Here is a 72,089-nt window from a genome sequence, read left to right as displayed (position 1 = left end):
AAATTGATAGAATACACTGTTGGATATTAAGCCTTCTATGACACTATCATCCAATGGCCAACGACTGACATGGAGTTGCCAGAAGACTTACCAGAAGCTGAATAAGTCCAGATCTTTGTATATAGACATACTGTGGGTGTACTGCCGGTATTTTTCGATTTAGGCCTAGTAAAAATATTTTTTTATATTTAATTGTATCTGTTACATACCTTTGACACCAAAACAGGTAAACATTAATGGTTTGACTTAATTTCAATAATAATTAAAAAAAATCACTTTGGATACACTCATTTATTGCAGAAACCACCTCAGTGCAATTTTTTCAAAAATTGATAACTCAAAAACTCAAAGAAAATATATATTTTTAAAATGTATTATTCCAATAGCATGTTTTTGATGCAGTAAAAAAATATTTAAAGGAGATTAGACTTATACTTAAGCTGCAAATCATTTTTTTTAAAGGTTAGTCTTTGTATGTCTATTTTGTTATACGTGGTATAGAGCCAGCTGCAGGAATTATTTTCCTTGTGGATTTTTTTTTAGTTTTCCAAAAGTTGAAAGAAGCGCACTTGGTGGTTTCTGAAATAAACGATTCAATTAGAGTAATGGCAATTTTAAATTTGATTTTATATCTCTGTCATTGGTACAAAAATAATACACTTTTGAACCGTCGATATTTTATAATGTTAAAATAATTTATTTATGTCATAAAACGATTTGGCACTAATTAAACAATAACTGAATGTCTAATATTGCTAAAAAATAAATAAAATAAATACTTAATAAGTCTATAAGACAGTTTAGACAAGTCTATTGTATATTTAGCACCCTTTGCAACATTTGTGCCTTTAACGGCGATTGCTGAAAGCTGAATTAGATGTTGAAAAGTATTCACACAAATGATGCATTGCGTTTCCACTCCTTACAGCCCCCCTTGTGCAGATTTTAACCCAATTAATATTTGGCAACACTGCCACCCAAGAAGTGACGTTTTGGATGGTTAGCGATGGCAGGATGGCACAGCAGTATGATACCGCTCCCAAATTTTTTTTATTCAACTTACAATTGATACTCATTATATTTTTAGTATATTTAAAATATCAAACATAAAGTAAGAAATAAATTTATCCCGAAACTTACTATAAGATGTTTCATTTTTTGGTAAAGATAAAGGAATTTTGGGAAATATCAATAAAAATTGTCTACTCCAGAACTGCGCTGTTTAATTTTTTCTTACAATATCATTATAATATAACCACTACAAAATTATTTAAAATAAATAAACCTAAAGTATGAATAAATTACTACCTTCTATTCTATAATAAATTACTACCTTCTATTTTTCGTTAAAAATAACATAAATAGTTTAAAAAATATTGTTCAATTAAATAATAAAATGAATAATACAATAAAATAAAAAAAAATCACCCATCTTAATACATAATTCATCATCGCATCCTGCACAATATAAATTTGCAGCTTACTATAGCGTGTGGCATAGATAAACAGAAATTCCCGAAATGGTAAAAAATATCTTCGATATAGAATTGATAGAACCTTATACAAAAAATAATAAAACCAATTAGAATACCACAAGAATGAAGATTAAGCATCCTAATACTTTCCTTTAAAAAGGGAGACAAATTGGATCCGGAAAAAAGGAATTAATTTTAGTAAAAAATATAATTAACAACCAAAGTAATACCAAATAAATTGAATAAAATTATAACAGCAGCAAAACAATAACGAGGTTTTAGGTTGGCAAGACCATGCACCGACGCTGTATTTATAATGCGGCAAGTGCAAGAGAAATCATTAGAATACAACAAAGCGGCATATCTACGTCTCTTGGACCTAAACATGATATTTGATACAAACAAATTAAAGGACGTTATCCACCTATTAAGCGGAAGAGCGATACCTTTAGGAATAGTCAAAACGATCGAAAATATGTAAAAGTAGAAAAAGGAATAAGTGACCCTATTGAAGATGGCAATGGGATAGGACAGAGAGATTCCCTGAGTCCTCTATTGTTAAACATCATCGTGGATGAAATAATAAAATAAGTAAAAACTAAAAAAGGATACCAAATGCAAGAAAAACATCTTAAAATAAACTGCTATACAGATGACGCAATACTACTCTCCCAAAGTGAACATAATTTATAACGCATGCTGCACCAATCTAATACAACCGTCAAAAAATTTAACATGTAAATTTTCGAAAAAAGTCAAAATGCATGGTTATAACAACAGATTTACTAATATGTCAATTGGAGCTGGAATGCCAGATAATAGAACAAGTCATGAAGTTTAGGCATCACATTATCTAGCTACGAAAGCTCGAAGCAGAAGTGGAAGATCAATTAAATAAAGCAAACAGAGCCGCAGGTTACTCGAATAAAACAGTATGGAGAAATAAAAATATTAGCAAAGAAATGAAGGGCAGAATTTACAAAACAGGCATCAGATTAATAATGACATACGCGGCAGAAACACGACCTCACACAGAGAGGACAAAAAGAATCTTAGAAACAGCAGATATGAAAAAAAATTGATGGTGAGACACGATGGGATAGAACTAGAAGGACAGATATCAGACGTACACGCAAGGTGGAGCACATTAAGGACTGGGTAAGAAATATAATACATAGTAAAATGAAATGATCATTTAAGCCGAATGACAACAAATATTAAAAACGGCGAGAGACGGTTCCCCAATAGGAAGATGATCAGTAGGAAGACCACGAAAACGACGAAACGACAACTTACTGGAGGCCTGTTGAAAAACAGACAGAGTCATGTCTACATAAAAGGAAGAAAAAGAAGAAGACATATCTTTAAACTAAACGATCGCCAAAAAGGAAGCTAAAATTTGTAGTAGTAAATAGTAAATCAAAATTGTGTAAGTATAAATACGATCAACTCGATAACAGAAAAAATAAAAAGAAGATATGTATATATAAAAATCCACATATAGGACAAAGTAAGTAATCAGAAAAATTTATTTCTAACCTAAAAATGTTGTTTATGATTAGTGATGGAGTATCAAAAGAATATAAACAGTGTAATTTTTAATAAAGTTGTTGGTGATTTAACTTCGTCTATTAAAGATTCAGTCAAAGTTAAAAACTAACAGTCAAATAAATAAATTACAGTATAAAAATTTTCCTAACTTCCCTAGACATTCGAAAGGTAAACTTAATATTTTTAACATTAAAAAGTCACAAAAATAAATAAATTAAAAACATTACATTATTTGTTATAATAGTGTATATGTTCTAACGGCTGATGTATCTGACCATAATCCAACTCATTGAAGTCTCCTACTGGTTCATATCCTGGTGTAAATGTTTTAATTAGATCATCGTCTTTAGACCAAGAACCTCCTGGACTGGACTGGATAATTTTTATGGTCGGTCCTGCATGTTTCCAGGCCAGTTTGGTATAGCCGATTAGAGATGCTATAACGAGACTAAATGTACTCATAATAACTGAGATTCCAGACATGAGAGCCATAGCTTTGAACACTACTGGGAGGATAATTGATTTAGCCATAAATATTCCAAGGATTAAATTGAATATAAATCTGTTTTTCCTCCTTCTTTTTCGTGCTTCTTCGATTTCTGGTAAGTGAACTATAAATACAAGAAAAGTTTATTTGTTAAATTGGTTAGAAAAATAAAAAAAATTGATTCAATTATTTATTCACTAGTTTATTAAAGCAAAAAGTTGTTAATATATAAACTTTAATAACACAATAATGGGTTTAACACAAAAGAAAAAAGTACACAGGATCACATATTTAGAGTTAAGCAAATAATAAAGAAATATCAAAAACAAGAAAAAAATATATAGTTATTATAGATCTTGTTACTCTTGGATAGTGCAGTAGATAATGACAAAGGTATCGTAGTCATAACATGGTAAAATAAGAAGGTCGATAACGATTTTGTCAAATTAATTTAAAGTTAAACCATTGCAAAATGCAAACGATTTTCTTTCAAAGTAAAATGGAAATAAAGGTACCATAGCCATACGCCATAAATATGTGTATCATATCACATACATGGGAGGAGTAGATCAAATGGACGAAACTTGTAATTAGAAAATATGTAAAGGAAAAAATATTATCAAAGCACTACATCCACTCCCGTGGAGTAAAAATCTGACAAAAAAAACAAAAAGAAACATATATTTGGCTTTGATTCAGCTAATAGTGACTTATGGGACAAAAGCGTGGATTGCGAGGAAAAGTGGAGGTTGACAGTACGATATTGGACAAAATATCTCAAACGTAGTTAAAATGGTATGGACATCTGCAAGATATGAATGAAAAAAAGGTACCAATAACGGTTGGGAAATATACACCAGTATAAAGGAACAAACGAGGAAGACAGCGGAAAAAAATGGAATTCAAACATCTGCGCCGACTGGAAAGTAGAGGTCTCAACGAAGGAGACTGATATTAGGTAGGAAATAAAACTTTATTTGTTCTGTCTCAATAGTTCTATAATTATGCGGTTACCATAACTCCTAAATAAAAATCAAACAAAAATGTCATGTATTTAGATATGTTAAAAAAATTTAAATTTTTACTCTTATAGTTGTAGGTATTGAAATATTCACTTTGTTTATATATAATAATTAATTATTCTAATAAATTTACAGTTTTCTCCTGAAGAAGTCACAAAATCGTGACGAAATATTGAGACAGAACAAATAGAGTTTCATTTAATACAGACCGATTGCTGATACTATAAATCAATATTTAAAACAGTACGGTCGACAATAATTTGAAAAAATATATATATATATATATATATATATATATATATATATATATATTAGTAGATCTGTTATAGTAAAAATTACAAAAAAAAGTTATTTACAAAAATTGTAGGCAGCTTTAAACTACAAATTTCAAAATTAGTTACAATCTAACCTAAGATGGTGGCAGACCAAACTTATGTTTTATTAAAGGGCACACCACGTATTTTATTTTAAATTTAAAATCTGCTTCACTTCCACATTACAACAATGTAAACTTATATTATGTTATATGAAACTACTGAAAATCGTATCAAGTTTAACTCCCTGTATAATTAAAAAGGAGTACAGAAACATTGATCTATTGCAACCATAGTTTTTTAATAATAGTTAAAAATTATAAGGCGTATTTGTTTCTATATTATTCGTTAAATCAAATACAGGCTAAGTCAAAATGCAAGTACATTATTTTCTTGGTAATTTTAAATAGAACACCCTGTATTTTATATCACTAGCGAAAAGTACTAATATCGTACTTCAAATTTTATAAAGTACTCCCTACACCTAAATTTATTAGTTTTCTAGATATTTTTATTTTTCCATTAAATTTTAACGTTTACCAATACTTATTGTAGCGAGATTAAATAAAACGAGCGGTTCGAATTTATATACATATATTTATTTATAACTTTACAGTTCGGTACTCTCTTATCAACTAAACTCACTCCTAAAAACGTTACATATATATAACAAAGTTACTATGTTCTAGAATATTCTGGCGTTGTCCCACCTCTAATTCGCCTACGTGACTGGCTATTCTCTCTCGCACTCGATACATCGCGAATGTTTTCGAATAGTATTAGAGATGCAATGCAACCGTTACCTGGGCCATGCCAAAAGTATGTTCGTAACATTATTGTGAGTTGGCTATGATTGATTTGTCAGAAACTGATAGTTTGACATTATTGTTTATTAATTCAGTATTAGGGTATACCGTAAATTAGCAACAGTTATTATTTAGTAATTCAGTAATTAATTCAGTTTAAATTAGCAATAATTAATTTTACTACTGATGAAATGGTAGATATGATCTGGATATTGGGGGAATGCAATAAAAATTCATTACTATCAGCCAGAATTTATCAAGAACGGTATCCAGATAGGCGGCAATCTAGACAAGATACATTTGAAAAATTGAAAGATCGATTTAACCGCACTGGTTCTGTGAATTATGAAAAACATGAACGAACAAAAACTAGTGTGACAGAGGAAAACGAAATGAATGTGTTGATGGCAGTTACAGAAAACCCACACACAAGTATAAGGAGTATTTCCAACGAACAAGAACTTGGTTACTACTATGTTCAAAACATTCTATCTAAAAACAAGATGCACCCTTAGCATATTCAAAAGCACCAAGAATTAAATAATGATGATTTTCAAAAACGAATTTGTGAATGGGCCTTAATGAGCAGAGAGATTTTTTTGATTTGTCCTATTTGGTGATGAAGCTACATTCTATCGAAACGGTTCTGTTAATAGGCATATTTGGAGGTATTTTATATACTTCGTTATTAACGTAACCCCAAAAAAAATGTATATATATGTATATATAAATATATATATATAATATGTATGTATATACTGTGTGATTGATTAGTGTGAAAAACGTACGTTAACCATTGCAGTGATAAAAATTTAGGACACATTAGTTCGGACTTTCCAAGTTTGAATTTGACACTCTATTGATACCGATTTGTGCACAGGAAGGTTAACGAATTTATTCTTCTAGGCCATATATTTTCCTATTTGATTAAATAAGCTTCAAGAATTACATAAGCTTCAAAACGAAAGAGAGAAAAAATTCAAAACGTTGCTAGCAAGAAATATATAGCAAATTGACAATTTTGAATTTCAACTGAATGTTGAAAATTATTTTGTTTTCGGTATTATTCGAATTTATTTGGAAACTGAAACATATAGGTATAGGAAATACTAATACAGATAAAAGACTAAAATAATTAATCATATACAGGGTGTACCATTTGAAAAAAAAGGAATTAGGCGAACATTTAGGATGCCGGTTTTATGCCATTTTTGGCAGCACCCTGTATAATGAAAAAACGATAATGCTATATGGGTTAATAGGTTCTTATGGATTTAAATTTTTAATACAAATTATATTAAAGGATATTGAACTTTATATACATGGTAGAAAAGTGTAATTTTCATATAAAAACCATTATAACTCGATACCGGTTCACAATAGGTACAGAGAAGTATAAACAAAAGACATTTAAAATAACGTGAATATTTCTAAAATTAAAAAATATACAGGGTGTCCCATTAAAAAAATCGAAGGTATAAGCAACGTATAACGGGAAGTAGGAAATAGATAAAATATGTTCATTAAATAGGTCACTTTTTAAAACCCCTTTATTTCTATTTTCATTATCAGATATCTTTAGTTCTGGAGATATTTCTTATTGACCGCACCCTGTATAATAGTCAAAAATTATCCATAATGTAAATTTATGAAATATTTTTGTCTTCGTTTTTTTAGAACAAATTAAAAATGGATTAAACTCTTTACGAACTGTCAGCAACTGTTAACGAAATGTTTTGTCATCTACTATTGGAATATATACAAGTTTTGTGTAAAAGTCTTGTAAATGTAATACAATATTTACCTGGAGCTAAAGTATTATTAAAAATACTAGCAGAAACCTCTCCATACTGATTCCCTAAGTTAAACAATTTGAAACCACCAACACATATTACTGACACAGCAAAAATTATAAAAAAGACAAATGCTTGATACGTTCGGATTCTCATATTGAAATAGAAGTAAAGTGCAGTAAGTCTGTAATCATTTAAGGTTACCGGTTGACCTATTCTGAGGATGATTTAACACAAGATGATAAGAAAAATGGTGTGTTTAAGTGTTTTTCATGTAGAACGAATTCTGTCTTGCGGAAGTAATGCAAGACAATTGTTTGTGACGCCGTTTAATTTATTTAAAAATTTTCTAAACTTTTTTTATAAAGCTCTGAAAGAAAAAATAAACCGATACAAAAAGTTTAAAATATCAAATGATAATATAAAGTGTTACGTTTGGTTTTTTCTTCTGTACAGAATGGAAGCATGGACGTTAAACGCCAGATCCATTAAGAAACTTAAAGTTTTTAACAGAAAACAGGAGTCAGAAATGAAGAAGAATTAAGAAGAGTGAGTCTTCAGGATAGCGAACTTTTTTATTATGTAAAAAGTATAAACACTGCATATTTAGGGCACAAATTACGAGGAGAACAATACACTTTTTAGCATCTAGTACTAGGAGAAAATATAGAGGGTAAGAGAAGTCTAGGAAGTAAAAAAAAACAATTTTTTAACATCCAAAATATTTCTGCTCCTTAGAGTTCGAAATGCCAGTAGTTTTTACTTAATTTTCTGATAGTCTGAATAATAATTTGGTTAATATTAAAGCATTATCTAGAAACTTATTGCTGCTGACAGGTAAGTATTTACAAAAATATTCCACAACTGGAGAGAATTTTGTTTTACTAACCCTACCTAATACACCCTGCTACATCCTACCATTCCTAAACAACATAGAATAAGAGATTTTAATATTGCACTTAAATTTATTACCTAGTAAGACGCAAAGTCATACTGAACAAAAAAAATAATAACAATACACCATGGTTCAGAAAAGAAATAAAAGAGAAATGTAAAGAGAAACGAGAGGTCTACACGAGGTACAAAACATCAAATACTCCAGAATCCCGAGACACCTATAAAAGAATACGAAATTAAACAAAGCATTTAATAAGAATAACAAAAAATAACACTGAAAACAGTTTACAAAAAGGATGAAAAGAGACTTCTACGATACATAAAAACGAATATGGACATTCATAAGAAATCAACGAAAAGAAATAGCAGAATTGAAGGAATACAATAATGTACCAGCAAACGAATGAAAAAGATATCTGAACAAACTGTTTAAATGAAAGAAAAATAATAATCAATACAATAACGTACATGATTTAAGATACGAAATAAAAATCAGTTTTCTGGAAGCAGAGATAGCCATAAATTTACTTAAAAATAGAATGTCACCAGGACTAGACGGAATAATCAACGAGCTTCTAAAATACGGAGGAGAAATTATAACCCTAAAGATGACAAATTTATACAAAAACTACTAGTGCACTGCAAGATACCAGACGCATGGAGAAACAGCATAGTAATACCAATGTTCAAGAAAGGAGATAAAAAAGAACCCAACAATTATAGAGGTATAAAATCTACTGAACACCGCACTTAATCTTACCAAAAAAGTCCTAACCAACAAAATCAATAAACTAACAACTTTATCAAATAAACAACAAGGACTCAGATCTAGAAGATCCTGCATAGAAGCCGTATTTGTACTAAGACAAATCACAGAAAAGGCCATCGACTACAATAAACCAGCATATCTATATTTTATAGACCTGACAAAGGCTTTCGATCGCATTCAAGTCGAAGACGTCTTACAACTACTGTATAAAAGAAACATACCAAGCAATATTATACAAACCATCGAAAACATCTACGTCCATAATCGAATACAGGCAAAGATAAATGGAAAACTAACACAGTGTATACCAGTACAAAGCGGAGTCAGACAGGGTGACTCGTTAATATAATAATGGACTAAATAGTAGAAACAGTTCATAAAGGTCATGGTTACACAATGAGGAATAAAGAAATCCAAATATTATGTTACGCAGCCGACGCCGCTTTAATCGCTGAGACAGAAGACGAGCTCCAAAGATTAATACAAATCTTCAATACAACAGTCAATAATTACAATATGATAATATCAGCACAAAAAACCAAATGTATGACAAAATCTAAATACCCACTACGATGTAAAATCGAAATTGATGAGAAAATAGTAAAGCAGGAAGCAATGTTTAAATATCTGGGAATATATATAACTAGTTACGAAGATGTTGAAGAAGAAGTACAGCAATAAAGCTTAAAAGCAAGTTAAGTGGCGGGATCTCTTAATGACATAATCTGGAAAAACAAACACCTAAGACAAGATATAAAAACAAGAATCTATAAAGCAGCAATTAGAACTATATTAACATACACGGCGGAGACAAGACCTGACACATCTAAAACAAGACGAATACTAGAAACAACAGACAAAAATACTTCGACGAATATCAGAGAAAAGTGTGGTAGGTAGAAAGAGAAGCGAAAACATAGGAAGAGCATGCAATATAGAAGACAAATGGATGGGTGAAGAAACGATCACATACATACGATCAATTTAAACATTTTAAGAATCTTGCTAATGATCTAGGGCGTAGCTTTTCTAAAAACAGGGAAAATGAAACTGTTAAAATGAATAAGTTACAAAAGCTAATCGTGGCAGTTTTTTTTATAAGACTTCATACAGTCAAGAACATTTTAAAATTGTAAAAGGTACATCTGGTAATTCAAAAGCTCTAAGAGAAAACTATTTATTTAAATCAATATACCACGTACCTATTAAAATTTTACAGCAGAAGAAAAATAGTTTATGGGGTTTACTGCAAAAGAAAACAATTCTTGGTTATTATCTTGTATTCTATGAAAATCTTTGAAAAACTTTCCCGTTCCTCTTAATTTTTTTTTACTTTAATTGATTGCTTGTATTTAATAGTAAATGTGACTTTGTTAAATAAATAGTTTTGCCTTGGGTACATTCATTTCTAAGATTAAGTTTCATTGTAAGGTTAAATTTTTTTTGTACGTTGTAAATTCTTACGTTTGTGCCATATTACTCTTTGTTATAATATTTTTGAGAATAAAAATTTGTTTATAATCCTAATTTTTCATTGGACAAACCCTATTTTATCATAATAGTACTTTTTAAACATCTGTATAATAATTAAAATTAATAATATTTTCTCTGAAAAAGTAGCAAAATTCAAAACATCTTATTTTAAAAAAAAATTTTTTTATTATTATTATTTATATGGTTAAAATATTTTCATGTTTTTTCGACATAGAAAAGATACAACTAATACAAACTAAAACAAAAAACTGCTAATGTTTATTGTGGAAAATTTTATTTAGCAATAAATCTTAAAAATGCTCTCCTGAAAAGTTTGTAAATTTTGAGATTGTACAGTTTTCATCCGAACGGACGATATAAGCAAAAACCCCAAAGAAATATTACCTATGAAACTAGCTGTGTATCAAAGGCAGATTTCTATACTCACCGTTTACTGTTAGCATACGACTGTACTAAGAAAACTCTATGCTACAACATTATTTGCTATTTATTTTTGCCGGAAACTGTAAATCGTACTTTAAACAAACTAGATTCACACTTGCAAAGTAAGTTTGTGGATAGACTATTAGATGGCGCTACTTATTTAATTATTGTTTAGCTATTTAAAAACAGTAGATCCCGAATTTTAATATACATAGTTTAAAACAGTTTTAACAATCGTGGATTTTACCAAACAATACTAATTAATAATGACAATGACATGTAAATAAAGTATTAACAATTCAATTTAAATATTTATGAAACCAATGTTAAAATTTGTATTGTGTTGTAAACATTGTATATACACTGGGGTGCGAAATTAACCGGACACTTGGATTTTTCCTAAAAACTGGCGTTTAAAAAAGTTTCAAAAAAGTTTGAATGTTTCAAATTGAGTAGTTATTGAGGAACAAAATTTAAAAGTCAACTTTGTTACAACTGAAGAATGTTACACAGAAAAAAACAATAAACAATTCGAAAAATTTGAAAATCTGCAAAGAAACAAATATTACAGATATTACTTTTAAATATAAACGTTTTTTATGAAAAACGATATTTAGTAGACTGTATTACCTCCAATAACACTAATTACGACTCTCATTCGATCAGGCATATTTCGGATTAAGGCAGCAAAGTCTGCTTGAGGGATTTGCTCCCACTCGTCACGAACTGCTTGCTCTAAGTCATTCATGGTTTCAAACTCACCATGGTTACATCGAATACGTCGTCCCAGAATATCCCGTGCATTCTCTATTAAATTTAAGTCTGCACTCCTTGGGGGCCATGGTAATAAACGAATTCTAACTTGATCCAAGTAATCCTGTGTTATTCTTGCGATATGCGGACGAGAATTATCTTGCATCAGACGAAAGTTTTCTCCAACAACTGGGGCAAATGGCACTACATGATCTTCCAAATATTGCTGAATATACCGTTCAAAGTGCCCTCTTAAAATGTAACAAGTTATCTATAAGCCTCTAGGGAAATGCCTGCCCACACCATTATAACACCTCCACTAAATTGAACTCTCGGATTAAAACAACATTGCTGATTGATAACGTTCACCAGCTCTTCTCCATATCCTTGGCCGCCTATCTGATGAGTATCTGTTAAATCTTGATTCACCCGTGAAAAGCAGAGCCCTCCAATCGTCAATTAAGACGTTCGAGAGCGAAGTGAAAACGTTGCCTCCGATGATCTGCTGTTAATAGAGGTCCCGTGACTGGTATACTAGACCTTAATCCATATTAATGTAAATGGGTCCCCAACAAAAAGGCATGGACGACAGCAGATATTATGACGACAAGGCTTTATAAATTTGATATAAAAATGCAAAAGCTGAATAGAAAAGGGGTTTTGTTTCTCTGGATAATGATACATCTCATTTCAAGATTCTACTGAATAATGTTAAACTTATTTTCTTCCACAGAATACACCACATTTTGTTACCCTCGGTCCAAGACATTATCCAGTATTTTAAAATGATCTATACAAGCTACTTTATTAAGAAGCTTTTAACTTAAACAGATAGTGGTTTTTCCCTTTAAGAAATAGAGAAAAGCATTGCCATAACCAATGCCTTGATATGGCTTACAAGTAGAGGATATTATTCCATTCGATCAACTATTTCCCACTATCCAAGACACAGTGGATTTAGAACAATATGCCTTGATTAATAGTGATATGCCAACAGATTATTAAAGACTGTATTGAAGAATTAAGCCTCTGTAAGTGTTGGAGATTCAGAAAACTTTATTATTCATGACTATACTTTAAATAACCCATTGAAAAAGGCAGCGGAATAAGACAAGGAGATTCATTGAGCCCCATGCTCTTTAATTTAATCATGGATGAAATTATCAAAAGCATTAATAAAGGAAGAGGATACATAATGAGAAACAAAGAAATAAAAATAGTCTGTTAGGCAGACGACGCAATATTGATAGCCAAGGTTGAAGATAGTATGCAAAGGTCCACAGATTAAACATAAGAGTAAAAGAGTTTAATATGACAATCTCATCTCAGAAAACTAAAACAATAGTAGGCAGCAAAGAACCGATCAGATGTAAAATAGAAATTGATGGCATTAGTATTGAACTAATAATCGAAACAACATAGCTTGGAATTAAACCGTTTTGCTATGCAGACCTGGACAAAGAAGTGAGAGATCAAGTACCTACAAAGAGCAAATAGATTGACAGGATGCATTTATAACACTATATAGCGAAACAGACACATTAACTCTGATATGAAGTCAAGAATGTATAAAGCCAGTGTAAGATCAATAATGAGATATGCTTCAGAAGCAAGACCCGAGACAGCCACAACGCAAAGGCTACTGGAAACGGCAAAGATAAGAGTACTGAGAAGATCTACAGGAAATACGCTGAGAGATCGAAATAGACGTGACGACATTAGAAGAAAATGTAAGGTACAGTGTATAAATGACTGGACACAAAATAGAAAAAAAGATGGAATAACCACGTAAGCAGAATGGAGGAGAGCTGTATCGTCAAAGTAGCAAGAGATAAGTCACCAATCGGCAAAAGAAATACCGGACGACCAAAAGATGGAGTGCCAACCTTCCATTGACGTATTAATCCGCAAAATTAACAAGCAGAATGGCTTATAAAGAGGAGGAAGAAGAAGAAGTTAATTAGAAATAATGAAACCAATTTGGACATATTCAAGTTTTTTATACAATCTGAATCTTTTCTGAGTATTTTCCAAATAAACTAAAAAGTATGGAGCAATAATTCATTTCCAACTATGTTAAAAAATAAAAAATGCTATACTGGGTTTCCAAAAGTATGCAATTTATTCTTAAATTAATTTTATTTTCTTCTTTTATGTTCATGATAAATTGAAATAACAATTATCTAAAGTTAATTTAATATTTTTATGGGCTTGCGTAGCGTAAGCGGTAGGATGCTTGCCTCGCATGCCGGTGGTCCGGAGTTCGAATCCTACCGCCGGCAAGAACAACTGAACATTTTTAAACATGTCTATAGGCCCCAGGTCGACTCAGCCTGAATAAAATGAGTACCTTGGGTAAAACCAGGGGTAATAATAGGCGGTTGAAGCGTAGCACTGACCATGTTACCTTCCTTGTATACCGTAGGCCCTAGATATAGCAGACTACCCTGCTATATTCCCAAAGCCGCGAAGCGGTATAAAACGGGAGACTATTATATAATCTAATATTTAAATAAACAACATAAAATGCAGATCAGTGGCTTTCATTTTCCTTTGTCCCCTCTTAAACGACCACTCCTCTTTAAGGACCAGTTTTGGCACTTCGAAGGAGATCTCTTTTAAAAGCTTTTTCTGTATAGTAACCTTTTAAATATTGGAAAAATCTGCAATAAAAATCTCAATGCGTATCAATTGTACAACTTAACGTTTTTGTGAATAGTTTATTCACTTCTTTAGCGCAATACGCAGAGTTGTAGAGTTCAGGTCCCTTTAGAGTATTGCCCTGAAGAATTAAACAAACTTTCAAAATTTGAGGCCGTACAATAGCTTTGTACCTGTAAATTTTAAAGGCGTGAGGTGAACGCCTCCTTTTTTCTAAAGAAGCTTCTTGATCTTGAGTTCAGGGCTCTGTCTGTGGATTCTTTTTTAGTGCAAGTCATTTATACAAAAAATGGTTTTATTGTACTATTATTATATTATTATTAATTTAAGAAATATAAGCAAAATAAATTGAAAATTATCATATTTTTACAATTCAATGAATTAACAACTATGGTATTAATATCCTGGACAAACCAAATCTAGCCAACTTTCACTAAAGGCTAAATTGGTAATATGTAAACATTGCCATACTCTATATGAGTAAACAAAATGTCGTTTCAGCAATAAGTCATGTTCGCTTTTCCTTTTTTGTATGCAGGTGCGACAATATCCGTTATCACTGACTTACACTTTTAAACATAATTTCAACAACTTCTAGGACAAAAGTAGATTTAAGATTTTACGTAAAGAGAAATCTATAGAAAAATTAAAAATACATATTATTAAAACGGTTGCACTGAAGACCAACTATTTTTTTGGTTTAAATGTCTATCTAAATGAAAAAGTATTAAGACAATATTGTATAGGAATAGGTTTTTTAAAAATGTATTACGCTAAATAATTTGTTTTTATTTATTTTATAATTTTTTCAAAAACTATGTTGACTACAATCTTTTCGCAATCGGGACGCAGTAATCAAAGTTTTATGGAAGTTTACAGCTTTGTGGCTCTAACGAAATATGTATTTCAATAGAGTATTTCGCTAAAAATGTTGGGCATTTAAGAGTTTTACCTGTACCCACTGGTATTAAGTAAAATATAAGAATATAATTTACAAATAAAATATTAGATATATAGAACGCCCAACATCAGGTCAATCCCATTTCTCACAACATATTCGTAGTACAAACCACATCTTTGATCCACAAACAGACTTCAAAATTCTTCATACTTGCAATAAAGGCTTCTTATTAAATAATCTGGAATATTTAGAAATTTTAAAATTTTTCCTCATTACCTCATTTTACCTCATTACATACATTAAATGCTCAATTAGAACTAGAATACACACCAGTCTACTCAGTATTAACATAACTACTTGAATATATACAATAAAATAACATTACCTGATTCTATTCCACTTCTTTTATCTACTCTCAGTCGAAATACATTTTGATTTTATTTGATCGATTCCCTATTTTCTTGTTTTCACAGATGTCATATATCATCCGTTATGTGGTAGGTAAAAGTAACTTCAACATTATGTAAAATCCATATATATATATATATATATATATATATATATATATATATATATATATATATATTGAGTCTACGCCGAATGTCTACCTGCTAAACAAGACCCTCCTCTGTCATCCTGTGATCCGGAAGCGGAATGGCCGCTGTAAGGCCGGCATCACTTCCGAAGCACTAGCTTTATTCATTCATTCTCCATTCATACACATCCACACTCCATTCATTAGCAAGGAGGCTCCCTGTCCCGTTCCAGGTAGGGCATAGAAGACCCTCATCGCACCTAGTACGGCGTCATTCTCAGACGGCCATTTCCTCCTTCCCCACAGTCTGACTCACGCCTATCTAACTCATACAGTGTGACCCACTTCTCTAGCTTCAACTTCCAGCATCTTTAACTCTTACCGTTGTCGTTGGTCCAGCTATCTTTCTTCCTCTTCCTCTTCCTTTTTCTTGATCACTGCACGGATATAGCTGTGTATGTTAGTCCAACCTGATTTATTTTCAATCATTTCTCTAACTGTAACAAAATTCACACCTGTCTCTCTCTCCATTCATTTCCTTTCCACTATCCATCTGCTGCAATCTAACATCGTATGTGTCACAGTGTCCGAGAATCCACAGTATAGGCATTCATCCTAATCAGCCTTCCGAACCTAGAGAGGCAGGCCCTAAATCACCCGTGTCCTGTGAGCACCTGCGTCAGGAAATAATCCAGTTGCCTGTGACCACAGTCCACCCAGTCTCTTATGTTCGGGATCAGCATTTTTGCCACATCCTCCGTATTGTTCCATTCTTCTTGCCATCTTTCAATTGACCTTTCTTTTTCCTGTCTTCTCTCGGCCACTGTAAGGTTTGGGCCTCTTTTCTTTTTACTGCCAAAAAATGCAACGGAACACATCCAGTGATTCTCCACAAGGCTGCCGCAGACATAGTCCTGTAGGCGCATGCCACTCGCAACAGACTCGTTCTGTTCACTTGTGTCATAAGCCTCCTATAGGCTGTTATCTCGACCGCCTCGCTCCAGACTGGTGCAGCGTAGAGGACGATCGACTGTACAACACCGTGTCCCCAACGCAGCCACATTATTTGCAGCCTTTCGGACCACCTATTGCACGTGCCCCCCTTATTTGCCATTCTGGTGCAATGTCACTCCTAGGCACTTTACTTGTTTCTTGGGTGTTAGACATGCTCCCGCACATTGCAATTCAACACTTTGCCTGCTCCTTGTCCCCTTAAGAATGATCGCTTCGATTTTCTCTACCACAAGTTTCTACCAGTACAGCGAGGTCATCCGCAATTGCGAAGGGGGTTTTACCCTCTCCGTATTCACAGTGCATAACCCCGTCTTATGCCTGGTTCCATAGCGTCGGGCCCAAGACAGATCCCTGGGGTACCCCGGCCGTCACGTCCACGATCGTGCCCTTTTCCACCATAATTCTTCTCTCGGACAGATACTCCGCCACCACATTCATTAGGTAACCAGGACATTCTCTCTTCTCTATTGCCTTCATTACCTCGTTCCACTGCAGCATATTGAATGCATTCTTAACAATAAACAACAGCAGGGCCACCCAGCGATGTTCATCCCCTCTGTTGCGTAATGTTTCGAGTACACTCATGATTGCATTAATCGTGCTTTTATGAATGTACTCGAAGCATTGCGCAACAGAGGGGATGAACATGGCTATACTATACTAAAATTCATTCATTCATCAAATGCATTCCCTATACCTTTACTCATTACTTTGCGAAATTACTTTAGTTTTCTTCAAATTTCGTAAATACATTCAATTTTTGTAAGTATAAATAAATATTGAGTAATAAATGATAATATAAGAAAATTCTTTTTATTCAATAAGTAACTTACAAAAAATATAAACCATAACAATATGCAATGAATGTATTGCATAGTAATGCATAGCTTAATATTATAAGAACAAGAATTAAATATATTGAATATATATATATATATATATATATATATATATATATATATATATATGTATATATATATATATATATATATATATATATATATGTATATATATATACAAGTTTATTTATTAAGTCAGGTGCATCTAGATTTAAAACACTCGAGATCTAGAACAATTTCCCTCCAAACTACAGTTGGATACAACTGACTTGCCCTTGTATATATAGTCCTTATAGCGTACAATCACAGCAAGATGCAAAAATTAGTAAACATATGAACAGAAAAGATAGAGAACTAAAGGATGACAGTAAATATGAACATAATGAGTTTGAACGGCAAAAATGTAAAGAAAATAACATACAAAGAATAAAAACTAGAAAACACTTGACTATCTAGTACGTATTTTTTCAAATGATGGAAAATTCGATTTAAAGCTAACTAATAAACAAAAGACAACAAAATCTACTATACGCTAAATAAAACAATAGACGGAAAGAAGGAAATAAATAATAATAAAACTAAATTACTAATCAGAACACGATTACCATATCGATAGTTTCATATGGAAGGGAAAGCTAGACATAACAAAAAAAAAGATAAAAAAGTAACTTAAATGCTATCAAAATGAAAGTATTGAGGACAATAACACTCACCACCAGAAAAGAATCAGAAATAATTAAATAAGACTTCCGCTAAAAATTACATGCTTCAATTATTTAACTTCATTTGGCAGCGACACCAGTACCCATCAGTTTGGTCAAAATCTATCATTCTCCCATTTCTTAAAAGCCAAAAATCTCGTCTAGACCCCAATTCCTATAGACCTAACCTAACTTGTGCAATGGGCAAGCTACTAGAAAAAATTATTAACTCAAGGCTGATTTGGCATCTAGAAAATTCGAACTTACTTATAAACGAACAAAATGGTTTCCGACAAAACCGATCCGGTATAGACAACATATTGGACCTGGAAAGTGATATTCACGAATCTCTGGCAACAAAACAGCATTGTATCGCAGTATTTTTTGACTTAAGAAAAGCATTTAATACATGTTGGAGATTCAACATTTTAAAAAAGTTACAGTCATGGAACATTCGTGGAAATTGCCTTTATTTTATCAAGAACTTTCTAGAAAACAGATCTTTTCGTGTGAGAGTTAACAACTTCTATTCCGAAATGCAGGAGGAAGAAAACGGTATCCCTCAAGGCTCAATTATTAGTCCTACACTTTTCCTAATTGCTATTAATGACATAATCAAGAACCTCAAAAAACCTTTAAAAGCACGTTTATATGCAGATGACTTGGTGGTTTACGTAAAAGGCAAAGATACTAATTTAACTTCAACAATTTTGCAAACTTTCTTAGAAAAACTCGAAAAGTGGTCTCGCGATACTGGTTTTCAATTCTCGATTACAAAAACCGTTGGTATGTTATTCTCAAAAAAGAACTTCTCAAATAATCCCAATCTCAAGTTTTTGAATACATCGCTATCCTTCAAATCATGTGTAAAATTCTTAGGTATGTGGTTTGATAATCAACTTACTTGGAAAGAACATATTAGACAATTAGTTTCGACTTGTCATAAGAAACTTATCCTAATGAGAACACTGTCAAATAGATTTTGGGGCTCTGACCTCTCTACCTTACTTACAATCTACAGAACTCTAATTAGATCAAAAATTGATTATGGATCAATCGCTTACGCCTCTGCTTCCCCCACATTGTTAAAACAACTAGACTCTATTCACAACACAGCACTTAGACTCTCTCTTGGCGCATTTCGAACGTCACCGGTGGAAAGTTTATATTCTGAAAGTGGGGCCTTCATTATATCACCGCCGAATTTCCTTAACACTTTCACACGCAACGTCAATAGCCTCAAATGTAAACAAACCTCTATTTAATAATACGTTCACTAATAAATATATAAATCTCTTTACCAATAGTACCAAACATAAGCCTTACTATGAGCGAGTACGGTGTTACCTGAGATGTCTTAATATAGAATTCCCAAATACCTTTCCAATCAATATTAAAAGCCCCTCTCCTTGGATAATTAATACCCCAAATTTAAATACTTGTCTAACCCAATATAACAAACATATTAACTGTTACGCAGAGATTAAGAATAATCTAGATCTAATTCTCCGTCAGCATTACGAACATAGCTATAAAATCTTTACAGATGCATCTAAGTGTGATAAAGGAGTAGGTGCTGCATTCGTTACTCCAAGCGATACATATCAATTTCGTCTTCCAACCTTCTTTTCGATTTTCTCCGCTGAGCTCTATGCAATGTTTAAAGCTATCATGCATATAAATTCCAATAACATTCCTAACTCTGTTATCTTAAGTGACTCACTAAGCGCCCTTCAAACCCTTAAACAGATCTATCCTAAAGGTCCCCTTGAGAAACTGATAAAACTAGAACTCATGAAGGCTCAAGAAAATTCTAGGAGTATCAGATTTATATGGATTCCGTCCCACATTGGCATTGCTGGCAACGAAAGTGCGGACCAGTGCGCGAGTGAAATTGCTAAATGTGCCGATATAGAAAAAGCCGAGAATCGAAATACCGCGAGTGATATAAAAGCTTTTATAAAAAATCGAGTTTTGTGCAATTGGAAAAACGAATGGCAATCTTCTCAAACATCACTAAAGCAAATTAAAAATGACGTTACAGCTTGGGAACCCTCAACCAGGAACAGAAGAGAACAATTGGTGATAACTAGATTACGAATTGGACACACGAGACTTACTCACTCATATTTACTGTCCAAAAGTGATCCACCTATTTGTGAAACATGTTATGTATAAATAACCGTTAACCATTTATTAATTGAATGTCATAGATTTGCCCATTTTCGTCTTACATTTAACATACCTAACAGTTTTATTAGTTAAGTACTTAAGTAATTTATTAGGCACTAATTTTTCTGTTATTAATATTGTAAATTTCTTAAAATCTATAGGAATATTTTATAAACTCTAATTTTGTAATTCTGTAGCCGCCGCTAATAACCATTATGGTGGATGCGGCTGTAATTTCTAAATAAAAAAAAAATTAAATAAGAAAACAAACATCAGGAATCCATAATAAATGAAATAACCAGAAACAATTGAAATGGTTTGGGAATGCAAAGAAGACAGAAGACGAAAGATAACCAAAGATAATATTTTAAACTAAAAGAGTAAAAAAATTTAAATAGTGGACTGCCCCGAAAAAGCTATATACATGAAATTATAAAATTCGGTAAAGCCAGAGGGATGAACTACTGACACACTACAATAATAAATATTGTAATAGTTTTATTAATATAATTTCATCGTTTCACGTTATTCAAAGTGACACAGATTTAATAATAGTTACGTGGTTTCAAAGTGTCGCTGAACAATTGACTTTATGTATCAGAAAACATGTGGATATCTTAGTCATTAACACCCGGTATATCTTTACGGAACTAGACTAACATATATGTTATACTTGGAAATGTTTTATTCAGTACAAAGAATACACCTTATTGTAGATTTCACTAATTGTTAATTCTTTTATTTCCCATCAATTACGGTATAAGGCCAGCTAAATACGCGTACAATATCAACAGGTATTTTTGCCAGTAAGGATGAAAGTCTGTCGACAATTCATTTGGGCTAGTAATATTGTTTACACAGAAATCATTTATATACTTTAAAAGGTTTTTAACAAAGCAGTTAATAATATATGCAATAGAAAGTATATTGTTGAAACTAACAAAATTATTTTCCAATATTATAATTTAATGACATTTTATAAAGACATGCACGCTCTGTAATGGGGGTGGCCAAACTGCTTGATAGTCCAAGTCATTTTTCAAAATTTGAAATTTTTTCGAACTACATTTAAATACGTATTAAAAAATATGAAAAAACGGTAATAAAACTTTTTTACAGAAATTATATTTATTGAAAACATATAAATAAAAGTAAAAAAATGTGTAATAATTTAAAAGGGTATTAAAAATTAAACACATTTATTATACTTTTTTTGATAATTCTTTAAAATTTGGTGAAAATTAGTGACAGCACCTCTCAGTAATTCTTTCAGATGCTGATTAGTTACCCGTTTATCGGGCGCATTCAAAAATATTTCAATACATTACGTTTACTGGATATTGCAACCATACGGTTACGTTGAATTCAAATGTATATTTTACTCAAACTATGCTTCAACAGGCACGCACACACACACACACGCAGTGATCAACCCTGCCCCTAGGAACATGTGTATACCAATATAAGATTGGGATCCTCATGTCCGAAGATCAAACCGGTCACACTTCGCTAGTCGAAGTGGTACCTATCCGACCCCCAGGTTTTTCCACCACCCCTCCTCATCGTGTGACTTACGTGAGGAGGCTTATGATCTGAAAGTTACTTAAGGTGTCTTGGGTAATGGAACACTATCTGTTTTTAATGACTGTTGTTATGCCACCTAACTGTAGGGGTAGCCACATCTAGGCTTTTCTCCCTGTTTACGTTACTGACTCTATTGAAGTTACTCTATCATGACTTCGAGACTTGAGTCCCTAAAACAAAAAGAAAAAAGCGTGTGTTCCGACCATAGAGCCGCCAGCCTGAGCTGACGACTCGATGCACGGAAAAGAGTGTGTGCTCGGTCACTCAGCCGCCGATTTGGCAAAATAAATTTTGTTCTCCTCGCCGGCTGAGCACCTGAGTAGGGTCCGGCCACTGAGCCCATGTATGCCGCACATGACCTCAGTGCTCGGATTTCGCGTGAAGATCAGCATTCACCTGATCTGCCTTAAGGGCCTAGTCCGCTGACGCGGTATAGCGGTATATGGAGAGCCAGACGGGCCTTCCATATTTGGTCTATGATGAAGAATATGATTTACATTGAATGTAGAGTGAAAAGTTTAAGTTTTGGATGATCCAAAGTGATTTAGACAGAGATACCTTTTTTTGTGGACTTCCTTGGTGCTTCGGGACTATAAAATGCCTGGGTAACTTGCTGTTCAGTAGGCATACTGTATCGGTCATTTGCGGTGGGAGAATCTCAACCAATGGTTGCCAGCGATTTTTCACATATTTCTAGATTTCCCGCGTTCTTTCGTCAGTTGTTAGGTTAGCTGTGTATGTACCTACTAATAAGAAATTATTTGGTAAGTAAAAATATATTTCTATGCAAAACAAAATCAGTGATGGTTTCTTGAACCTATATTTGATGATTTGTGTTACATGATATTTTATATAACATGATAATTAATAATATAACTTTGTCCAAAAACATTGGTAACCATATGGTAACAATAATCAATAAAAGTTGATCGTTTTCAGTGTTTTGCTTATATGGATGGATTCAATGAGATTCCTTCATATAAACTACGGAAAATTTAAGGGTAAAATACTACCTCCTCCTCAAGTTTCTGGCAGCTTCGATACAGAGAATGAAGAAAATATAGTTGTCGAAAACCCTCGAAAAACAAATTGTTGAGTTAGAACATTTATTGGTAATTAAAAACTTTATAATATTTTTATTTGAAATAATACTATTTGAATAATTTTAGATGACGACTCAGATATAATACCAAGTGACTCCGATTCTTCTGAGAATTTATTGCCAGCGAAGCATGCTCATCAAATACGAACACAAACTACAGGTAAAAATACTTTTAGGAGCTACTAACTCTTATTCCAATTTTTATTTTAGAAAATATAATAAACGACCCTGAAGCTGCTGATCAACCTCCTAGAAAAAGAAAAAAGTAAGGAATAACAGTCAACTGGACAAAAAGCGACTTACCGCAAAATAAAAGAGACACTAAGTTTGCTCCTAAAATAAATGAGGAACTACTTCCTCCATTGGAGTATTTTACTAAATTGCTCTTACTAGATATTTTAGACTACAAAATCAAGCAGAAAAATTTGTATAGTACCAAAATAAAAGGCACAAGCATTGGTATTGATCTTGATAAGATGACAGACTTTTTGTCAATTTTGTTGATGATGAGTATAATTGATTTTCCTTTCTATAAAGATTATTGGCTGGTGAAACACGTATCAAACAAACTGCAAGCCTATTGTCGATCAAAGTTTCACATTGATACAACTATGGTAGCGTTCAAAGGAATACGAGCTGAAAAAAAGTCAGTATATCAAAACTTAAAAAGATCAAAAGATAAACCTTATAAAATGATTTTGTAATAGTGTACTTGTTATTATAATAATTATAGTTTATGTTATAAAGCTAATTACGATCATCCTTTTATTTTATGACATAAACCTTTCTCGATAACATAATTGAAGCAGACATACTTAAATATTCAACAGCTATATTATTTCCTATTGAATAATATGTAGTATAATTATTTGTCTGTCTATATGTAGGGACAGGAAAGCCGTTATTAAATTTTGTAATCGGAGAAAATCATCAATATACAGAGAAAATAGCCAGCCAAAGTTTATACATCTACAATAATAACATAGTAATATTGGACGCTTTTGTCTATTAAGAGGTTTAAAAAATTATTTACTAGCTACAAACGGACTTAACTGCAATTTAAAAGGTTAAAAGGTTTTGAATTTTCTAACGCCCGGTGTTTGTTCTGGATACTTTTCCGTCGGATTTTACTCCAGTCGTCAGAGACGAAAATGTCACTGAACCCCTAAAAATTATACGAACAAGTTGACTTTAAAGCCAAAAAAAATTAGGGTTTAAATTATTTATTACATGTGGAGTGAGCGGTATCGTATACGATTTTTTTCCTTATGCTGGTGGAAATATCTCTTTGATTCAAACTTTTAAAATTGCGAAAAACAATACTTTGGAATAGCACAGAAAGTGGTAGTAACCTTATGTAGAAGTATTCATGAGAAACCACGTAAGATTGTATATTTTGATAATTGGTTGTAACGATAAGACTACCAAAGAGAATTGAAATACTATTATAAAAATAATACCTTAATCAACTATGGGTGCTTATTGTCTATGATTCGCCTAGCTCAGTATCTCAAGTGTGAATTCGTCTTGTCTTAAACGAGGAATTAAACCATAAACCCTTAGCTGATAGCAAATAAAACAATTACTTAACTAATCATTTATTAAAAATAAAAAATAATATTTAAGTAGGCAAAAACAACACTCCCAATACTTTACAGTAAATAAATTCGAACGATACTTATGGCATTATGGCATCGATAAGCTGCTTGCTATTAAATATGTATGGCCTCCCAATTAGGTGATCAGGTCCTCCTGATAGTTGCAGTTAGGTCCTCCAGAACAGATGATGTCATATTATTCCATAAATATATAAGGTTTAGGTATATCCCATCAAATATCCAATAAAATGTTTCAATAAACCAAATAAAATCTTCAATACAGCCAATCAAGCCAATAAGCTAAAATACAATAACAGCCTGTATTAGAAAAACATCAAAAGGGGTTTAACTTTCTTGCCATTTTACAAAATTACAATAAAACAATGAAGTAGAATTATTATTGAACTTAGCTAAATTCTGTTGGATTACTACATACATATAATTGAAAAACGTGGCTTAAAAGAAGTGAGGTTATAAATATTGAAAATGCTATCAAAATTATAGAATATAGATTACAATGAAAGTACTCACCGCAAGAGAATTCTGCAGACCATAAAATTATGCTTATATTAATTCCTGCATTTTTTTATAAATTTTAATTACAGACAAAAAATAATCCCACTACGTTTAGTAAAGTTCATTGACAGAAAGTAGGGAGACTAAAATGAAGTTAGCACAGATGACATAGGCCGTATGCCTATGATGGAATTAGCTCTTCTGTCAACATAGAACAGAATATTTAGTCTATCAGACAGGGAGAGAGAAGGCGAATATTTATTCTACCGGAAAGAAAGAGAAAGAGGGCGCCAACTACTTTCTTTGAAGAAAAAATAGTAAAAACGAAACTGAAGGCAAAGGAATTAATAAATTAATAAAGAAATTAAAACAAAATGATTATTTAAATATAAATTAATAAAGATGTGAAGTTTATGAAAACCAAGTATATGTGTTGTACTAGATCAGGCAACCAGATACCTAGACTACAAACTGGAAGGTGTGGACACCTTCGTCTACCTGGGCTCGCTGCTGACCAAAGACAGCAATGTCAGCGAAGAAATTAAAAGAAGAATAGTGCTTGCCAATAAGTGCTATTATGGCTTGAGGAAACAGATGGCCCCAAAACTACCCGGAAAAATTAAAGTTACCATATATAAAACACTAATAAGGCCAGTGTTAACATACGGGTCAGAAAGGTGGTCACTTACACAGAACGACCAAGAATTGCTTAAACGTTTCGAGAGAAAAATTCTAAGGCAAATATATGGAGAAGTCCAAAAACAGGGTTTGTGGCGTAAGCGCTACAACTTTGAGTTATACAGAAGATTTGGGGAACCTAATGTATTAAATTAGCACGCCTTAGATGGATCGGACATGTAATTAGGCGAGATGAAGATGCAACAATCAGAAAAATTTTCGACCGAAGAGGACCAGTGGAAAGACGAGCCAGAGAAAGACCAAAACTTGGATATCAAGATAACATAGAGGATGATCTAAAATCCATCGGAGTTAAAGCATGGAGAAGAGTTGCCAGAGACAGGGGCGAATGGAAGATTGTTGTGAAGATGAAGGCTTTGGCTCATAACGAGCTGTAATGCCACTGATGATGATGACGACGTTTATAACATTACAATATTCAGCCTAGGGACAATTCAAAACCATAGAATGAGAAATTGTGCTATGGTTTCTGAGAAGATATTACTTTAAAGAGGACGAGTTACCTTCGAAAGTGTTAGCGACAACGAAATGAAAATAAGTATTACCAAATAGGTAGATAATAAATGTGTCAGTTTAGTTTTATCATTTTCTGATACCACAACAATATCTCATGCTCAAAGATACTGTAAGGAAAAAAAGAAATAAATTAACGTACCATGTCCTCAGGTAGTTTTAGAGTACAATAAGCATATGGGAGGCTTAGACCTTGCTGACATGCTTGTGTCTTTATATCGAACTGGCCTAAAGTTACATCGATGGTACCTGACGTTGCTAGCCCAAATGCTAGATAAAGTGTAAATAATAGATGGCGATAAAAAGCGTTTCATTGAAAACGTTCCCCAACGACATTATTTAAAGCCTACTAAAATCAAACAATGCAAAAATAGGTCGTGCAGCTGCTTAGTCATTTCCTAACAAATAAATCCGAAGTCCGGTAAATAGTAGGAGACCGACGATACTAGGCTAGATAATATTGATCATTTTCCCTTAACAACAACCAAAGTTTGAATCCTAAAGAGCAAACTATGTATTGTATCTGAAAGGAACTGTTTTAAGAGTTATAAACTAAACTACAGGGTGTTTCAAAAAAGGTAACCCCGTCTCTAGGGTAGGTAAAAAACTGAAAAATAATTGGGGTTTGCTTAGTAAAAAATTTTTGTAACACCATCCGTTTTCAAAATACAGGGCGTTGAAGAAAAAAAATTTAACGCATTTTTTGGAAGCTGATAAATCCCATGAATTTGTTTTTATATCTGATTCTCATAGAGGGCACTAGTTACACGGATCGTACTAAGTATTAGTCAATATAACTTTTTTAAGAGTATAATTATTAATCAAAATTTCAAGTAAACCTAAACATCATTCAATTATACACGAAAAAGGTACTCTTGGTAAAACTTGGATTATTATGAAGTAATAATTGATGCTTGTATAAAATAGTTAGTAATTAAACAAAACTCAGAACAGAACAAAACAAAGAAGAAAATTAAATTAATGACTAAGAACATAAAATAAAATTCAATTACAGTAAGTGTTCAAAATGCCCTCCGTTTTCGCGAATACACAAGTCTATTCTTTTTTCTAAAGATTCCATTAACCTTCTAAAGAGTAGGGGATCAGCTATGATGTCATAAAATTGACGTTGAATTCTTTCTTCCAATTCTTGGCGTGAATTTACCTCTGTAGCATAGACTTTTTCCTTAATATACGACAAAACTGCGTAGTCCAAAGGGTTAAAATCGCATGACCGAGGAGGCCAATGAATCGGAGCTTCTGCACCTCTACCAATCCATCGATTCGAAAAATGATTAGTCAACCAATTACGACACCTTCTATCAAAGTGTGGTGGAGTTCCATCGTGCATAAAAAATAAAGATCTTCGCTCGTTTAGCGTTAAATCTTCTAATATCTCGAATAAGGAATTGTTTAAATAATCAAGATACATATCACCATTTAAATTTCCAGGTAGAATATGATATTCTATTAATTTGTTACCTAAAGTTGCTGCCCAAACAATAACTTTAAATGAGTGTTGGTAATGTGATACCCTTTTGACTCGTGGATTCTCATCACACCAGTAGTGTACATTATGGGAGTTAAACATACCTTGTCCCGTAAAGGTGGCCTCGTCCGTAAAAAGAATGCATTTTAAAAATTTGGATTGTGGGCTGTCCTTTATTGCAATGTTTCACAAAATTCCACTCTAACCGGTAGATCATCTGGCAAGAGCTCTTGGACTTGTCTGTAATAATAAGGATGTAATTGCCGTTCGTTCAGTATCCGCCAAGTACTTGAAGAAGAAGTAATTGTTTGTCTTGCTATATTCCTTACGCTAACTGTTGGATCTTGATCAAGTAAATTTAAAATATTATTTTCTTTATTAATTGTTCTTGTTGTTCTTGGTCTACCAGAATTTATTTTATTTGGCCTGATATTCCCAGTTTCTCGACAACGTCGCTCAACGGCTCTAAATGTTTTTTTACTTGGAAAGTTTTTTCTAGGAAACTTTTCTGCATAACGTGTCACAGTTGCACCAGAACATCCTAAACATTCGCCTAAGGTTAATAGCATGTCAGTGTATTCAACATTTGAGTACATTTTGATTTGATTTTACAAATAACAAGGTTTCAAAACTCTAATTATTGTTGATTTATAGTCATAACAATCAATAAATGTCAGATTTCCATGGCACACTTGGAGAAAATAGGTATATCTATTAGAACTTGATCATTACTACCAGCATCAATTATTACTTCATAATTTTTAAATCAAAATATTCCGAAAACGGTACACAGTGTTGAGTTTTACCAAGAGTACCTTTTTCGTGTAAAATTGAATGATGTTTAAGTTTACTTGAAATTTTGATTAATAATTATACTCTTAAAAAAGTTATATTGACTAATACTTAGTACGATCCATGTAACTAGCGCCCTCTATGAGAATCAGATATAAAAACAAATTTATGGGATGTATCAGCTTAAAAAAAATTATTCGTATAAAATTTCATTACAATGTTGCCAGTAGTTTCGGCAAAATCGTAAAAAATGCGTAAATTTTTTTTTCTTGAACGCCCTGTATCTTGAAAACGGATGGCATTACAAAAATTTTTTACTAAGCAAACCCCAATTATTTTTCAGTTTTTTACCTACCCTAGAGACGGGGTTACCTTTTTTTGAAACACCCTGTATAACCATAAACTAAATTATAATTATTTTTTAATAAAGCGTTTATTAGTAGTAATCTTTTATTTTTTAAATAGTATAGAGGTTTCATAATTCAAGCAAAATATTTTAAAACATTCAAAATTAACTAAACGCTATACCTTGACTTTTTGGTAATGTATTCTATAGGATACAATCTGTAAAAAAAAGTATGAAATGGAAATAAAAAAAAACTAAAAATTATTTAAAAATGATTGTTTTATGCTATATTTATGTTTGAACAAATTTTAATTTTGAAGTATTTATACCCTTGCCAAGGGTTTGTTTTATTGATTGTATGTGAACTAATTCCTATTGCTTTAAAAGTAAAAAACTTTGATAAATATTTAACTTTCCCCAATTATGCATTAATATTTCCGATATATATATCAGAATAAAAAACTGAGATTTAATAAAAAACAGGTATAACTAAATATTTCAAGCATTACTTTTACTTAGACACGATCTAGTAGACTGGATCATGATAATTTTTAATAAGATAACTGCTATTTAAAATATATTAACGCAATTGACGACGATATTTAAAATTGTGAAAATGTTTGGATTAACATTTGTGAAAATTTACTTTCACAGTCTTTTAATGAGAATAACTACTATCAATAAAAACACAGAATATTGCGTTTCTCTCTGTCTATTTATAGAATTTTCTTCTGTCATACTTCCAATGAGTTCGAAATGAAATAGTTGAGAGTGTCGTGATTTTAAATAAAAGCATTTTTCTGTGGCTGTAAGTTTGTATTTAAAATGTGTTGAGTTATTTCAGATTCATATTATTTGGTAATTTGATAATACTAAGAAACACTATGAAAACGACCATAAAAATACAAGATAAATTCAATAAAATAATGTGGTTCAAACAGATCCAAACACTAACGTATCAGTGAAATATTTAAAGTCAAACATATGTTTGGTATTAAATTAAAGTCATAATAAAATATGGAATTGAATAATATTAAACGTTTTGTCAAAATAAGTGGTGGGTGCTTTGATGTAAAACTACCCATCATACATCCAGTAGACGGTTCGATTGAAATACAAGTCTAATGTTACCAAAACCTTCTATTAACTGAAAAATCAGTTTCAGAGTAAAATATAAAAGATTAGCTACTCAAATAATAAAAAAACTTCTTTTTAAGATCTTTTAAATAACACTGTAAACAAAATAATAAAATTGAGGGTCAGGCTGAATTCTTTGAGTGATCTTTTTGGACTACCTCTTAGTAGTCCATACAAGTAAAAATACCATACAGATAATTACATCAAAAGAGTGAACAAAGCATTACACAAAATTATTGAAGGAGAATAGGCCGAAGTATATCTCATACGACCATGTGACAATAATAACTGAAGAAGCAGAAATCGCAGAGGAAGATATAAATAAAGCACTAAAGAAATCCAAAAACAATAAAGCATCAGGACCAGGGAACATAAAAATGGAACTGCTGAAATATGGGGGCGCAAGGATAATATTCCTTAGACGAATGTTGTTCATATATGAAATTTATCATACATGTCCTCAATTTTCAAAAAAGGTGACAAACGGTCACCAAAATAACTGCAGAGGGATCAGTGTAATGCCTTCAATAGCAAGAATCTTTTCATCAGTTATAAAAAAAAAACTAGAACAACACATGGACCATTATAGCAAAGAACAAGCCCGATTCCGAAAAGCCAGATCATGTTTAGATAATATATTCATTATGAGACAGGTGATTGAAAAGAACAAAGAAAAAAACATTAAAACACATGTGACCTTTATCGACTTAGAGAAAGCATACGACAGCATGCCCAGGAAACAACTATGGAAAGCAATGAGAAGAATGCGCGTTAGAGAGAAATGGGTAAATATAACACAAAAACTGTATAAACAAACACAAGTGCAAATAAAGTTAGGTAATGAAATAACAAAAACAATCACCGCAACAAAAGGCCTCAAACAGTGATGTGGTCTCTCACCTACACTTTTTAACATATATATATATATATATATATATATATATATATATATATATATATATATATATATATATATATATATAGATCAGGCTTTGAAAAGATGGTATAGAAAATGCGGAACAATGGGCATACCAGTACAAGAGAATATATTACATTCAATACTTTTCGCAGATGATCAAGTCATTTTTGCACAAGACACGGAGGATATGGAATATATTTGATAAGGAAATTAAAGGAAGAATATGAACTTTGGGGACTCAAGATAAATATGTGCAAGACCGAATACTTCTGTATTGGACCCGAGGTTGCAGATTTGAACTTAAGTTTAGAAGAAGAGACTATTAAGAGTTGTAAGGCTTTTAAGTATTTAGGGTCAATGATTAGCCGAGATGGTACTTGTATGAAAGATATAGAAATGAAAATAGCACGGGGAAAACAAGCCACAAGAGCACTTCATGGAGTGAACCATATATGGAACAACACTATAACCAAAGAAAACAAAAAGAGGATCTTTCAAAGCATAGTGATGAATATTACCCTATATGGAGCGGGTAGGGAAAATAAGAACAGTTGAACTAAACTTTATGAGAAGATGTCTATAAATCACAAGAGCGGATAGAATATGAACAGAGGAAATATGGAACAGAATGCAAGTAAAATACTCAATTATAAAAAAGTTGGAAAACAGAGCCCTGCAGTGGTACGGGCATGTACAAATAATGCCAGAGCATAGGTGGCCGAAAAGAATATTAAACTGGTACCCGCCGGGAAGAAGATGGAGAGGAAGACCTGCTACAATATGAAAAACATACGTCGGAAATGATATGATAGATAGAGACCTCAGAGAAGGTGACTGGGAGAATAGAGTGCTGTGGAGGACGAAAACGGCAAACTCATAATGGGAAAAGCTAAAGAAGAAGAAGAAGAAGATTAATTAAACCTACTGTCAGTTAAAGCCTGTAATATTTAATGATATTGCCAATGGAAATTTCTCTATGGATGAAAAAACTGAGTGTAAAAATATATTTGCAAAACCTTCTTGTAGCAGATATTCTGACATTGCCAATGAAAATTTCTCGGTGGATGAAGAAATTGAGAGTGAAAACATATTTGATGCACTTTCTTGTAGTACATATTTTGAGAACTCTGTGGATGCCATAACATATAAACCAGATGATAGCAGTATCAGTGATGATTGTGAGGAAAATATAACCATTACTTGTGTTCAAGAACATGAATACAGAAAGGTGTTTTCCAAAACTATATCTCATCAGTACACCATTATCAACAAACGATTTCAGAATTGCGTCAAATCCGCAAAAACATATTCGGGAGCAGATGCTCCATCAGAGATGGTCCAAAGATAAAACCACAATAGAATAAGTCAAAGAGTAGATCAACAACAAAATAAACAGCATGGTAATCTCAGATATTAATCAAGAAAACATAAGTGTGGATGATATGTGAAATAAAGTCAAAAATATTTGTAATTCAGTTGTAGATAATAAATTTAAACCAGAAAACAATATAAAGAAACAGCCGTGGACGAGACAAAAAATATTAGAGCTAATGGAAGAACGAAGAAAACACAGAAAAAAGAATGAGGAAAGGTACAAAAAAATAAACAAATTCACTAAGAAAAAGATTAAAGAAGCAAAAGCATCATGGCTACAAGATCAATGCATAGAAATAGAATCTCTAGAACAGAAGCATGACACTTTTAACTTACATAAAAAGTTCATAAACTTAATGGGAGGAAACGGATCACGAAGTCATAACTTCCTACGAGCACAACAATCTGCTCTGCGAAAATGAGAGAATTCTTGAAAGATGGAGGCAACACATGAAAGAATTATTCAAGGAAGAGCGAGAGACAGAAGTCAGTGTTTCTGGATGTTCAGGACCAGAAATAACTCTAAGTGAAGTAACATAGGCAATAAAAAGACTAAAAAACAAAACACCTGCACCTGATAACATGCAAGCTGAAATGTTGAAACTATTTGAAAACAACCAACTCAAACTCCTAACGAGTCTACTAAACAAAATCTAAAACTAAAACTGCAGAATTTCCTACAGATTGGCTAGTGTCCACCTTCATCCCTCTTTCCAAAAAGGTAAATGCTACTAGGTGCTCTGCTTACAGAATTAAGCTTAATGCTTAATGAGCCATGCACTAAAAATCCTTCTTTCTCTTATTCACTTTCGCATAGAAAACTTGTAGAAAACAGTAGCAGTGTTCAGTTTGGGTTTAGAAGCGGACTGGGAACGTGAGAGGTCGTATTTTCCATACAAGTATTGATACAAAAAGCTCGAGACGTAAATTGTTTAGTCTACGCATGCTTTATAGACTTTGAAAAAGCAAAGGGCAACTTACAGCAAAGGGCAACTGTACGAGTAGACAACGAAACCTCACAAGAATTCACGATAAAACGGGGAGTACGTCAAGGCTGCATTTTATCACCGACGTTGTTCAATACTTACTCGGAAATGCTCTTCAGGGAAGCGATTGATGGTTTAAGAGAAGGTATAAAAATCAATGGTGAAATCATAAACAATTTAAGATATGCGGACGATACGGTTTTGATTGCTGATAATGCGGAGGATCTGCAAACATTAATAGACCGTGTAGTGGAAGCCTGTGACAGATACGGCATGAAATTAAACTGTAAGAAGAACAAAATTTTTGTAGTAAGTAAAAATGACGTAATACAGCACCAATGCACAGCTTATAATGAACCCTTGAAAATAATCGACAAAATTCCTTACCTTGGATACAGCCTAAATAAGGAATGGGACCACTTACAGAAAATAAGATGAACAATACACAACACCGTGATCCAACGTATGAATAAAGATATGGAAATTATGCGTATCGTGAAAATCAGAAAGATGGCATACTTTCTGTGGTGAGGGCATGTGATGCGCAATGAGAAGTATCAACTAATTCAACTAATTTTACAATGCAAGATAGAAGGCAAAAGATCTCAAGGGCGCAGAAGGACATCGTGGTTGAAGAACATCAGACAGTGGGCAGGAATAACTACCATACATCTATTTAGAGCAGCTGTCAACAAAGTTGTATGGACCAACGTAATTGCCAACATCCATAAAGGAAGGCACCAAAACAAAAAGAAGAAGAAGAGCTTTCCAAAAATCTGAACAGGGATAATCGTATTAATGTGAATGAGGGAGATAAAACAGAAACCGTTGTAAAGAAAACTAGAAAGAGGAAGCAGGAGCCTTTAACTAGGAAACGTAACGTAACAAAGGAAAAGATACGATTAGGAAAGAAATATGTTGCTTTTAAAAATAAATTAAAAAAAGTTAAGAAAGTAAGTCCCTCGTGCAATAGATTATGTATTAAATGTACTACTAATATACAGGATCATGTTAGAACGCAAATATTTAATAGTTTATAAAATAGCCAGACAGACTGGGACCATAGAAGACAATTTATTGCACAAGCAGTTGATGTGGGTACTGTTAGCAGAAGACGTTCAAGAAATGACAATCAAAAGGACCCAAGACAGCATTCTTACACTTACACTCTTCTCTCAAATAGATCTAAAACAAGAGTGTTTAAGTCATTTTTTTTAACTAAACTTGCCATCTCTTGGAAAATGATTAGAAATTTAATGCTGCAGCTGGGTTGGTAATTAGTCATCATGTACCTAACCACCAAATTCCAGAAGAGGCAAAACAATTGGTTATGGAACACCAAAATTGTTTTCCAAAAATTGAAAGTCAATATTGTTGCAATAGGTCTGGAAGAAAATATTTAAATCCAGAACTAAACGTAACAATAATGTACAAATTATATTTAAAATCGATAAATAAGGATCAGTATGCAAAAAAGCTTGCTGTAAAGAAAAGTATGTACCGGGAAATCTTTTCTACCGACTTCAACTTTTATTTCAAGTCCCCTAACATTGATACATGTCATACCTATGACAGCTTTGAAAATAAGCAAAAAGAGGCAGATTCTACTGGAGTTGAAGTTATTTTAAAGATAAAGGCAGATTATTTTAATGACGCAGAAAACAGATACAGGATAAAAAGGCACGATAAGATAAAATGCAAGCAAAATTTAAAAGAAGTCGTAACAATGATGGATTTGCAAAACTGCCTTCCCACAACTATGTTAACTAATGGAAAATCGTTATATTTAAAGCAGTTATGAACATCTAATTTTACAGTCTATAATGAAAGTACTGCCGAAGGTTCATGCTTCATATGGGACGTGTCTATTGCAAAAAGAGGTAGCAACAAGATAGCTTCCGCTATAATAATGTGGTTAAAAAATTTATCTTCTACAATATAAGAGGTAACATTTTGGCCAGAAAATTGCTCTGGCCAAAACCGATTTTTTTTTATTTTGTATGTATATGTGTACATAAATATTTACTCAAGGGGCATATACACAACGAAGCAGACACAATACATGCACTGTTTGGAAGGAAGAAGAAAAGACTGGCTACTATGACTATTTCTGTAGCCCATAAATGGGCCAGTTTATAAGGACCTGCAGTTCTTTGAAACCGCTTATTGTTTATGAGCTTAAAACAAGTGACTTTTTCAACTTTGAAAAAATGGGCAAAGAATCGATAAGTCCATTTATTAATAGGCAACGGAACACGAAAAATGAACCCTTTCTATCGTGAAATTGTACATTTGAAAATTGGCATTAGGTTTTCTAAATCAACATTTTCTCAGGAAAATTTTAAAACTGTCAATTTTAAAGGAATCTAAAAAGTTATCTCGATGATCCTTTACCATAGATATTGGACCAAATAAAGAATAAATTATTAATTCCAGTTGATAGTTCAAAATATAACCACCTAATCGAATTGCTAGAATGGGTACCTTTTATTTACCATTTATCTATAAATATTTAAAAACAACAAAAGATAACGATGTCGGTTGGACAAAGGACGGTTGTTTTGTTTTTTAATAATATAGTACCACGGAACAAAAAAGGTTGTAGTCCTAAATTATTTATTATTTCAATACAAAACAACTTAACGCTGATTATATTACTGTAAAAGAAAATACAAACCATGCTTTACCACTTTCTTTAAAAACATAAAGCTGCAACATCATTTGATAATTTTAAAGGCATCTTAAATAATGGTGTACAAACTAAGAGCACTAATTTCGATTTACTGCAAAACAAAGTGAAAGATTTTGTGCAATTTCATCTTTTCTTTTGTAATGGGTTTGTAATGGCAGGTGTCGATTTGCAAAAATTGTTTTCAAATATTTTACACAAAAATAATAAACAAAAATTTTTTACAAAAAAATTAATTTAATGTTTGATTTAATTATTAAATTTAAATAACTTGATGGGTGTGAGCATTTTCCATACTGTCTAAAGATTACCAAATTTTATTTAATTGTTTTAAATTCTTTTAATATTATTTTAACACACTGTATTTGAACATTATAAAATGAACAAAGCTAATAACAACGGACAACATTGGTAAACTTTAAGTATTGATATTGTTTTTTTTTATTTACTTTATAGTTTATTAAAAAACTAGAGTCTGACTGCATTTTACGACCCACAATTGTAAATACTGTAGAAATAAAACCAAGGTATATTTTTATCTTTTTATTTTTACAAAAAAACATACTCTTTGGTAAAAGTATATCTTTGAGGTATCGTGATTATTCAAAAATAAATTAAATAAATACAAATAATAAATAAATATTTTAGCAGTAACAAAAACTCTACTGACAAGAATCTGCCAATAAAATTAGTTATCCCAAAAAAGGGTCAAACATTTATACACAAACTATCACCTAGTGACGGATTTTCTAACTCTATTTTGGGTTGTAAGCGCTGTATGCAAGATCTGACGCCGCTTCATAAGACCTTTTGTCCCAACCACCGCCGCTTGCTTGCCAGCCACCACCGCCTCCATGGCCACCACTGGATTGCCATCCGCCGCCGCTTCCTCCCGATTGCCATCCGCTGCTACCACCTGCTTGTTTTTGTGCTAGGAATTTCTTAACGGCTATAATACCAGAGATCAGGAGTGCGATCTTAGAAATGATGAGAGCCTTCTTTGCCAATAGGAAGAGACCAGCGATCGCTAAGGGAATCATAGCTGCTAATTTCACACCAATTCCCATCATCATCATGCCCATCATTCCTTTCTTGCCTCCTTTGCCACCTTTGCCTCCCTTGCCACCTTTGTTTCCACCGCCGCCGCCAAAACTGCCTTTGCGGCCTATAACAATAAAATAACCCCATAAGACAAAAAATTAAGACAAGAAAAACATAAAACCCTAATTTTTTTTATAGGTTAAAACTAAAATAGTGGTTAACAAAATAGAAGACATCAAAGTGTTAAAACAAGAGAAAATAATTTTCTTTAATTTAACAAAAAATTAGTTACCTTCTTCAATTAAGTCTGATGTTTGAATCTTGGGAAGAGCTATTTCGATTGACCTAGATCCAATGAAATTGCCAACTTTTTCAAACAGCATAGTGGTAAGAGCGTCATCTTTGGCATCAGACGATCTAGGTAAAGTTTCATCCAGTTGCTGCTCGGTAAGGGCTGGTGCTTCAACGGGAGCATCAGTAGCTTTTTGCACAGTAACACCATCAACTAATGAAAATTTATCCATACGGCTCAGTCGGTCGAGAAAAGTGATAGCTTTTTTCTTTAAACATGGTGATAATCCATCGCTTTTCGAACAGTCGTCGTATATTTTCAGCGCTAATTTAACACCAGTATTTTCAAAACTGTCCTGTGCATAAGCACATATCACAAAAAACAGCACTAACACAATTTTTCTCATTTTCACTGATGACAACCGCACTTGTGATGACCGGAAGCGAACTGATGATCCTCCGAATCTTTGTTTCTGATTTTATACCAAAATCTTGACACTCGCTGACCTTTCTATGTGTGACCTCCTAAAAAAATTCTCTCCTATCGTCGAAATTTATTGTATACTTACGACCAAGTTTAACTGCCTACAACTATGAAGAAATTACCACCTACCAGGTGTTTGACAATATTGGACGCTTTTTATTTATTAAAAACCCAGAATTGAGGATGGTGGGCTTGTCGAAGAAGATGTATGCCAATATGTTACTGCTACAAACTAGTCGACGATGAGAGTGTAATAAGAAAGAACGCTAACACAAAGACAATGTTTTATTAAGTTATTATTTTCAGGTATGTAAAATATAACACTGTAAAAGTTTAAATATACAAAACAAATATTAACTAAATCAATTATTTTACTTCGATAAATTTATAATTAAGAGAAAGTAATAAACAGTTTACTTATAAATGTTGCATGGACATTGTTTCAGTTAAAATAATCGGCATTAAAAACACACTAAACAAAAATAAAAGTTTTAAAATACTATAATTATATATGTAGGAATGTACACAATATAAACGCTTTTGTTATGAAGTAAAAGTTCATTAAAAAGATTATACTTAATAATTAGGACCGCGCATTAACCACAGAAGGCAATTATGTACGCACATTCATTTTTTTTTATTTATCTCGTCTAAATTCTTACTTTGACAAATTGGATAAAAATTTCAAATTTTATTTATAATTTTGCATTTTTTACTATTCTTTTTTTTATTTATTTAGGCAATAAATCACTGATATCAATTAATACTGTTTATTTACATTTTACTCCAAGGAAATTTAATCGTGTTCAGGATATATTAAAAGCCAGATATTTGAGTTTTTTCTTTAATATATATCTCTAGTAAGAAAACCTATATTGTAATTCTGTAGAAATTTTGGCGTGTTTTTTAATTATTAACAATTTAGTGTACCGTTAAAAAAATATCTATCAATTTTTAAATGTATATATTTGAACCTTTTAGAAATAGAAAGCATTCAAAATGACGTAAATTCTTAAATCAATAAACTAACTTTTTGATCCAAAACAGCAAAATAAGGCAAAAACGTTCACTGTTTATAATTTTCGTACACCTTTATGATTGCTTCCAAAGGGGATTTTCTAGTACTTAACAAAAACTTAAAATTCAGCTCGATTTATCAGTTAATTTAAAAGTTATGAAAACTGTTTATTTCAGAAGTCATTTTCTTTTAATAAGATAGTCCAGGTGGTATTTTTAAAACACCCTCACTTGGGTCAATCGTATAAAATCTGATTTTTTCCTTTAACAGCTCTGAAATATTCTTAGAAATCATAATTAAGCTATCCATAAACTTTAAAAGGGGGGCTAAATTTTTTATTAAACAATTTATTTATTTAATAAACGATTTTTTTCTTTTTAGTTGCTATATATCGGCAACTATATATTTTAAAAAAAAATTGTAGCCTCGAAAAAGTTTTACAATTAAATTTTCCATAAGACAAAATTAATTGCAAAAGTAATAAAAGGGCCAAGAATAAAATAAAGTTTTTTTAATAGTTTTTTTCATATATTTAAGAGCCACCTAGAACTTTTAATCTAAATTTAAATTTTTGAAAAAAGGTATTAATTTTCAAATTTTTGCAGAGCCAACAAAAATAGTATAAATATATGAAAGTATATTTACGTCTTAAATAGTATTTAAGCTATTAAATAAAAGTCAAATCATTGAAATCAGTTAAACAGAAGAACCTAGGGATTTTTTTAAACAACTGTACAATTTTTAAGCTAATAAACAAATATAATAACTTATTAAATTTTCAATTAACATTAAGATTGGCCAATTAGTGGCCAATCGAACAAAAATGATCGGCATTTACAAGAATAGTACAAAGTTTTGCTATTTATTTTTAAAACAAATATTTTTGCATTTACTATTTAAATGGGAATAACCACAATTAAAGGTTAAAGTACGTTTATTGACGTTTCAGTTTCCACTTCGGAAATCGTTCTCAAAATACAAACATTAGTAAATTAAACAAATTTTGTTTTTTTGTTTAATTTACTAATGTTTGTATTTTGAGAACAATTTTCGAAGTGAAAATTAAAACGTCAATAAACGTACTTTAACCTTTAATTGAGGCTTATTTCCATTTAAATAGAAATTACTTAAACATGCCACAAGACAACAGCTTCAGAAAAATACTTTTGCTGTGATAAGTACGAGTATTTAGTAGATATAAATTTCTCCCTTTTTCTTTTGTGTCACTTGGTTAAAATGTTAATTTATAACCTTTATTTATCTCAGAAAATTCTACGAGAGGCAGTGGTGGGGACAGCAATTTCATCTGTATCAAAAATCTGTCTTAAAATTATCTTAGCTTTTAGTGGACCAATTGTGATTATTTTTTTTAAATGGAATCCCATGAAATAATACATACAACTAATAAGTTTGTTACTATGAATCGATTAACAATGAATCCATGCTGATATTATGAATTTGGTTACGAGTGAATGAGTATATACAATTATTTATTATAAAGTATGGTTTTTTGGTAAATTGGATAAAATAGATATGAGACTATTTTTTACACAACATTTTCTACCATTTCTATAAACAGGGAATACCTTTTATTACTTCCAGAGATTTGGACCTAGATACTGTATATTTGATAGACACAAATTAAAAATCTTTAATAATGGCTTAGATTTTTGATGGATATAAAAAAACAGTCCCTAACTTTCATACGGTGCTAGTAGAATTACCATGTTTGTATTATTTTATATCTTATGTTATTATCAAACATCGACCACTTGTATGATTTTTTTTATATTAAAACTGTTTTTGCCCTTAAAACTATTCTGTCGATTGTCTAACAAATTCATTCCTTTGTTCCATTAACAAATAAATTACTGTCATGTCTGACATTTAATTTTACTCCAGCATCTGTTTTTTTGTTACGTCCCTCAAGCTGTTTTAAATTTGATTCATCATTACTTGCATCTTGCAACATTTCTTATTTTTGACTTTTTAATTTGTGAATAATATCAAGATTTAAGACCAATAATTATTATTTGTTACAATTTGCAAGCAAATGCGTATTTTTTAATATTATTACAAATATCTGATTATACACTAGAGTCCAAAATTCTGGAAAGTTTAGAAAAATTTTAGTTTTGTTTGCTGTGGTACCCTTTTTCCCACGACTTTATATTATATTATTTACAAGATTATTTATAATTTTAAAGTCTACTCTAAGAGCTTCATTGTATGTTGAAGCTTTAGAACCTCCCTTAAATTTCAGACGGAATTATCTAAGTGAAAAGTTTGTAGTGAAAATTCTGGCAGAAGTTCACTAAATACAGATAATCTAACAAACAGTTCCTGGACTCATAAAAAGCCACCAACTGTTTGCACCCCCTTTACAGCAATATGTAACAAGTATTCCAACAATACTAGCAAGCTTCATATTAACGACTATTTCGCGTTTTTTATGAAGCTGACATTTTATAAAACTTTACTTAGCCTCATGTATCCTAAATTCATTAATAGAAAAATGGCCCAAGACAACTGTATTATATCCAAACATCCAAAACATCGGAATGGATCGAATGTGCTTTCTACATTCGATCCGTCGACAGAAAAAGTGTTCTTCACATTTCTGAGCATTGACCTTTTTGGGAAGTGGACTGAATATTGATAGTAGCCAGTTTTTGGATAAGTAAGTAGTTACACATTATATTATGTTTTTGGATAGTTTCATAAGAGAAGTGATGTAATGTGCCTCTAATAGCTTAAAAATTTCACACGGCACTTCATCAGTATCAGAATATTTAATTCGCTTAATGACTTTAATTACTTCTATGTTTGTTATTTCTGGGCCGTAGGAATTGTCTACTTTAGTTGGCCTTCTTCCTTTATTTTTAAATAATTCTCAAAACGTATTTTTTCTATCTTTCTAATTTATTCTCAAGATTTCACCATTGATTTTTTACCTTCTCTTAAACCATCAATAGCTTCCCTGAACAGCATTTTCGAGTAAGTATTAAACAATGTCTGTGATAAAATGCAGCCCTGACGTACTCTCCGTTTTATCGCGAATTCTTGTGAGGTTTCGTTGCCTACTCGTACAGTTGCCCTTTGCTGTAAATATAAATTTTTAATTAGGCGTAAATCACCAATACCACCAATACTAGATTTTTTCAGTATCTGAAATAATTTTTGATTTTGCACCTTTTCAAATGCTTTTTCAAAGTCTATAAAGCATGAGTAGAATTCGCAATTTACGTCTCGAACTCTTTGTATAAATACTTGTATGGAAAATAGCGCCTCTCGCGTTCTCAGTCAGTTTCTAAACCCAAACTGAACACTGCTAATGTTTTCAAGTTTTCTATATATGCGAGAGTGAATAACAGAAAGAAGGATTTTGAGTGTATGACTAATTAAGCTTATAATTCTGTAATCAGAGCATCTGGTGGCATTTGCCTTTTTGAGGAGAGGGATGAAGGTCGAAACTAGCCAATCTGTAGGAAATTTTGCAGTTTCATAGATTTTGTTTAGTAGACTCGTTAGAAGTTTGAGTTGGTTGTTTTCAAATAGTTTCAATATTTCAGCTTGTCTGTTATCAGCTCCAGGTGCTTTGTTGGATTTTAATCATTTTATTGCATATGTTACTTCACTGAGCGTTATTTCTGGCCCTGGACATCCAGAAACACTGACTTCTGTCTCTTGCTCTTCCATGTATTACCTCTATTTCTTAAGTATTCTCTCATTTTCGTAGAGCAGATTGTTGTGCTGATCTAGTATTAAGTTATGACTTCGTGAACCGTTTCCTCTCGTTAAGTTTTTGATCTTTTTATGTAGGTTAAAATTGTCATGTTTCTGTTCTAGGGATTCTATTACTATGCATTGATCTTGTAGCCATGATTCGTTTGCTTCTTTAATCTTTTTCTTAATAATTCTGTTTATTTCTTTGTACCTTTCCTCATTCTTGTTTCTGTGTTTTCTTCGTTCTTCCATTAGCTCTAATATTCCTTGTCTCATCCATGGCTGTTTCTTTATATTGTTTACTGGTTTAAGTTTATTATCTACCACTGAATTACAGATATTTTTGATTTTATTCTACATATCATCCACACTTACGTTTTCTTGATTAATATCTGAGATTATCATGCTGTTTATTTTGTTGTTGATTCAATTTATTATTTTACAATATTATTGTTATTTTTTAATTCTATTGAAGCTATTAGAAATATACCTAAGATAAATCCATATAAGTTTGGTTGTGTGTATATTGTTATTAAATGAGGTATGAATGCTGCAATAAAACTCGTGAGATTCTTGGGTATATCAATTATTATTTTACTTTGGGTTTGCTGCAATTCTGCAATTCTGATAATGATATAGTTTGGTATTATATATATTGTATTATAATATTTATTATTAGGTATATTGTTAAATAAATTATGCTCCTCATTTATTATTTTAAGTTTTAAATTAAACGTGTCATTTTAAAAACCTTACATTTATTATAACTAGATTCCGCTTCGACCTGCTCAGTTTAAAGGTGTCACTGAACTTGGCGACAGCGTGGGAATCAAATAAATTTTTTTTCTCTACAATGTGAATAATTTTTTACGGAACATTTACGGCCAATTAATTTCAAATTTTTTATATAGAACATATTAACAAATGTAAGAGACTTTCATAGTTGGAATATCCATAATCTCCAGAAATGCCGAACAGGGATAGTTGAAGATATTTAAATATCATTCGACTTTCACTCCGGAAATCGTTTTAAAAAAAATATTATTTTTAAAGATTCTGCGAAAATGTATAACCAAAAAGTTGTTAATAGGTTATGTTTTGATCTTGTAGGCAATAGCATGCTTATCTTTGAAAAAATTTGAGGGTGGTGTTTTTACCCACGAAATATAAAATTCTGACAGTTTTTTTTTGTATTAAATGTTTTTGTAACGTTTGCATTTACATACAGTCCATCTAATTTACTTACCTACCGTTGCACGTCATTATCGTTGAGAGAGATCGAAATTGACATAGTTGCCAGAGTATAAAAAAATCCTGAATTATTATTAAATCAAATAGGTCACATAATTATTGCAAAAGTAGATTATACGACAAAACAAATTAATATTTAATGTAAATAAATAGAAACAAAACAAGAGTTAAAAATAATCTTGTTAAAAACAATTTGAGCCGCTTGTATACTTGTGATAGAAGTGTAGGATTAGTTTTTACGGCCTGAGAAATAGAACTCACAGTTGAAATATGTAAATTTAAAGCTGCAGCTACACGCTAAACAAGAACATCTACAATAATATACAAAACATACATTTACATACTTCTCTAACAGCAGTCAGGGTAGAATGGCGCCGTTATTATCACGTTCTTGTTCAAAATAATGAATCAAAGAAGCTACCATCTCTTTACAACGACTATTTAAATTCTTTTTTTGAGATATTTTTGAAATAAAACACACTAATTTTGTTCTAAAAAGAACAGATTTTATTAAATAGGTAAAAATATAGAACAAGAGGTATTCACTTTAAAATTCAAAACAATAAAGTACAAAAAGTGTCAACACCTCAACTATCAAATAAGTGTTACCAATTTATGCCAAGATATCAGATTACAGTTACAGTGTGTTCTGAACAAATTTTCTTCTTAAAAACGCTTTATAATGCATTTATACAAATTAAATAAAACATATTATTGTGCATTTCTTGAAGTTAACATTAATAGAAATCTTTAAATATTATTTCTACGCGTATATAATAAAATATGTCTAGTGGCTGTAATGCCAGTGTACTCGGCAAAGTGATTCTAAAAAAGAACGTCCCAATATTTTGTATTGGTATCATGTGACCTCACGGGCTATGAAGCAAATAATGGTAAGTAAATTAGATGAAGTATAGGTTATATGACTGTGTATTGTGTATTGCATAATATATGTATTGTGTATAAATTGTAGATGATTGCAGAATTTTTAAAATAATCTTTTTTGAAAATGATTTCCAGAGTGGAAATCGAAACGTCAAACATTAGTTAATTAAAAATGTAATTTTCATTACAATTATTTGAACAGATAAACGACCAATTGGAAATATCTTAAAAAGTAAAGGTAACTAAGTAAATCATGAAAATTGGAATAAAGGGGTTTTATAAAGTAAACTGTAATGAAAATATTTTCATCTCATTGTTATTTCCTGTTATACCGAAAGTTGCTTATAACTTCGTATTATTTAATAGGACACTCTGTATATTTTTTACTTTTGGAAATATTTACGTTATTCTCAACAGTTTTGTTAATACATTTCTATATCTATTGTAAACACTTTTTGAGTTAGTTTTTATATGAAAAGTACACTTTTCCACCATGTGTAAAACGTTCCTTATCCTCTAACGTAATTTAAACAAAAGTTTAAATTCCATAGAAACTTATTTATTATATTTATTTATTTATTATATTTATTTACTTATTACCACATTTATTTTATACAAAATATAATAAATGCGGTAGTTCACCACAGCGAAATGTTCGGTTTACATCTAAACGGTTCCAAAACTAAAACTTTAGTATTTTCAAAGACACCAATAAACGTACAGGTGTATGCCAAGGGTCAAATAATAGAACAGGTAAATTCCATAAAATATTTGGGAGCAAATATCAATAGTCAGTCTAATCCAAAAAAAGAAATCCTATCAAGGATCGAACAAAAGTAAGGAAAACATTCATGAGCATGAAAATATTTTTTAAAAGATCAGACCTTAGTCTACAGCTTAGAATCCGAATGATCAGATGTTACGTTTTTTCTGTCTTACTGTATGGCTGTGAAAGTTGGACAATGGACTCTGAAATAGAAACAAGAATAGATGCCTTTGAGATGTATATATACAGACGAATGTTGAGAATTCCATGGGTCAAAGAGTTACTAATGATGAGGTACTTCGTCGCATGTGTAAACAAAAAGAATTACTAAGAATAATCAAAGAGAGGAAAATGCAATACTTGGGTCATGTGCTGGGAGGCGAAGCATATGAATTACTTCAAGTTATAGTGGAAGAAAAAGTACAGGGCAAAAGATCAGTAGAAAGACGCCAGAACTCGTGGCTGAAAGACCTGAGGAGATGGTTCGACCGATCATTCGCAGAAATTTTTCGCGCAGCAGTTTCCAAAACTACAATTGCCAAAACCTTCGAAAGGAGACAGTGCCATGAGAAGGAACTTACTAACCACATACAGCTTTATCGTTTACAGTCTAAAGTTGTCTCTGGACTGTCAATTATACAGGGTGCTGTCAAAATTGGTATAAAACCCTGTATGTGATTCGTTATTTTAGAAAATACGTTTCTCACTATCAATCTATATTAGTATTTTCTATATCTATCTCTTGCAGTTTTCAAATAAATTATCTTAATACATTTGTCCACAAAAAACTAATTTTTTATGGACTATGTTGTGTTAATTTACAACTTTCATATTGTTAGTTAAATATTGAACAATTAAAAATATGTTATCAAAGAAAATAGGCACTGCCTTATTAATGTAATAAATTTTAAAAAATCGGTTGGCTGTAAAGTCGGTTTTACGGGCGAAGATTTTACGTGACAACGTCTTTTTCTCGGTAGAATATTTATTGATATGAATATTATTAAATTGCACAATAGGAACAAGGAATTGAATGAAAATAAGAATTGCACAAATTTTAACTATAGAAATATATTTTGTTTACTAGAACATTGTACATATAAACTTAAACTTAACTAATTTCTATTTGAGTGATTTTGTTGAGATAAGGACGATGATAGGAGAAATAGCATCGCACCAGCGGACCAATCATGTTTGAGTGGGAGAGAGACGCAAGGCATTCGCCGGTCCGGCGGGCCTCTCTCTCGTTCGGTGACTTATCGTAACAGACGTGAGCAGGCGTTAAACTTTTTCATGAGTGACTCCGAGCCACAACCTAATTTAAGACGTTGTCACGTCAAAACGTTGCCCATAAACGTTCAAACATTTATAAGCTCTTTAATTTGATTTTTTTAGTAGCTTTTGATTTTAGTTCTACATCTATTTCGTTAAAAACTCGAAGGGCTTTATGTATAAAGTTAATTTATTTTAAAACTGCCAGAGGTAGGTATCGGGAATACTACTATAAGCCAAGTTAGAATAGGTTGATGTTAACTTGAAAAAGGATCACTACAGATGCTAGAAGACTCGTTGCTATGTTTTTTCTCCAATATATCCCACTGAAGATAAATTTAAATCACATTTTTGTCATCTCCTATTGGTATCAATGAACTAACTGCTAATATCAAGTGTTCTAAGAACTCCTCCCCTGGGATTGATAGTACCAATTATCTTATGATATATAACTTGTCTACAATAGCACTTCAATTTCTCCGTCATGCTTTTAACAATATTACCTCTTATGTCATGTATATTGAAAACATTTGAACGAATCATGAAAAATCGATTAGAATGGTGGATGGAAAGTAACAACCTTTACCCAGACGGTCAGCTTGGGTTTACCCAGTTGGTCAGCCAGTTTCATAATCAAAACAGCTTATTACAAAAAATATCTTGTCTCTCTGTTGAAAATTAAATGGTGGGCAAATAAAAACTCTCCAACTCTAGCTGTTGTTTTTCCCAATTTATCACAATGCTCATTTAGTGGAGAAGAGATTCCACTCTTTGGCTTCAGTTATGACAAACTATATGAATATAAATTTGCTGTAGTAATTTCTTTATCTATTTCAATTGTTCACGAAGATTTAGTAGTACAGAACAAGCTGTAACCATTCTTGTAAAATTTATGCCGATGGCTCAAAATCGCCTGCTAGGTTTGGCTGTGTCATTTACATAAACAATATTCAAGATTATTTTCAGTACAAATTAAAATCAGATTGCTCAATATTTAGAACTGAATTGGTAGCCATTGTCAAGGCGTTGGGGTTTCCAGAGCAATAACTAACACACTCACGAAGGAAATTACAGCTACCTCATTAAAGTATTGGCAAACGTTTAGAACATTTCAAACATCAAGAACAGGTTAATGTGAGTTCATAGTAAAATAAAGGTAGACAACTTTAGAAGGTAAAGCAAGTTTAGAACCAATTTAAATGAGATAACGTATCATCAAAAGGGAGCTTTAGCTCATTTTGGTGTTAATGTTTTCTGATAAGCAGAGGTTCTCTAATACGCAAAGGTTTTCCTGGCGACGAATTGGTAAATTAAATAGTACTGAATGGCTTCCTAGTTCACCTAAATTCGAATCTCAAAGATTACTTTTATTGGAGATACTTGAAAAGTAGATTTTATAAAATCAAACCATCAAGTAAAAAAAAATAAATGGATTAATAGTGAAGTTCGAAAGTCTAGTTTTGAATTAAGAAATTTACACGCTTTATCAAGGGCAGTACCAATTCTTAGAAATTTCTATCAACAACAAAGGAAAAAACATAGAAAACTTTTGACCAAAACAAGAAAAGATTATTACCAGAAAATCATTACTTCGTCTGATAATCACAATAAAATCACGTGGAAAATTGTGAATGATTTTTCAAAAAGTGCTAATAACAATGCTAATACTTTTTGAATGTATGATGACAATAATATAATAACAGATCCCCAAGAGGTAGCATGCACTTTTAACACATTTTTTAAAAATGCACCCATCGATATCGTGTCGAAAATTCCAGGTAATACAGTAGACAAAGACAGTCAGTCAATTATTATAGATCATGAAAATTTCTTTCAATTGTACCCATTTACTGGGCAGGAACTGATCGAACTCTTGCAAAGTAAACTTAAAAACAAATCCTCTAGTGGTTTTGACGAGATACTTGCATTTTTGGTGAAAAAAGTTTTACCTTTTATAATCAATCCTTTAACTTATCTCACCAATTTGTCTTTTTGCAATGGGGATTTTCCTAATTACTTAAAGACAGGTAAAGTAGTTCCCATTTTTAAAAAAGGAGATCCAAAACTGGTCAGCAATTATAGGCCTATAACAATTCCCGAGCGAGCAAGGTCATGATTGCCAATATGATTTCCAACATCCGAAACGGATAGGAACCAGAAGAAGAAGAAGAAGAACAATTCCCAGTATATTTTCAAAGGTATTTGAGTATGGATATTTAAAGAGATTAAATGGTTATCTAAAAAACAATAATATCATAACTATCAATCAACATGGATTTCAAGAAAATAAATCTACTAATACGGCAGTCCATGCATTTTATGCTCATTTAACCAGTTTGATGCAGGCGAATGTCCTATTGGAATATTTTGTGATCTTAGTAGGGCATTTGACTGTGTCAACCATGAAATATTATTTAAAAAACTAAAACAGATAGGTATTACAGGAAACTCTTTACAGTGGATTATGTCATTTCTAAACAATAGACAACAATATGTGAGCCTGCAGACGAGGATCGAGGATTGTGTGACCAGTTGTAGATCTAGTCTTGTTACTACAAACATGGATCTATAATAAGACCGATTCTCTTTGTAGTCTACATTAACGACATCGTACAAGTGGACAGAGCGGTAAATTTCACTATATATGCGGATGATACGTCAATTATTCTATCTAACAAATCCAACGTAATCCTACAACATCAATGTAATGATTTTTTTTTCATCTTTATATTCTTGGTTTTGCGATAACTCGTTGCATCTTAATGGCGAAAAAACGCAAGTTATACATTTTCACAATAAACAAAAATACTTGGAAAATCTTCAGCTTATTTTTAACAACATGCAAATAGCTACGGTGTCGTCAGGCAAATTTTTGGGAATAACGATTGACGAAAGTTTGGATTGGAAGTTGCATTGTGGAGCGGTTGTTTCGAAGTTGAGTTCCATTAACTATCTAATTAGAAATTTAAAATATGTTCTGACGGAAAATCAGCTAATTATGATTTATTATGCACTCGTAGAGTCCAGGCTAAGATACGGGATATGTTTTTGGGGTATGTCTGGTTATGCAAATGGTATTTTCGTCATACAAAAGAAAATATTGCGTTGTGTCGCTGGTGTCTCCCGACTAACTAGTTGTAGAGAATATTTTAAAAATATAAAATTTTAACATTGGCGTGTCTATACATTTTTGAATTATGTGTTTTTATTTTTAATAACTTACATCAGTTTAAAACGAGTGGTGATATGCATAATTTCAATACTAGATATTGTAATAAACTTTATATACCATTTTCAAAAGGTAACATTAAATTTAAATCGCCCAGAGTATACGGGCTACAGGTGTTTAATCATTTACCTACAGTTGTAAAGTCCACTAGTTCAATAAATGTATTTAAGAGGAATCTTAGGCAATTTTTATGTGAAAAAGTGTTTTATACAGTCGAAGAATTTTTTAGATCTTAGATATTAGCTGTATTTTATTTAACTTTTAAATTCATTTCATGTCTTGTTTAGTCTAGTTTAGTGTTTAGTTTTTAGCAATGTATATTTATGACTAATTCTATACAAACTATGTTTGTCAGAAAGAAAATAAAGAATTTAATTTAATTTAATTAATTTAAAGTGCTGCAAAGCTAAGGCAAAGAATTATCGATGAATCCATTTTAATTTCTAGAGAAACATGGAAAAATTTAATAGGCACATTCTACTAGCGTTTAGTATACTGTCAAATTAACAACAAAGGACATTGATTACCTGATTAGGTAGATATTAATTAAGAAATGTAATTTACTTTTAATTATTATGTTTTAGTTGTACATAGTTTGAATCCAAAAATTATTGATACCATTAAACGTTTCTAGGCTTTTATCTTTTTAAGATTTATATGATTACATAAAATCGAAAATTATGTATTCAGTTGCACTGGTATTGAAGCGGGAATTTCAATTAAGGTACAATATACAAGGTGTTGTATTTAAAAAACAAAAGTAACAGATACCAGAAAAATTGTAGATCTGGCAACGTTACAAAAATAATATTTCAAATCTTCATTATGCAAAATGAGAGTATCCCTGTTTTTGTATAACTTGGACCATCCATTTAAGAGGTAGTTAGGTGCTTCCAGACTTTTGCATCACTCTGTATACATATATATATTTATATATAAAAATCTACAACTGTTGGTTCAACTTAGGAGATAGAATATCTTTTATCCCGATGAATGGTCCTTATTGTTTTTAATTGTAAATTCAAAATGTTTTATACGACTTCACCTCTACAGTTTTACGTTATTTGATCCACGTAGTTATAAACTACCATACAATGATGTTTAACAAACGTCATTTGATGTTTTTATAACTTTTTTTTAGCAAGCCTGCTTTTTTAACTTTGACCAGCCCTGTAATTTTCTCACACAGATTTCTTTTACTGTTCGTTATCAGTACTACTATCGTAGTACTGATCACGTCTAAATAGTCAGAAATACGTTTTACAGTTTTGCCTTCCATTTATATACCTATTTTTTTTGTTTTCCTTGCTGCCAAATATGCTATTATATTTTACCTATATATATATATATATATATATATATATATATATATATATATATATATATATATATATAATTCTTTTTTCTTACTCTTGCAATTGATTGCTGAATTTTTAAGTGATTTAATAAAAATTAATAAAACAAAATATGTAAGCATAAAAAAATATATAGAACTGTTTTTATAAATTTTGTTTATGAATATTATTGCAGGTTTTTGTACAGGGTTATTAAACTTGAATAAAAAAAAACTATTGGATATAAAACCAAACTAGAAAATGTTGAAAATAAAACACAAATTTAACAAATTTTATTTATTTTATAAAAATACATACTGTTTGGTAAAAGTATCGTCGAGGTATGGTCATGAGTCCAAATAAATAAAATAAATACAAATAATAAATACTTTAGGGATAACAAAGACTCTAACGTCTCTACTCATGTCAGTTGTCCAAACTCTCAGTAAGAAGAAAATGACATTAACTGACCAAAAAATCGGTCAAACATATTTGTACAAAGTCGAACAAAATTATTAACTAATGACTTAGTTTTTAAAATTATTGCGGGCTATACGCATTGTACGCGAGATTTGATGCATCATAAGACCTTTTGTCCCAGCCGCCGCCGCTTGATTGCCAACTGCCGCCGCCGCCGCCATGACCGCCGCTGGATTGCCATCCGCCACCACCACCTCCTTGTTTCTGGGCGAAGAGTTTCTTAATGGCGATGATACCAGAGAGAAGAAGAGCGATTTTGGCTGTGATGAGAGCTTTTCCGGCCAACAGGAAGAGACCAGCAATTGCTAAGGGTACCAGAGCAGCCATCTTGGCTGCAATTCCCATCATCATACCTCCCATCATTCCCTTCATGCCTCCTTTGCCACCTCCCTTTTTGCGACCTTTAACAATAAAAAATATAATAATATAAGAAAATTATTATAAAAACAAACAGTGAGAGTGTGCTACAATATTTAGCGTTTGATAAAGTATCGGACATAAAAGTAGTGAAGATAAAGAAGAATAGAATAAGAAAGATTAAATTTAATAAGTTATTAATAAGTTCAGTACCTTCTTCAATAAAGTCCGATGCTTGAATTTTGGGAAGTGTTACTTCAATTGATCTCGACCCGATAAAGTTGCCAACTTTTTCAAAAAGCATGTTTGTTAAAGCTGCATCCTTGGCATCAGAAGACCTTGGTAGTGTGTTGTCTAGCTGCTCCTCTGTAAGGGCTGGTCCATCAACGACAGCATCAGATGCCTTTTGTACTGTAACTCCGTCAGTTAGAGCGAATTTATCCATACGGCTCAGCCTGTCTAGAAAAGTGATAGCTTTTCTTTTTAAACACGGTGATAATCCATCGGCTTTTGTACAGTCATCGTATATTTTCAGTGCTAATCTAACACCGGTATTTTCAAAATTGTCCTGTGCATTAGCACATATCACAAAAAACAACACTAACACTAATTTTCTCATTTTCACTGATGTCCACTGCACTTGTGATGGACGGAAGCGAACTGATGATCATCCCGATCTTTGTTTCTTATTTTATACCATATCTTGACACTCATTGACCTTTCTTTTCCTTCTTTGACCTCGTAAGAATTCTCTCCGGCCGACGAAACATATTCACTGCATACCCTACTCTTTTGATTGGTTCATTGCTGACCTACAAAAGTTATCTTGGTTTGAGAATGTGTTAATTTTAAATGCTCACCTGTTCTTCATCCTCGAGAATGAAAATTTCTTCTCGGTAATTATTCTAAAGACAGTGAATCTGGTCGACAAAAAGTGCTGAAAACGAATTTCATTCGTTTATTTGTGCTTGTAATAGTCGTAAGAAATTGCAAGTGGTCTTGATATTTTATATTTGATTATTTCATTTTGTTACATATTATTTACTGAATGTGTGTAGTCAGCTGTGAAGTGATTTATTTGGTGTTACTATAAAACAGTTTTACCGAAACCAAAAGAATTTGTTCTGTAAAATAAAAGTGTTTTATACAGGGGTGGCCAAGCTTCTTGATATTTCGAAACATTTTTCAAAATTTGAATAATTTTTTTACGGGCCGCTATTAAATACGTACTAAAAATATATTCTTTTGATATTCTTTAAAATTTGGTGCATAATATTGTTGACATCATTTCTTAGTAATTGTTTAAGACTCCGTCAATATTTGTTCTAGTTTTTTTATATCTTTTTTATTTAGAAAAATACAATCCACATCAACCACGCAGGGTTATTAGTAAAGTAATGTACTCCAGGATTCGTAGTTTTAACATTAAATAAATGTATATAAACATAAATCTTTTAAATAGTGTATGATCGATGTTAGTAGTAAAGTTTGTTTTGATGTAATCTGAGATGGCATATTTTCTTCTTTTCTTGTAGTCTTACAATTATTAATATTAGAATATGCTTCCTCATTAATGGAAGAGAACAGTTTCTATACGTTGGCGAAGATTCTTTTTTGATTAAGGATTATAGGAATAGTTCATTAACTTGGGTTAATTTTATTATCTGTCAGTTTAACCAGCTGAAAAAGGGCTGCAGTCTCTTTTTTTTAACCTATTAATATTCTTTTTTAATCTAGAATTTTGTGTATAGCAGTAAATAAAATTTAGGATCTCAATTAATACAGCAGGTTCGTTGAATTAATAATTTTGAAATTATTTCAGGGTTATGAGAGTATAAAGTGTTTCAGAGTTATAAAGAGTGAGTGACATCATTACAGGAGGTTTTTGAAAGAAGTTTTTGGCATTTTTTGGTTTAAATTGTCTAGGAATATTAAAAATGGGTGAGTCAGTTTTTGGATTGTCTTCGTTAATTTCGGGAGACGATATGCTATGTCTTTTTAGTTTGTAATTTTGTGTACATTATTTGAGGTTATTGATGTTATCGATGTCAGAGCATTTTCGTGGTTATCTGCAAAATCTGCAAATAATGACGTTGTTGTAGATAGATAGATGGTTTATTTTTAAGAAGTGAATACAAAAGTATTTTATATAAGTCAAAGATAAAAAAAAATTGTGGAACAAGAGGATGAAGAATTTGGAGTATCTTGAGATATGGTTTTTATGGAGTCATGGATGTTATTACTAGGTTCATCAGGTTTAAATTAAATTAAAACTATAAGGGGGTATGAAGGTCATAAAGGGGTATAAAGGGGTTTGGTTTGCATGGAGTGCGTTCTGATTATTGGTGAATACTAGATTTGCATTTGAAGCAGCTAGATCCATCTATAAAAATATATAACCGGTCTAAAAGAGTCAGCAATAGATATATTCATCAAAAGTGTAATAAACAATTGCCATCTAAAACTCAAACATGGCTTTCAGACATACCTACTCAAAGAAAAGTAATTTTTGGTACCAAGTTTTTGCAGTTTTTGTTCAATTATTTTATTCAAAATTGTGTGCAAGATCTTCTTCTTTAAGTGCCGTCTCCGGATCGAAGGTTGGATATCCGATCTTTACTCTATCTACTGCTGCTCTGAAGAGTTCTATAGAACTGCATTTATACCAGTCCATTAAATTCTTCAACCATGACACTCTCCTTCTTCCTATACTCCTTCCTCCTCTTATCTTTCCCTGTATTATCAGCCTTAGCAGTTGATATCGCTGTTTCCTCATTACGTCTCCCAGATATTGTAACTTTCTAATTTTTATTGTGTTTATTATTTCACATTCTTTGCCCATTTCTCGCAATACTTCCGAGGTTAGTTTTCTTCTGTGTCCATGCTATTCAAAGCATCCTCCTGTAACACCACATTCATAGGACATCACATTTATGTGTTCTTGCTTTAATGTCCAGCTTCCAAGCCCATATTGCAGTCTTGAAAACACGTAGCATCTCAGTGCTCTTACTCTCAGTTCTAATCTAAGATCTTTTTTGCAGATAATTGTTTTCATTTTTACAAACGAATTTTTTTGCTATTTCTATCCTTGCCCTTATTTCGGTTATTTGATCATTATTGTTTGAAATCCAGGTTCCTAAGTAGTTGTATTTATCAACCCTTTCTATCGGTATATTTCCCAAATGTATGTTTGTGGGTATATTTGTTTTCTTTGTTATTATCATGTATTTGGTCTTTTTTATATTCATTTTTAGTCCATATTTAGCACAGAAACTATTTGTTTTGTTTATCAGTAATTGGAGTTGTTCAGCAGAGCTTGCCATAATTACGGTGTCATCTGCATATTTCATGTTGTTAATAGATCTTCCATTAATTATTATTCCTTCACTTTGAGATAGTAATCCTTCTTCAAAAATGGCCTCACTATATACATTAAATAGTAATGGGGACATAATACATCCCTGCCTAACTCCTCTCCTGATTTCAATTTCTGGACTGGGTTCGTTATCTATTACGATTTGTGCTCTTTGATTCCAGTAGAGGTTTGCTATTATTCGTAAGTTCCTATGGTCTATGTTTTTTGTCTGTAGAATTTGGACTAATTTTTCATGTCTTACTTTGTCAAATGCTTTTTCAAAATCAACGTAACAAACATGCACATTAACATTCATATCCATGCATCTTTGAGCTAACACATTAAAAGCAAATAACGCTTGTCTGGTTCCTAGACCGTTTCTGAACCCAAACTGACTATCATCTATTCCTTGTGTGCAAAATGGGAGAGGGAAATATCTATCAGAATAAATCAACGCCGTGGGGCTTACCGGGCTAAATGACGGTAAGGCACTTATATTCGTGAGAGGTAATAGTAAGTCCTTTCTGGACATCTGCTTTCAACGTCATGTCTAAACAGGATCGTAAGCTGTACTGTTTTGAAAAAAGAATCGCTCAGCTTACACAAGTATGTAAGTTTTGAAATAGCAGATTCAATAGAAGGTATAGCTATCAATAAAGAAGTTTTGAATAACTTGCGTTTTGCAGAAGATACAGTAATAATGACGGATAACAATAATGATTTACAAACGTATAAATACGGAATAAGGATAAATAATGATGACTAAATCAGCAGATGCAAACATCCAATTAATTATTAAGGATACTGCAATTGAGAATGTGCATAATATCAAAAATAGACCAAACCAAAGAAATTAAGACACGAGTTTATTAGGTCGTTAGATGCAGGTCATTAGTACAATGACCGCTAGAATCCAGTATATTCGACCACGCAAATTCAATAAGAAGTTACCGCTTATCAGCACCGAATATTCCTGAGCCTTGCGACACCAATTGCGACTTACTAAAACAGCAAATTCAGTGTAGTGATTAAAAATAAAGCATTGTAAAACCACCTTTTTTCAGTCTGACAGTTTGACAATAATGTGATAATAATCTGTTATTTGTATTTCTATCTATCTATATAAGGATTTTTACAGCTGTCTCCGCCTTCCTTCTTTCAGCCAACGTCTCCAGTCCTTTCTGTTCTGCCATTCTCCATCTCTAAGGTCTCGTCTTTCCATGGCCTCGTCCACTTCATCCCTCCATGATCTTCGGGGTCTACCTCTTTTCCTCCTTCCTATTGGGCTCCAATCCAAAATCTTTGCTATCCACCTTGTATGATCTGTTCTTCTCACGTGTCCATAGTAAACGTTTTTCTTCGATGTAGCTGAGTATGCCTTGTTCTACTGCCATTCTTCGTTTTATCTCCTCATTTCTGATGCCATCCATTTTTGTCACTCTGCAGTTTCTTCTCATGAACTCCATTTCAGTTGCTGTAATTTTGGACCTGTTTCGTTTATTTATTACCCAATTCTATGCTCCATAGGTCATTATACTGCGTACCAAGGTGTTATAAATTCTCTTCTTTTTATTTGTGGTAATCTGTCTATTCCACAGTACCCCGTTCATGTGTTTAATACATGTTCTTGTCTGTGAAAAACTGCTGGTTATCTCTTGCTCGGTGGTTCCATTTTTTGAGAGTGTGAATCATAAATATTTGAATTTGTCAGTGCCGTTAGTTTCCCTATTATAGTCCATTTCCAAGTTTCTTACTGGTTCTTGTTCTGTTGTTACATATTCGGTCTTTTCTAGAGTTATTTCCAGTCCATTTTTTGTGTATTCCTTTTCTAATTTTCGGAGCATATAGCACAGATCTTCTTCATCTTGAGCCGTTATCACTTGGTCATCTGCAAAGCTTAATGTGTACAAGAAGTTGTCCCGGATTGGTATTCCCATCCCTTCACATTTCCTTTTCCATGGTTTTAATATTTGTTCGAGGAATATCTTGAACAGCGTCGGAGATGTAGAGCATCCCTGCAATAAGCCTTTTGTGGTCTTAAATTCGTTGGAGTATTTATTGCCGGTTTTAACTCTTACCTTGTTGTTGTTGTAAAGGTTTTTTACGGCTTCTATTAACCTCTGAGTTATTCCGATTTCCTTCATCGTGTTCCATAGTTGTTTTCTGGGGACCGTGTCATATGCCTTTTTTAAATCTATGAATGCCATGTGAACTGGTCTATTTTTTGCCATTTTTTTTTTCAACTAATTGTTGGAGTGTATGGATATATTTGTATTTGAAGTTTGAATAATATATTTTTAGTTGTAACTAAAATCTTTGCTAGCGTAAATAAAAGTTTATTTTGAGTGTTCGTGCTTTTTCAAAAAGTGTTTTCCAAAAGAACATTCATAATTCATGTATTGAAATAACACGTGCATTATTCGTTAAACTTAAAAAGTTTCTTTGTTGTCGGGATATAAGGTTAGAACTAAGCCTAAGAATGCTTCGGTGTTACGTATTTACTGCTTTTCTTTATTGCTTGGAAGCATGGATATTAAAACAAATTCATCTAAATAAATTGCCCGCCTTTAAATTTTGGTGTTACAGAAAAATCCTACGAACAACATGGACTCAAAGAATGTCAAACGCAGAAGTTATATAGGAAATACAGTAGTCGCTCTCTATAACGATTACCTATACCTATAATTATCTTAGAACTTTGAATTGAGAATTTCAAGGCATCTGTGGGTTGGCTGAGCAAGTGGAAGCTGCGGCACAAGATCAACTACTGACAAATCAGCAGAGAGGCTCGCGATGTTAACAAAAACATAACGGATGATTGGCTAAAAAAGGTGTGGCCTGGACTGAAGGCACGATATGCGTCAGACGACATTTTTAATGCGGATGAGACTGGATTGTTTTTTAAAATGACACCAAACAGAACTTTAAAATTTAAATTGAAAGTGCGTTTTTGGAAAGCTCTCTAAGGAACGCATTATAGTTTTAGTGGCGGCTAACATAACAGATTCAGCGAAGCGAAAATTGTTAGTAATAGGGAAGTCGAAAAACCCGCGTTGCTTTAAAAATATAAAAAACCTACCGGTGACCTATAAGCAAACAAGAGTGCGTGGATGACCTCGGAAATTTTTAAAGAAACGATAAGAAAGTGGGATATCGAGCTTAAAGGGAAAAAAATTCTTTTGCTTGTAGACAATTGTCCTGCTTATCCTGTATTGCGCGACCTTTAAAACATCGAACTCTGTTTTCTGCCAGCAAACACAACGAGTGTCCTTCAGCCCATGAACCAAAGTGTCATCAAGAGTTTGAAAAGCCACTACAGGAGAAGACTTTTAATGGAATTGGTTGAGAATAATGGCGATCTTAAACTAAACATTCTTGACGCCATCCTAACGATTAGTAAATCCTGGGACGAGGTGACGAGCAATACAATAAAACATTTATTCAAACACGCAGGATGGCTGGAAGATCAAGAATTGACTGATGATGAAGATGACCTGCCATTAGATGTTTGGGCCAGACAGTTTGAACTTACTATCACCTACGGACCGGAAGAGCTAACAGATTTTAAAGAAGTTGATGAAAATATAGCTACAACCTCTGGACTTTCTGACAAGGACATCCTGCAAGCAGTTCGTGTAGAAGAAGAAGAAAATAGTGACTAGGAAGTGGAAGCAAAAGTACTGCATCGATTCTTCATCCACCAGGAAGACGATATGAGTGCTGTGGAAGATTCGATGCGTCTTCAGGAAAAGGTCAGGTCAGTTCTGTGGAAAGGGAAAAGAAGACAGAAAAAGGTGACAGATTTTTTGGTAATGTAGGCTAAATATATTTTACCGTAGCATAATATTTCTTTTATTGTACAGTACACATGTTTTAATTGTACAGTCATTTTTTATACTGTATTGCTTATATTATTCGTTAATAAATCTATGTGGAATACAATTTTAATTCATTTATATTTGTTTTGATAATTTTTTTAAATTAAAATAGGATATTTAGTACAGTGGGGTATATCACTTAAAGATAGAAAACGTAACCAGTGGATCAGAACCAGAACAAAGACAGTAGACGCGATAGAACAAGCAGCAAAACTGAAATGGAAATGGGCTGGACACAATGAACGTCTCCAAGACGGGCGATGGAACAATGCCATCGGAAAGTGGCGTCCATACAATGCAAAGAGATCAAGAGGCAGACCACAGATGAGGTGGAAAGATGATATCAGAAAACAAGGAGGTCCCACATGGCAGAGAACAGCTCAAGATAGGGAAAGATGTAGAGAACTGGGGGAGACCTACATCTAACAATGGAAGGATAGAGAATAGGTTAAAAAAAAAATTTAGTACAGTATTATTAATATTACAGTACCGAATTTTGTCTCTTTCTGTATAACGATCTCTCCTTATAACGATCAAAATTCCCGGTCTCTTGCATATCGTTATAGAGAGAGAGGACTGTACTTTACTTTACTTAATCAGTAGACTCATTTTTATCTTTCGGTGTTGGGCCGTTTATAATACAATTCATTAAATTACAATTATATAGGAAATAAAGCTGAAATAATATTACCTAAAGAAGAAAACTTCAGTACTTAGGCCATGTTATGAGAGGGCAAAGATACTCATTATTGCAGCATATTATGCAAGGCAAAATTCGAGGAAAGCGAAATGTGGGAAGACGAATAATATCGAGGCTTAAGAACTTGAGGGATTGGTTTGAATGCAGTAGTGAGCTAGAACTATTTACAGCGGCAGTCAACAGGGTCCGCATACCCATGACGATTTTCAACCTTCGATAGAAAATGAAACTTAAAGAAGACAGATAAATCATATAAAGGTGTATGTTTTGACAGTTATAGCTTGCTTTTATTGATTTTCACAAATGTTGAATTATTTATTGGTTTATAATTACATATTAGTAATATTTTTGGTTGTGTAATTTATTATTATCATTAATGCTTTATTCTATTTTACACATTTATGCTATGATTGACTTTGCAGTATTTCTCCTACAGCGTTATTCCAAGTCTACGCTGGTCTTTTTTTTAGAATTGTCTGGAATCGTTTATTCTTTGTAGTTCTATCTCAGTCCTTATAATACGTCCCCAAAATACAAAACTGCATACAAAACCTGTACTCTTCACCTTTAAAACGCATTTGGATTTTTGTCTATAGGACTCTCTGATTAAAAGATATCGAATTTTTACCATCGAGTCGATACAAATTTTATTAAAAATTGATTTCGCGCGCGTAACTGATATTTTAAATTCGCCGGTCACCGGTCGCTTTAAGTGTTATTTCTGAGAGAACGATTCATTCTACACAAAAACTACTTTTAAATATTTTTATTCAAAACGATCAGCTACATTTTTTAATTGAAACATTTTTTCTACAGAGTACAGATTCTTGGTAAATCGATTTTTTTGTTGTTTTTACTCCCAACGATGAGGAATTTTAGAGGAAAGTCTGGGGGAAGAAGCGGTTTTACATTTTTTGGGTTCCAAAATTTACATTTTTAACAAAATTCAGCTTGTTTGTAAAGGTCCAGTGGCATTTTCGTCTCTGATGACTGGAGTAATAACGCAGTGTATACAAACAACCAAACTTGTGTATGAAATAACCATGTATTGCGGTTTTTGTGGTGAGCAATTATGTTTAGGAACATAATAATGTTTATTAATAAGCTTGTCCTTCGTTAAGAGAAGATGTAAAAAACTCGATGGAAATAAAATCAAATCATTTGATTTCTTAACAGGAATATGACCATTACCGATAGACATTAATTGCTTGAAAAACTCTTTGGCCGAAGATCAGCTTTTTTGTTCCCTTGCAAACTGTTCTCAAAAAAATTTACTGTTTTGCTTCATTTGTCATTTGTTTTATGGTATGTAATAAAATAAGGTGGTTGAAATGCTATGTATTTTCTACCCTTTTATATGGAGTCGAAGCCTGGACCTTGACGGAAGCAACATCCAAACGTCTCTTCGACTATCATCATAGCAACATCCAAACGTCGAATATCTATCAGATGATGTGGTGCCACAGACTGTTCTTCTTTTGTAGCTTTAGCAGTAATAATATCAAGACCTTTATACACTTGCATAGAATCGGCACCAATTATTTCACCGCAGAATTTTTTGGCCAATTCTAAAGATAATTTTGTTTTTCCTGAAAACGAAAACGATTAGAAGATTTCGAAATGTGGTGTTACCGCCACATGCTCACAATTTCCTATATCCATCATGTTAAAAACAACACCGTGATCCAACGTATTAATAAAGATCTGGAAAGATCTCAAGGACGCAGAAGGACATTGTAGTTGAAGAACATCAGACAGTGGGCAGGAATGACTATCATACATCTATTTAGGGCAGCTCTCAACAAAGTTGTATGGACCAACGTGATTTCCAACATCCACAGAGGATATACACCAAAAGAAGAATAATAAAATTAATCAGTAATTATCACAGCTTTGGAGATATAGTCACTTATATAAATTACCTTCTTTATGTGCCGTCTTCTATCGAAGGTTGGCGACCATCAAACGATAGGTTTCTCTGTTTTGTGCCGCATGTATTATGTTCGCAGCTTCTGGTATTTGAAACCATTCTCTCATGTTTCTCAGCCAGGATTTCTTCTTTCTGCCCAAACCTATTCTACCTTCAATCTTGCCTTCCACGATAAGCTGTAGCAGATTGTACTTATTCTTACGGAACACATGGCCCAGGTATGACGCTTTCCTCCTTTTAACAGTTATTAACAATTCCACCTCTTCACCCATTCGTCTTAATACCTCTGTGTTGGTCACACATGTAAATTACCGGTTGCAGAATTTGCTTACAGTTTTCCAGACAAAATGCTACTGATCGATGGTAACAACTGCTTATTAAATGCTGATACACCATCAGTGGATATGGATGCATCTTTTTAAATTTGATAGCATTTGGAAAAACAGAAAAGTTTGTGATACAACAACTGGTTTATTATTACATGAGAGGTTTCAAATTTGTTGTATTTAGTAAGACGTGATCCATTCTTCTTTTCTTTCCTATTCGCTTGTACAATAAAAGTAAGAATGTAAAAAGTAAAAGGTCACTCTTCAAACAACCTCATTACCAATTTTACGTACATTCTACTAATGTGAAGAATCCTTAGTGCGTATTTATTTGAAACAAAGTGAAGTCTGAGGCCGCATTTTGAATAATAATCTTCAAATTAGCATACTTTCAATGTTTCTGACGACTCCGGAGAAATTCTTTCACCACAAAATTAAAGACGATTACTAATATTCCCATTTTAAATTATTAACCTATTAGATAGATAGTTAGAGTATGAATAAATTAATATAATATGAATTTAAAAAATGGTTTCTGAAGTGTGTTTGACCTCGATTCGAGTTTTTTGTGTCTTCTAGTTATATATTAGCTACCTGCTTTTTGTATGTTACATCACATGATATAATATTTGATTTATAAAACAAGTTCAATGTAAAATGCATAGCAGAATGTACCGACTGTAACGGTATCTGGCATTTTAATTATGAAACACTGAAATATTGTGTGTATTTGTTTGTTAAATGAAAATAATATAAATACGGGCACTGAATAATTTTGTTTTGTTTTTAGTTCACCTTGGATAATACGCACGTTTCCAAAAAAACTGCAGAAAATCCAAAATAAAGTCTATTCTTATACGGGAAAAGGTAAAAGAAGCTGGTACCAAATTAAAAGTCAAAATAAAATTAAAAATAATGTAACTTTATAAAACTGATGTTATATAATAAAAATGAATAATAAGATAAAACTAATTGTTGTCTTTTAATTATTCCTTTAATGTGTTTTTGTACATGTATTTATGATTATATTATGACAAGAAAAGAAGATATAGGTAAATGTAAGGACTTCTAGGTAATAATGACTCCACGGGGTTGAGGATTCCATGCCTAACTTGAAAGTGTATTTCTTCTAAAATGAATTACTTAAAATTCTAATAAAATTGACTTTTCCTAATATGTTTCACCTCAACACAAAAAATACTCAAATGTCTTCTCAGATCATAGTCTATTGGTTGCAAATATCCACATTCAACTCAAAATAATTCATAAGAAAATGAGGCCTTAGATAGATATAAGACTACAAAGGAAAATGACATCTAGAAAAAAGTAAACGCAGAGATATTAATAAGAATTTTGCGAAAATAGTTAAAGACACTACTAGAGGCATAGAAGAACAGTGGAACGAAATGAAGAGACCTGTTACCATACTTTGTCATGAATATCTAAAATCAAAAAGAGAAAAGAAGTAAGAATGGATGACAGATAAATACGGCAGATGATAGAAGAGCGAAGAAAAATAAAAGGGAAATGACAACGAATACAAAAGGCTACATAAGACTATACTAAAGTAGATAAAAGAAGAAAAAGAAGCATGGCTGACGGAGAAATGTACGAAAATTGAAACAATACAACGCAAACATGCCAATTTCCATATACACAAAAAAATTAAAGAGGTCCAGAACACCATAAAGCAACGCAATACAGGCTGTAGACACTGTAAGCCAGATTTTATCTACCATTGAAGATAAATTACGAAGATGAAAAGAATATATGCAAGAATTAATCGAAGATGCAGCACAAATTCCGACTGAAATAAACAATCCCTACGGCACAGAAATAACAAACGAAGAAGTAACTAAGGCCATTAAGCAAATAAAAGATGAAAAATGACCAGAACTTCATGATGTGTATGGTGAAATTTTTAAGCTATTAGAGGCACACCAAATCACAGCTCTTACGAAACTATTCAACAACATCTACGAGGCTGGTTACTTACCAAAAGACTGGCTACTATCAATATTCATTCCACTTCCTAAAGATGTCAAGAATATAGATTAATTAGTTTGATGAGCCATATACTTAAAGTACTCCTTACTATCATTTACTCGAACATATACGCCAAATTAGAAGAATACCTGAGTGACGTTCAATTTAGATTTAGAGTAAGACTCGGAACAAGGGAAGCATTTTTTAGTTTGTAAGTTATAAAATAGCGAGCCAGGGATGTTAACTACGACGTGTATGCATGTTTTATTGATTTCGAGAAGGCAATTTATAAAGTCCTACGTGAGAAATAAATCGATATCAGGACTCGATGGTAAGGATATAAGACTGATCTCAAACTTATATCTCCAACAAGAAGCAACAGTGCTATTAGAAAATGAACTGTCCGTAAGAGAGGCCCTGGACGTAGACATATATCCTGACTGGCTAGTCTTAGGAAGTGGACTGGTCTAACATCATCTGATTTATTTCGAGCTGCTGTGAATAGATGGGTCAATGTGGTCGTTAACATCTCTAGAAGATAGGCACATTTAGAAGAAGAATAGGTTGTTTTCTATGTTTAGCTGGAGCACATTTTTTGTAGCTTGCATAATTTTGCTAAAAAATTATAAAGTCACAAGTATTACCGTTGAAGTTAACGGTGACTCCAATTACTATATATTATTTTGGCATGTATTTTTCATTTCTGTTGTTTATTTTGACATTTTCTTAATGTTTAAACGTTTTGTGAGAATGAAGTGTTGTGTAACGAATTCTCTGCTAACAACGTGCTTCCTCGATTTCCGTGTGAGTTATAGAAAAACACGTGTTTTTTTACTAGGAATCACTTACTTTCTAACTTCTCCCTGCCTTTCTGGTACTTTCCCCAATTCTATCTAAATATTGAAAGTTCTGTATTTAGACAATTTGTACTACTTTTGCTCATTCGTTTAGTAATTATGACAGGAAGAAGTTCGGTTCACTAAGGTGATGAAAGTGCAGAAAATATTTTGCTGCTGTGGTTGAAAGAATGTGATGGTAATAGTGAAGTTACCGAGAATGGTACTATTTATTCATACAATAACAATGAAGACAATTTTTATAAACTATTCCCTAAGAATATTACTCCCAAAAACTATCGCAGAATTTACATGTAGTGATAATAACGATTTACAAAATCATTTTTACATGTAAGTTTTTTTTCATATATTCAACGGCTAGATATAAAATATTTATATTGTTATATTGTACCCATTCAAGCAATATGTACCTTTAAAACCAAGGAAGTACGGGATAAAGATCTGGGCAGCATGCGACACTCAAACTTCATATGTGCACAATTGCCAAATAAATTGTGGTAAAACCAATGACCAACGTGAAGGCAAGCGAGTTGTCTTAGAGATGGCAATTGGACTGGAAATATCAGAAAGAAGTGTGACTGTCGACAGTTTTTTTACAAGCCTTGATCTTGCAAGAGAACTGGAGAAGCAAAATTTAACATTGCTAATAACAATTTGAAAAAATGAACCAGAACTTCCTCAGCAATTAGTAAACCCACGGAGTAGGGATGTATATTCAACAACATTGTATTACGAACATAAAGCTATGTTATCTTCCTATTGCCCTTAAAAACGGAAAATATTGTTAGTTGCTACCAAATATGCAAAATAGGCGTGAAATTTCTGAAGATTAAAAACAAAAGCCACAAATAATTCTTGATTACCTATATTAAAACAAAGTTAGGTGTAGACACCATGGACAAGCTTGTCCTAACGTACACAGTGAAAAGGCAAACAAAAAGACGGCCTGTAACATTTTTTTATAATATGATTGACATTAGCACATCTAAATCTTATATTATATGGTGTCATCTAAACGAAGAGTGAAAAAGACTAAAAGGTTACAAATAATGCGAATTTCTTAAGCAATTAGAAAATAGTTGCTACTGAAACAAGTGCAGATAAAGTTTTTTATATCACAAGGTAATCCGCAAGAACCTGGAGAATTAAAATGTGGTAGATATTGGAAATGACCCAACAATTGTGACAGACAATATTCCCAGAGATGTCAGAAGTGCAATCGATTTGTTTATAAGAATTATTACATAACAACTTGCCTCAAATGTACAACAAACAATTAATAAAACTAATATTTTTTTATTATAAGTTACTAAAAACGTGTAATTATTAAAAACTGTATTATAAATTTTTAAATTTATTTAATAAATTTTACACTAATTAAATACTACTTTGTTTGATTAGGTAGCTTTATGGACTATATTAACCCCATTCGTATTAAATGTCACAGAAAAAATCTGGGATTTTGTGGCTTAGCTAAAAGCATAAGTTTTTGTACTGAAATTCAAATAAAGAGCAAATCAAGATCAATATATAGGAGAGGACCACAACATAACCTACTTCATTTTCATGTGTCCTCCCCTAACCACTGGTAACTGGTAAGCGATCATTAACTAAAACTCTTCTATATATTTTCTTTTTATTTCTTTGACATAGAAGTTAGTTAAAATGAATACACTGCTGTAATTTGATCTACTTTCAACTACTGGAATATATTAAAAAAACCTCAAACCTTTTGGTAACTCATAGCTAAATTAAAAATTACATTTTTTCACCAACTAAAAGCCATGAATTTAAGTCAAAAACAGGATTATAGATCTACATAATCAGAATGGATTTGAATGCAAATATTGACACCTTTATAAAACAAACTAGGTACATTTTTTTTTGTTTTACGATAAAAAAAAATTCAATACAAGACTTGATTGATGAATCTAAAATTAATGAGGATGATGATGACAGTATTGGTGATCCCAATTTTCTGCTCGATGAATATGAGCTTCAAAAGGAGAGTTCTACAAAACCTAACGTGACCAATGAAAATATTGAAACTAACGGACATGGATGACGGAACTAAGGCTGCAGAGAAAAATTTTGCTGCACCTGTTTTTCAAAAACTTGACGTGGCCAATGAAAATACTGATATTGACATCTTGGAAATGTAAACTTAAAAATCTGGCGTGACTAATGAAAATATTAACGAGTCGGGGATGGAAACAGACGAAAGAGCCATACATCATGTAAACGCGGATACTAAAATAGTTTTTGCACATCCTGAAGAAGAGCATGAACCAGTAGTTAAAAGAAAAAAAGAAAGAGAAGCTTTAGAGACGACAAAGATAAATTTTTGCCGGATCCAAAGAAACATCCAATTTCAGATCGAAAAAAAATATTGGCAGACTAACTATGGCCAGCACCAAGTATGTACGAAAACAGTTAAGAGACGCACAGTTACTTTTATTTGCCTTCCAAAGCCGATGAAAATACTGTTAAAGTTTGTCGTAATTTTTTATTATGCACTTTGGGCTATACAAATGATTCAGTTAATACCGAATTGTGCAATGCAATGAAACGCGCTCCTTTAGGTACACCAGTCAATGAAAATAGAGGCAAGTACCAAAAGAAAAGACATTAGACCAGGATATAAATAAAGCACATACTTAAAGCTTTCATCCTACTGTAAGTCATTATAGACGACATAACGCACCGAACATATGGTATTTACCCAGAGAGTTATCAATTACTTTAATGTTTTCAAACTTTTTTGAAAAAAAATTGGGCTATTGTTTGATAGAAATGTCTCGGACAAATGGCTAGAGTCTAGAGTGTGAACATTTCAAAGACTTAGAAAAAAGGCAAACAAGGAAAATAAAGAATACTCCCGGAAAGTCAAGACCATTACAAAAATTACACTGATACAGCAAAAAAGGCTAACGAATTCCCTAAATCCAATGTTGTTATTGCAAAAGCCTCACCAGCACATGTAAAGTTTCACTCAATAGACTTAAAAAATGCTTCCCATAATGCCAAGGATTATAGAAACTTTTTTTGCCAGAAGATTAGTATATTTTAATGGAATATTTGCTCCTATCTATATCATACATTAAAGGATATATATATAGACTACGCGAAGAAAAAATCAGCCGTACACAGTGTGGTTTTCGGAACGCAGTGGGTACGAGAGAGGCTCTTTTTAGCATACAAGTGCTATTTCAATGATGCAGAGATGTGAATTACGATATTTATGCATGCTTAATTGATTACGATAAAGCATTTGATACAGTAAGACACGACAAGCTGATGGAGATATTAACAAATGTTGGAATAAACACCTGTGATCTAAGAATTATTAGCAATCCTTACTGGAATCAAACGTCGTCTATCCGTACAGAGGCAGGAGAATCCGATGATATCAAAATCAAACGTGAGATCCGAACTCAATTTAAGTTAAGTACAGCGAAACTTTTAAAGATAATTGCGTTTTTTTCTGAAAAAGTATATTTCTGCAGATATTGTGTTTTTTATTGGGACAGCCGTGGTGTTCGTGTCACTTCCTTTGTGGTTATGATCTGTTCGGAATATCCGTGGTCTACTACAAAACCCTCAAAAAATATAACAATTCCGTTACACAATCATGTAACAACACTACCAGCTCTTCGGCCCAAAGATGTAAGAAAAGAGACTTTATAATTTTTTTTAAGTTTTTTATTTCCGAATATATAATACAAGAAATATTTAAATGGACAAATAATAAATAACATGCAATTCGTTAAAACTATAAAAAAATCAGTAGACCAGAACTAAATAAAATTGATGAAATAGAACTGAAAGCCTTTTTGGGATTGCTTTTATACACATCAGCTTTCAAATCCAATGACGAAGATATAAATTCTATATTTGCTGCAGATGGCACTGATAGGGATTTGAAATATTTTTAAAATGCTTACGTTTTGATAACCCTCTGGATAGAGAGGAAAGAAAAAAGATAGATCCAACAGCATTCATTAGTAATATATTTAATATATTTATATCAAATTGTCAAAAACTGAATTTTGTAGGCATATGTGTTTCTTATTGAAATGTTGGTTAGCTTTAGGGGAAGGTGTAGGTTCAAAATATATATGCCTAATAAGCCTGTGAAATATAGCATTAAAATAATGTTCTGACTGATACAAGAAACGAGTTACGTATACAATGCCTATATATATAGAGGCAAGGACACTGACGGAACGGGGTTATCTGAGGAAGAACAGAAGATGAATAAACCAACTCAATCAGTTCTTTGGTGTTCTAAACCTATTTATGGAAGCAACAGTAATATTACAGCTGATAATTGGTTTATTTTTGTAGAATTAGTACAGCAGTTAGAAGTAAAGAAGTTAACATATGTGGAAATCGTTAAGAAAAATAAACGGAAAATCCCTCCAGAATTTCAGTCACACCGATGCACGGAAGTAAATTCGACTTCTTACGGATTTACGAAAAGTTTAACCCTAATTTTCCATGTGCCAAAAAAATCGAAGGCTGTTGTACTTATTTCTTCGATGCACCATTCAATAAGCAGGGATCAGATTACTGGAAAACCAGAGATTAGCTCATTATATTCTTACGAAAGGAGGTGTTGATATGTTAGATGCCAAGTGTGCCAAATATGCTGTTAAACGTCGTTTGCGTCGTTTGCGTCGTAAGCGGCCAATGGCCACTTACTGTTTTTTTACCGCATCATTGATATAACTGCTGTTAATTTGCATGTTTTTTTTATTTCAAATTACATGTCTCGGCTGCTGTGGCCATTGACACGAGGAACTGTATTACAGAAAATAATAAATTAAGTTACATTGATATCTAAAAAAAAAAGAAAATAAAAAACTAGCGGATGATTACAAAATTGAAATATAGATAGGTGATACAATTACAACAGGTGATATAATTTACAGTTTTTAAGGAACTCTATCACATTAGACATATTGTTATTGGATTTTAAGATATCACATAAACTTCCGTGGATACCATGTTTGATCCGTGCTGCTGCGTACTGATTACATTCCACAAGTATATGGTGTACACTTAGACGGGAGTTGCAATATTGGCAGTTTGGAGGTTCTTCGGTAACCATCAGATATCCGTGGGTTAGCCGGGTGTGCCCAATTCTAAGCCTTCTAATGATGATCTTCGATTTTCTTTCCGTAGTAAAAATTCTAGGTCCTAAAATGTTTGGTTGGATGGACTTTAGTTGGGTAGTGCACCTGTTCCATTGATTTTGCCACATTAAGGTAGATATCTTTTTAATTTCAATTATTATATCTTGAAACATTTGAACTTTTTCATCTGTAAGGTAATAATTTGCATGTTGTGTACCAATCAATACAAAAAAAAATATGGAGAGGTTAAACTACACAAAGAAGTTGGCGAAGCAATTAGTTTTACTACATCTTCAGAGAATACACGAAAATCCCAGAATCCCGAAAGAATAGACATGTTGTATTGAACGAATACTAGGACAAAAACGCCAAAAAAAAAGCAGATTTTGAAAAAAGGCTTTAGAAAAAGAAGACCTGTTACTTATGTCCAAGTATATTAAAGCGATTTTATGTGTGTTTTTCTTTGGAAAACCAGTGTGCTTACAGTGTACAAAGAAAAATTGCGGTCCTTGCGCTCAAAGTGACCTTATACAATTCTGCTGGTATTTCGTCAGCTCCCGGGGCTTTATTGTTTTTCTGGGCCTTAAAAGCTTCGAAATCTACCTCTATGGTTGAAACTTCTACTCCATTCTCTACGTAATTCTCTTCTACGTATCTCGTACCCATTTCATCTTCCATGTCTACTTGTGTACCAAGTAGGTTCTGAAAATAATGCTTCCAGGTTTCTGTGACTTTCTGTTGGTCACTGATTATTTGCCCACTTTCATCTTTACATTATTCGACACTTGTTCGAGGTTTATAGCTACTATTTATCTTTTTTAGGTATTCGTAAGTCCCTCTAATTTCGTGGTTTTTGAAGTTTTCTCCCATTTTTTCTATTTCTCCATTTTCATAGGCTCTTTTTTTATTTCAGTACATTTTGTCTGCTTTCCTTCCTGCGACTTCAAATGATGTTCGTGTTTTCCGTGTTTTTCTTGTTATATACATTTTGTGTGTTTCATTTCTTTCCTCTATTGCTTGTCTGCACTCGTCATCAAACCATGCTCCTCTTCTCGCCTTTTTCTTGTTTCCCATGGTAGACGCTGCCGCTGTCAGTACTGCTGTTTTGATAATATTCCATTTGCCCTCTATGGAGTGAAGTTCTAGCGTCCTTAACTCATTTGCGACTTCTTCTTCGAACTTTTCTTTACATTCCTGAATCTTCAGTTTTTTCAGGTCCAGTTTGTTTGTTCTTCGTTGTCTTTCGTTTCTTTCTTGGTTAGCTCTGCATCTAAATTTGGTTTGGAGTAAAAGAAGGTCTGATTCACAGCATGCTTCTCGTCGTGTTCTCACATCCAAGATACTACTAGCTGCCCTTTTGTATATCAGCACATGGTCGATTTGATTGGTTGTGGTTTCATCTGGTGAAATTCATGTCATTTTCTGTATGTCTTT

At 32.4% G+C, this 72,089-nt stretch overlaps 2 protein-coding genes and 1 long non-coding RNA gene across 3 annotated transcripts; 1 reads left to right on the top strand and 2 right to left on the bottom strand.

Moving 5' to 3' along the window:
* Positions 1-36,881: 36,881 nt before the first annotated feature.
* On the bottom strand, positions 36,882-38,147 carry LOC140442859 (uncharacterized). Its single transcript, XM_072533824.1, has 2 exons — positions 37,685-38,147; positions 36,882-37,516 (listed from the first exon to the last, which is right to left on the bottom strand). Exons 1-2 carry the CDS (start codon positions 38,088-38,090, stop codon positions 37,107-37,109), a joined length of 816 nt encoding a protein of 271 aa, XP_072389925.1. The 5' UTR covers positions 38,091-38,147; the 3' UTR covers positions 36,882-37,106.
* Positions 38,148-38,282: 135 nt separating this feature from the next.
* On the top strand, positions 38,283-63,580 carry LOC140442860 (uncharacterized). Its single transcript, XR_011951162.1, has 3 exons — positions 38,283-38,473; positions 41,697-41,865; positions 63,465-63,580. It is a non-coding gene; the product is annotated as an uncharacterized lncRNA (long non-coding RNA).
* Positions 51,931-53,160, bottom strand: LOC140442858 (uncharacterized). Its single transcript, XM_072533823.1, has 2 exons — positions 52,699-53,160; positions 51,931-52,529 (listed from the first exon to the last, which is right to left on the bottom strand). The coding sequence occupies exons 1-2, from the start codon at positions 53,102-53,104 to the stop codon at positions 52,189-52,191; spliced, it is 747 nt and encodes a 248-aa protein (XP_072389924.1). The 5' UTR covers positions 53,105-53,160; the 3' UTR covers positions 51,931-52,188.
* Positions 63,581-72,089: the final 8,509 nt, after the last annotated feature.

This window comes from Diabrotica undecimpunctata, chromosome 6, assembly GCF_040954645.1.
Source record: "Diabrotica undecimpunctata isolate CICGRU chromosome 6, icDiaUnde3, whole genome shotgun sequence".
Classification (NCBI taxonomy): domain Eukaryota; kingdom Metazoa; phylum Arthropoda; class Insecta; order Coleoptera; family Chrysomelidae; genus Diabrotica; species Diabrotica undecimpunctata.
This window is presented reverse-complemented; position numbering and strand designations above follow the sequence as displayed.

Coding starts and splice junctions, on each gene's coding strand:
- LOC140442859 (XM_072533824.1), bottom strand. CDS start 38,090: ATGAGAAAAATTGTGTTAGTGCTGTTTTTTGTGATATGTGCTTATGCA. Junction 37,517..37,684: donor ATCAGACTTAATTGAAGAAG/GTAACTAATTTT, acceptor TTATTGTTATAG/GCCGCAAAGGCAGTTTTGGC.
- LOC140442858 (XM_072533823.1), bottom strand. CDS start 53,104: ATGAGAAAATTAGTGTTAGTGTTGTTTTTTGTGATATGTGCTAATGCA. Junction 52,530..52,698: donor ATCGGACTTTATTGAAGAAG/GTACTGAACTTA, acceptor TTATTGTTAAAG/GTCGCAAAAAGGGAGGTGGC.